At 40.0% G+C, this 72,089-nt stretch overlaps 1 protein-coding gene across 1 annotated transcript; it reads left to right on the top strand.

The window, feature by feature from the left end:
- Nucleotides 1–16,789: 16,789 nt before the first annotated feature.
- MYLK4 (myosin light chain kinase family member 4) lies at nt 16,790–49,812 on the top strand. The gene is made up of 13 exons (XM_087703593.1): nt 16,790–17,173; nt 29,789–29,855; nt 31,321–31,741; nt 34,224–34,498; nt 36,015–36,120; nt 36,760–36,853; nt 38,073–38,182; nt 39,196–39,337; nt 41,901–41,971; nt 44,335–44,463; nt 45,429–45,581; nt 47,100–47,178; nt 49,745–49,812. Exons 1-13 carry the CDS (start codon nt 16,790–16,792, stop codon nt 49,772–49,774), a joined length of 2,061 nt encoding a protein of 686 aa, XP_087559719.1. The 3' UTR covers nt 49,775–49,812.
- Nucleotides 49,813–72,089: the final 22,277 nt, after the last annotated feature.

Genomic DNA, 72,089 nt, shown 5'->3' with positions numbered 1-72,089 from the left:
GAGAAACCCACCCCTGGTGCATGTTGTGTCTTTTTTAAATCTGTTGTGTTTTATTTGTTTTTAATCTTTCTTAATATTTTTGTTTCTGTAAGCCGCCCGGAGTCCCTCGGGATTGGGCGGCCTATAAATTTCATAAACAGTAAACAGTAAAGCCTTGCCTGGAATAAATGTATATGTCTGCAATATATATGTACTCCATTGTGAACAGAGAGAGACAGACGAATAGCAAAACAAGAACAGGATTAACAATTGTATTTGGGGATTGAAGAGCTGTGAAACTAAAGAAAGTTAGGTACTTAGACTAATAAAGTGAGAGTTAAAGAAGGATAACAGGATGAGTTTGGGGAAAGATATAAGATCTTATAAAAAAAAGAGCAAATTCATTCAGAAAATGTGAAAAGGAGTGTCTCTTGTACCATCTCTTCCTTCTCCAAATGGTCTTTCCTAAACAAATGCTAACAGGAGAGGGAAAAGAACTGATCATATTTTTCTCAAAACTTCAATAAAAATGTTCGGCTTATGCGATAAAACTTTTTGGATTTGCAAATCAATATCAAAAAGTCCACCACGCCCTCACCAGTCACAGTCAGGTTTGAGGTTCCACAAAATAAATAAAAAAATTCATCAAATGTGAATCACCTCCAGATCTCTGTAAAGAAAAAACAAAGAAGGGTGATTCAAATATTTGAAGGGGTTGATTAGTCTAAATCTTTTTCCAAATCAAAATTAGTAGCCATAACCTTAATAATTTTGATATGTTTAGGTAGATTCTTATGATTCCCTTACTTTTGGTGGGCAGAAAAAGAAGACAGATAGGGACTACTGTGTTTGAAAGTGTTGAGGATATGTAACATTGTGGTAGAGAAATCATGGAAGTATGAGGTTTTCAAAGACCAGTTTATATGAATAGAATATAATGAGCTGAAAGGGACCTTGGAGGTTTTCTAGTCCAACCCCTTGCTCAAGCAGAAGAATCTATACCATTTCAACTAGAGCCGAGGTGGCGCAGTGGTTAGGGTGCAACACTGCAGGCCACTTCAGCTGACTGTTATCTGCAGTTCAGCGGTTCTAATCTCACCGGCTCAAGGTTGACTCAGCCTTCCGTCCTTCCGAGGTGGGTGAAATGAGGACCCAGACTGTGGGGGCGATATGCTGACTCTGTAAATCGCTTAGGGAGGCTGAAAGCCCTATGAAGCGGTATATAAGTCTAACTGCTATTGCTATTGCTAAACAAGTGACTGTACTAGACTATTCTTAAAAACATCCAGCGATGGAGCGCCCATGATTTCTGGAGGCAAGCTGTTCCGCTGATTAATTGTCCCCACTGTTAAGAAGTTTCTCCTTAATTCCAGATTACTTCTTTCTTTGATTAGTTTCCAACCATTGTTTCTTGTCCTGTCCTCTGGTGCTTTGGACAATAATTTGACTTTGTGGCAGCCCCTCAAATATTGGAATGCTGCTATCATGCCACCCCTAATTCTTCTTTTCTTAAGACTTGCCAAACCCAAATCCTGCAGCTGTTCTTCATAGTCTCCAGGCCTTCGATCGTCTTAGTTGCTCTTCTCTGAACTTTTTCCAAAGTCTCAACATTTTTGATAGTATGGTGACCCAAATTGGTTATATTCATCAAGAAAAAATGGCACATTTTCTGCAGAGTACTTTCCCCTTTTGAATTTATATTATTTATTTATTTATTTATTTATTTATTTATTTATTTATTTATTTATTTATTTATTTATTTATTTATTTATTTATTTATTTATTTATTTGTCTTGTATGCCGCCCACTCCCGGAGGACTCCGGGCGGCTCACAAAAGACAAGGGAAAGGGAGGAAACGAGACAAAGACAACATATTAAAAACAAAACCAACATTCACAATTCTATGGAGGTAGATGCTTCTCAGCTCCCCCCAGCCTGCTGGAACAGCCAGGACTTGGTGGCTTTGCGGAAGGCCGGGAGGGTAGTAAGGGTCCGGATCTCAACGGGGAGATCGTTCCAGAGGGCCGGAGCTGCAACAGAGAAGGCTCTTCCCCGGGGAGTCGCCAGCCGACATTGGCTGGCAGATGGAATCCGGAGGAGACCCAACCTGTGCGATCTAATTGGTCTGAGAGAGGTAATCGGCAGGAGGCGGTCTCTCAGGTACCCAGGTCCGATGCCATGTAGGGCTTTATAGGTAGCGACCAGCACCTTGAAGCGGATTCGGAGACTAATAGGTAGCCAGTGCAGCTCGCGGAGGATAGGTGTAACGTGGGTGTACCTTGGTATGGCTTATCCTGTGAGAAGTAACGCTTCCTTAAACCCATTTCACTGGGATAAGTAATGCTTCTCGTGTCTATTTTTTTGATCAGGCAATATGCCATTGGCAGCTCGAAATGGTACATTCCAGGAACAGGTATATACTGTAATGCTACATTCTGGCAAATGTATATACAAGCTGGCATTTGAAAGAATTAATATGAAACGCAAGGCATAAAGAGAACCTGACATGTGGCCAGCTGTACATTACGAGCTGGAATGTCAAGGAAAAGGAACAATTGCATAAAGATGTTCAGGGAACTCAAAAGAGAATATATGTTCCAAATGGAACATAATGATCAAAGAGTAGACTCTGTACAAACAAGGACAATGGCATCATTTTGATGGTGTTAATTTAAGCGGCATTGGATTATGAATTGATTATAAATTTTGGGAGAGAGAGAGAGAGAAAGAGAGAGAGAGAGAAGAGAGAGAGAGAGAGAGAGAGAGAGAGAGAGAGAGAGAGAGAGAATGAATATAATAGACTGTTGCCTATTTTTATTATGTGTATTTCGTTTTTATGTTCCCCTTTTTCCCCTTTTGAATTGTTCGCCGCCCTGAGTCCTCCCGGAGAAGGGCGGCATACAAATAATAAAATTCTATTCTATTCTATAAATATGTATGATCCTAAAATAATGTTAACAAACAATTGAAGATGCTCTTTACTGTATATTTCACCCAGAACAGAATATCAAATACAGTAAGCTGCACTGTGCCACCTTTTAGCACATCATTTTAAATTTATTACTTAAAAAGGGAGAATTGTCACCTCTTCTAAAAATATGCCCGACATTCCTCTTCTTTCTTCTTTCTCACAAATGGTTTAACTCAAACGCAAATATATGTTATGTCATCGACTATGAAACAGCTACAATACATCCCGGCATCTAGATATCTTTCCCAAGGCCTTAATTCCTAACAAATATTAGTTTGCGACATATTCCTTGACTCGTGGTGGCTTTATTGCTGATAGCAAATTCTAAAAGGCATACATTATCTCCCACTTCACTATCTTCATTGTCAATTCTAAGGCTGGTTACTTTTTCTTTGGTCTTCTTTTATTGAATCTTACTTTCATTTCTTTACTGTATTCCTTGACGTTCGTTACTAGGGGTTGTTGATCATTTGCATTTACAAGTAAAAATGTCAAGTGTCATCAGTATAATGCAAGTGATTGCTGTTTTTTTTCCAGTTTTAAAGCCAAACTCATTTCTTTCAATCCTGTTTCCCTCAATAAATATGCCACATAAAAATGGATAACGAATAGAGATAGATGAATGGAAGACAAAGAACTGGAGAAACTCCCAAAATATTAAGACATATAAAGAGAAGTAGAACGCCTATAGCAAAAGAAAGCAAAGATAGGACCAATACTAATAGGCAACTTGGGTACAATTTCAAAACATCTGGAGCCTCACGTGAATATCATCGACGTTGACAAAATCGCCATCAATCAATTGAAAAAGGCTTGGAACAGCTTAAATCTTGCAAAAAATATTTTTATTGTTATTAGACAACATCTGCCATTCCCAGGTCCTTGGGAGGGACTTGACAGTTGGAAGAAAATGTCAAATCCATTCTAAACACCTGGCTGACTGTGCAACCAACCATAATAATATAATATATTAGACTTATAAATAGAGAGCATATAACCTTGTCTCATTCCTTCGCCAACCTCGTGCCAATTCATTTCACTATGTCCATAATGTGGCTTCCTGAGTTGTGGATAGTTTTCATATTGTGAGAACAATAAAATGTTCTGGGATTTCCATTTTTCTAGGCACATTCCACAGCTTGACATGATTGAAAAAAAATCAAAGGGCTTTCTATAATAAATGAAGCACACACTGACTTCTCTTTGATATATTCCTTGGCTTTCTCAATTATGCGCATCAGCAATAACATCTCATGTTCCTTGGCCTTTTTAAAAACCAGCTTGAACATCTGGCATTTCCCTTTCCATGTAAGGCTGTAATCTATGTCGTATAATTATAAGTATTATTTTGCTAGCGTGTGGAATTAAGTATAATATGATAGTTTGTACATTCTGTTAAATCTCCTTTCTTTGGTATAAATTATGTAGAACTTTACAATCTGTTGGCCATTGTGTTGTTCTCCATATTTTTTGGCATAGTTTGGCTAAAGCCTTTACAGATTTTTTTTCTGTTTATGATGTAGAGCCGAGGTGGCGCAGTGGTTAGGGTGCAGTACTGCAGGCCACTTCAGCTGACTGTTATCTGCAGTTCAGCGGTTCTAATCTCACCGGCTCAAGGTTGACTCAGCCTTCCATCCTTCCGAGGTGGGTAAAATGAGGACCCGGATTGTTGTCGGGGGCGATATGCTGACTCTGTAAACCGCTTAGAGAGGGCTGAAAGCCCTATGAAGCGGTATATAAGTCTAACTGCTATTGCTATTGCTATTGGGGATAGGGAAGGGAAGGTCATTTTTACTGGTGAACAAATGAAATCTGAGCTGATGGTTAGGGATATTATTTCTGCTGAGCTAATCTCTAGTATATTCTTTGTGATAGGAACAAATGTCATATTCTCCTAAATATGTGCATACCAAAGGCCCATCCGATCATGATTGTCAGGCATTGTGGGCAATGTTTTCTGCCTTGTTGAATAAAAACTACTAAAAATACCTCATAAAATAAGACATTTTTAGAGCTGAGTTCTGGAGCTTTCTGAGTGAAAATTTTTTATCAGCCTAACTTTTCTTTCTGTTGGGGAAAAGGGCGGCATACAAATAAAGTTAAATAAAGTTAAAATAAAGTTAAATCAATCAATCAATTCTTTCTGTTGGAAATCAAATTAGCTGTATTTTTTTAAGTTGATTCCGATGGAGTTAGAACCATTTCTTGTATCCAGTTTTCCACATAACCCCCCCCCCTCAGTTGCTCTACCTTTTAAAATCTTTTTCAAGCTATCCATCTACCGTTAACCTTCTTTTTAAGGAAAAAAAAAAAGCCTTTGGTGGTTTATAAATTTTTAATACCGGATGCGAGCTGCCAGAACAGAGTTGGACAGCAACCAAGGATTGGACGCAGCCTCCAGAACATGAAATGAAGTACAGCTCCTTGGGCCCCTTGGAGACAACGCTTCTTTCATTCCCCTTCTTCAGAGTTATGACACCTCTGGCTTTCACCTCAGAACTTCAGGGGTTTTTCTTCAGATCGTTTTCTTGGAACTATTAGGGGATAATTTATCACGTCGTATTTTTTTTTTTTGCTGCCTTAAAAAATTCAGATGGAGGCTCTTTTGAAGGGAGTCATTTTTTTTTTTAGAAAGGAAAGAAACAGGATTACAGTGACTCTTTAAACCCATGCAGGAATCTTCAGATGGGGCCAGATGAAATGGACAATGGAAATTAAGTTAGGGCTAAGAGGCAGTGTGTGTGTGTGTGTGTGAGAGAGAGAGAGAGAGAGAGAGGAGGGAGGGAGAGGGAGAGGGAGAGGGAGAGGGAGAGAGAGGGAGGGAGAGGTGGGTTCCTACTGGTTCGCACCAGTTCGGTAGAACCGGTTCATCAAATCTACCGAACCAGTTAGAAGAGGTTCCATCGGTGGACCCGGAAAGCAGGCCACACCTACAGAAGAGATTCCAAAAAATTTTGAAACCCACCACTGGTGTGTGTGTGTGTGTGTGTGTGTGTGTGTGTGTGTTCCAGCATAACTCTGTAACACCTCGAGCAATTTCAACCAAACTTGGTACACCGATGACTTACTCTCTGGAAACAAATACTGTGGGAGTAAGATGCTCCTAACATCCCTCGCTGTGTGTTTCTTTGTCTGTGTGTTCCAGCATAACTCTGGAACGCCTGGACCGCTGAAACAAAAAGGAATAAATTATATCTGTAGTGTCAAATCACAGTACTTTTGATACTGATAGTGTGCATTAGTGTGATAGTGTTAAGATACAGTATGTTGTGCCTTAAGATGGCGTCTATTATATGTTGGTTCCCAGCAGGAGCCGTTGGAGCTGCCACCAGACTCCGACAGCGAGGGGCCCTATGAGTCGGCTCTGGAGGATGTGGAGGACCCTGGACAGGGTTCCGACTCTGAGCAGGGCACAGAGAGGCTGGTTGGCCACCAGGTGGCGCCTGAGCCTTGGATCAGTGGGGAGGAGACAAGGGAAACCAACAGTGAGTTGTTCCAGGATGCACGCTGTCGAAGAGCTACTCGGCGTCAAGAACAACTACGTAATTACAGGAGGTAATTACGCTCAGCTGATGGTCATTAGGCTCACATGACCACCGACCCCGCCTACCCACCTGGCCATGATGGTAGAGAACCAGTTGTTAAATTATTTGAATCCCACCACTGTGTAAGTACGTAAGCAGTTGTGACTCTACCTGAACACTGAGAGTCTCAATCTTAGTAACTAATTCATATTTAGAGTGGTGGACCTTCTACAAGGCAAGTTTTACAAAACAGAGCATTTTGCAGAGGATACACTCTTGTGACACTTGTGTAAGCTGTTGAAACAGGGCGACAATCAATGCACGATAATGTAAGAAAGGGAGACCACAGCAGGTGAGGAAGGAAGGAGGACAGGTCAGACAAAGATAGCAAAAAGGGGATATGAACAACAGATGTACGCTTAAGCTTTGTTTCATTTGGACGTGGAAAATGATATGCTTCTAAACGCAACCCCGCCATTAGTGTGCCAGACATTTTCAATCAGTTGGCACTTGTTGAAGGAAATCATTTATTTTAAAGCCATCCAAATATTGAAAGACAAGACAAATGGCTTGCTTTTAAAGGGGGGTTTGTCTTAACACATAGCTCAACCTGAAGCACTGTGCTTGGCTTTTCAAGGACATTGGAAGCAGGAAGAACGCTCACAAAGAGCTCAGATGCCAAAGGTAATAGCAATAGCAATAGCAGTTAGACTTATATACCGCTTCATAGGGCTTTCAGCCCTCTCTAAGCGGTTTACAGAGTCAGCATATCGCCCCCAACAGTCTGGGTCCTCATTTCACCCACCTCGGAAGGATGGAAGGCTGAGTCAACCTTGAGCCGGTGGGATTAGAACCGCTGAACTGCAGATAACAGTCAGCTGAAGTGGCCTGCAGTGCTGCACCCTAACCACTGCGCCACCTCGGCTCATAATGAACCAGAGGAGACAAGACATCCTGCTTTTTTGCTGCATTTGCACAACCGAGATAATGTGAAGGAAAAACTTCACTGGACTTACAATGGCACTTTGTACCATTTGCACTTACAGTGAAGATTAGCTATTCTGTCATGATTTATTACTGCAGGGTATTTGCAGAACCACCTCGCGGACAGTTAGCTTAGGATAAGGGAAGTCAGGTTTCAGAACTGATGAACAGGTGGTAAAATCATTGTAGCTAGACACCCAATAGATACTATGCATTCTTTGTTTTTGCCTCATTGTGCAAAGCTTTGTCCGAGTTTGTGTGCATGCTCTTTATTTCCCTTGGGTCATGAAGAAGAGGGCTGAATAGAGCTGAAGACAACTTTTGGGATGACCCATGGACACCCCACTCATTTATCACGAAAGACACGGCAGTTGTTTTAGATGCTGCACAACTGTCACGTTATCACAAAGTACTCAACTCGAGTTTTGCAAATTCAAGCAACACATTTTTTTTTCCTAGTTCAAAAGTTTTATTTCTTTTAAAACAAACATTTCATCATTCCTCAATCAGTAAAACATTGAAGTAGGAATAGGAATAGGAAAGTTTATTTATAGGCCGCCCTTTTCCCTGGGGGGACTCAGGGCGGCTTACAATTCATGGGGAGGGGAATACAAACAGTGAGACATAAAACAATACATAATTAAAGATAAAACACAACATTCATCATTCGGGTGGGGACGGATTACAATCTAACCCCAGGCCTGACGGGATAGCCAGATCTTGAGGGCTGTGCGGAAGGTCTGGAGGGTGGTGAGGGTGCGGATCTCCACGGGGAGATCGTTCCAAAGGGTCGGAGCTACTACAGAGAAGGCTCTCCTCCGCGTAGTCGCCAGTCGACACTGACTGGCAGATGGAACTTGGAGGAGGCCTAATCTGTGTGATCTAATTGGTCGCGAGGAGGTGATTGGCAATTTTTTGTATGTCAAGATAGTTCTAGTTTCTAGCCTAATGTATGCCCCTCCCTCCCTCCACCCCCCACCCCCCTCCTCCTTCCCCCCCCCCCGACTTCCCAGAACCCGTACACGGTATAGATTTTTAACAAACACAGTCTAAAATCTATTGAGAAAAAAGAAATAAAGAAATTAATGACATTCTACATTGACCTTAGCTTCTTCTTACTGAACTAACTTTAAACAGTTTAAATCATTTCTGATCTTAAGCATAGGCTAGGTGGAATTTCTTGGTCCCGTATTTATTTTGTATATAGTCAATCCATTTTTTCCAGTCTCGTTTATATCTCTCATTTGAGTGATCTTTAAGAAATGCCGATATTTTAGCCATCTCGGCTAAGTTTGTGACTTTCAATGTCCATTCTTGGATTGTAGGCAAGTCTTCCTTCTTCCAGTATTGCGCCACCAACAATCTTGCTGCCGTTATTAGGTGCAGAATCAACACATTTTAGTTGACTTTCTTCAGAAAGGAGTACCTAAGTGGGTAATTTTAGATGGCAGATTCGCTCACTCTCTTTTAGACTAAAAGGGTCTTTTTCAACACTTGGAAATTCAGTTCCAGCTATCCTTCCTATCATTGATTAAATCTACAAAGAACCATTGCCATATTCCCCAGGAAAAAAAGTTTTTTATTTTATTTTATGGAGTCATATATAGTGTCTTGCTATGTTGATCAGAGCTAACGAAATGGTATTGCTATAGTAAGTGGTTTTCCACACTTTATTTTTTATTTTTAAAGCACACGTTCGCAGACTGTCAAGCAACTATATTCCAAACCTTGGATTATTCATAACTAAGAATCCACAATTGGCATTTTCATGAACTTAAGTGGATGCTTAAGAGGAAGCATAATTCTTGGCCTGAAGGCTTATAACAAGAAAGATGGACATGTATGGGATATGCAGGGAGGCCTCTTCTGGGGACTGTTTATCAGAACAAACAAGCAAATGAATAAATGAATAAATCATACCGTAGAATATTTTGTAATACTTGTTCAAATAAGGAAGGAAATACAACATGAAAGAATTAACCTGCCAGGGACAATGGTCTTTAAAGATGATCTTTCTCTACTCAGTAGAGTTAAATATTAACTAATATTAATTGTATATAATTATCAGCTGAAAAAGGAGGAGGACCTTGTGGCTTAATGGCTAAGACGTCTGCCTAAGATGCCTAAGATGCAATATAGCCCAGGTTCGAATCCCAGTAAGGGTATGGCTAGCTGATGAGAGCTAAATAGCTTGAAATAGATCTATACTAGTCTCCCTTTATTTATTTATCAGCACAAATACAACATACACACACACACACAGACACACACACATATATATCAGTGGTGGGATTTATTTATTTATTTTTTAAATTTACTAACGGTTCTGTGAGCGTGGCTTTGTGGGCATGCAGTGGTGGGTTTCAAATTTTTTTGGAACCTACTCTGTGGGTGTGGCCTCCTTTGTGGGAGTGGCTTGACGGCCATGTGACCTGGTGGGAGTGGCTTGCTGGCCATGTGTTTTCTCTCTCTCTCTCTCTCTCTCTCTCTCTCTCTCTCTCTCTCTCACTCTCACTCTCACTCTCTCCTTCCTTTTGTCTCTCTGTTCCTTTTTTCTTTTTTTCTTTCATCTCTCTCTCACTTTTTCCTTCTTTTTTTCTTTTTCTATTTCTTTCTTTCTCTTTCTCTTTCTCTTTCTCTTTCTCTTTCTCTTTCTCTTTCTCTTTCTCTTTCTCTTTCTCTTTCTCTTTCTCTTTCTCTTTCTCTTTTTTTTATAGCAATAGCAGTAGACTTATATACCGCTTCATAGGGCTTTCAGCCCTCTCTAAGCGGTTTACAGAGAGTCAGCATATTGCCCCCAACAACAATCCGGGTCCTCATTTTACCCACCTCGGAAGGATGGAAGGCTGAGTCAACCCTGAGCCGGTGAGATTTGAACCGCTGAACTGCTGATCTAGCAGTAGCCTGCAGTGCTGCATTTAACCACTGCGCCACCTTTCTCTTTCTCTTTCTCTCTCTCTCTCTCTCTCTCTCTCTCTCTCTCTCTCTCTCTCTCTCTCTCTGTGTGTGTGTGTGTGTGTGTGTGTGTGTATGTGTGTGAGTGGTGGGTTTCAAAATTTTTTGGAACCTCTTCTGTAGGTGTGGCCTGCTTTCCGGGTCCACTGGTGGAACCTCTTCTAAACGGTTCGGTAGATTTGACGAACCGGTTCTACCGAATAGGTGCGAACTGGTAGGAACCCCCACCTCTGCCTTAGTCCTATCTATACGAACAAAACATGACCTCTAATTAAATAGTTAAAAGTAAAAAGGCCTCTTGTGGTGTGATAGGCAGCAAATAAATTTAATAAATAAAAAAAATAGAAAGCAGGTGTTGCCATTTTACCAGGGTTTGGGGCTGCATTTATAAAGGCTTGGGGGAAAAAATCATCTAACAGATATGGGAAACTGAGAATGTTACACTTTGGAGCATTATAACATACAATAACTTGCAGTCTATTGGTAATGAAGTGTAGTAGCAGTACAGAAGGCACTTGTGAATGATGGCATCCCCCACTAAGCAGCATAAAGCCAAAAGAAATCCAGAGCTGGAATCTGTTGCGGGAATATTTCTAGCTGAGCCCATTTGTCATGTTGAATTCCTGAGGCCATAAATTTAAGCTGTGTAATGTTAGCCTTCAGCAAATAAGCCCTTTGAAACAACTGGTGAGAGATGCTAAATCAGTGCAAAAATGCAATATAAAATCAAGTTTCTTGGGGGAAAGTAGGCCAGTTTGTTCTTTTTTTACAGCCCAAACTCTTGATAGCATTCGGTGAAATGCAAGGACTATCACAAACAAGCAATTTGTGCCATGGAGAGTAAAATACCTGTGAAATCCATTAGTGTGAGATAGGCTGCCGGATGTTTGATTGCTATTTCCCCTGGGTCATTTTCATATATATCCTGATATCCTTCAAATTATTCTAGTGAAAGGCCTTGGAAAACACTCTGACTGCTTCCCAATGCATGTTTTGACTAAAATCAGTCAAGACATCATAAATCTTTTTTTTTCCCCCACTGGGAATTTTTCTTGAGTTAGTCTGACTATTTAAGTACTTCGTTTATATAAGCAACTTATACAGCTGCCCATCTTACACACCGCAAATGAAAGAGGAGAGGAGAAGAGGAGGAGGACTGAGATTAACATAGGAGCAGCTTGTACTGATTTACATCTGATAATTTATGAAACCACATTGTGCTAATTCGGTTCCACCACAAATCCGCGGTAGACTAAAGCGCGCTCGACGAAAGCGCGTACGTGACGTCACCACAGCGCGATGAAAACGGCACGCTGTGAGTGGTAAATTTAAAATTAACGCGAAAACCTTACCCTAACCCCCCCAAACCTAACCCTAAACCTAACCCTAAGCCTAACCCTTAACCTAACCCTAAACCTAACCCTAAACCTAACCCTTAACCTAATGCTAAACCTAACGCTAACCCTTAACCTAACACTAAACCTAACCTTAAACCTAACCCTAAGCCTAACCCTTAACCTAACCCTAAACCTAACCCTTAACCTAACGCTAAACCTAACGCTAACCCTTAACCTAACACTAAACCTAACGCTAACCCTTAACCTAACCCTAACCCTAACCCTAACGCTTAACGTAACCCTAACCCTAACCCTAACCCTAACCCTTAACCTAACCCTAACCCTAAACCTAACCCTTACCTTTATGTGAATCGGCTTGCTTTAATTTTATTTTAATTTTAATTTAATTTATTTTTAATTTTATTTGTCGCGCTGCTGATGACGTCACGTACGCGCTTTGATCGGGCGCGCTTTAGTGGACCGCGGTTTTGACGGGTCACGGCTAATTCAGGTAATATATGGGGATACAACAAATATCTTCCTCCCATGGAAGGCAGGAACCAGTAAACTGTCCACTGCTAAGTCTTCTGTTAGATAATATTTAATAAGGAGCAACTTCTAGGCTGCTTCTCCTCCTCATGGTTCTTGATCATTCAGTAAGACCTCCAATTTTCAGGTAGAGCCTCTCTTCTGACATCTATTTGGCTTGTCTTCCACAAAGTAAAATACCTGGATTCTGAAGGTATTACTGTAATAGATACTTGAGCTCAGCTAAGTGTTGAGATTTACAGTTTCCGTAAAACTCTATAAGATGGGGACCGTGGTTTTTGGTTCTATCTTGATGGCATGCTCCAGCTACTTGCTTCATGAATATAATTCTAGTTATTTTGCACAAATACAAGCAATGTTTGTGTGTGCTACAACTCATCAGGTGAGGGAGGAAGCAGGCAGCTGAATTATGTCAGCAGCATAAAATGATTTAAATTATTGTAAAATGGATTGCTAATACTTGTGGGCTGCAAATTGCCTCCCAGCACCACCACCATTTTAAGTCCTTGGAGGCCTTCTAGAATGAATCTTCTTAGAGCCGAGGTGGCGCAATGGTTAAATGCAGCACTGCAGGCTACTTCAGCTGATTGCAGTTCCGCAGTTCGGCTGTTCAAATCTCACCGGCTCAAGGTTGACTCAGCCTTCCATCCTTCCGAGGTGGGTGAAATGAGGACCCAGACTGTGGGTAAAATGAGGACTTGGATTGTTGTTGGGGGCAATATGCTGACTCTGTAAACCGCTTAGAGAGGGCTGAAAGCCCTATGAAGCGGTATATAAGTCTAACTGCTATTGATATGCTGAAACTTTCATAGCCACATTAGGGATTCTGGTTTTATGCATAATTTTAAAAAAATCACAATTGATGCCAAGTGCTTTGTAATGTTAGCATATTCTCCCACCCCCACCCCAAAGATGCTATACATCACACATTTAAATCACTAAGAGAAATATGCCTCTATATTCAAGTTATGTCCTGACTTGGAAATCTGGACATAGCCACTTCAAACACATGGACAGAATCCATATTTTGCTGTTGTCCACCGTTGCTCATGAATAGATTCACTTCTTAGAAACTCCTTGGCTATTCTTAAGTCTTTCTTATATCCACTGAGGTACAACTTTGGTCTCGGGTATTCAGAAAGGTATACGTACAATGATGGTTATGGTGGTGACTATATTAGAATTTTAAATGACCCTTTCTCACTATCATATAAATATCTTGGAGAGCAAAACCAGAGAAGTTTTATAGAATTACATTGTTTAGAACAGGGGTGTCAAACTCAAGAGCCGAGGTGGCGCAGTGGTTAGGGTGCAGTACTGCAGGCCACTTCATCTGACTGTGATCTGCAGTTCAGCGGTTCAAATCTCACCGGCTCAAGGTCGACTCAGCCTTCCATCCTTCCGAGGTGGGTGAAATGAGGACCCAGACTGTGGGGGCAAGTTGCTGACTCAATTTGCTAAAAAATTTGTAAACCGCTTAGATTTGGCCTGATGAGTTTGGCTTTAAAATTGGGAAAAAAACAGCAATCACTTGCATTATACTGATGACACTTGACATTTTTACTTGTAAATGCAAATGATCAACAACCCCTAATAACGAAAGTCAAGGAATACAGTAAAGAAATGAAAGTAAGATTCAATAAAAGAAGACCAAAGAAACAGTAACCAGCCTTAGAATTGACAATGAAGATAGTGAAGTGGGAGATAATGTATGCCTTTTAGAATTTGCTATCAGCAATAAAGCCACCACAAGAGATTCTGTTTTCATTAAGGCACAGAGTGATTTTTCTATGGCTACGTTTGGCAGTCATATTCACACACAAATAGTCCCTGTTGCCAATGTTGTGTACATTCAGCCATGAAATGTTTCCCTTTCTAGCATACGCCTATAAAAACTACAGCAGATCCAAGTTTTGATACTGCGGTTTCACTTGATTTCCTAACAATTGTTTCAATATAGGTTGGAACGGACCATCACATAAGAAACAACAACAACAACAACACCAAAGCACCTATTTAGCCTAATTCTGGCATTTCAGCTGAAATTATGTACAATCTTACGTCCTTGTTAAGGTTGCTTTATGACCTTGAAACATATTTGTCTGAAGTTGACAACGAGAAGTATGTTTTTTATTAATCTCCTACCAAGACTTTAAGTTTTTTACTTTAACTTTATTTTTCCCGAAGACTCTTGATTTTGCATTGCGTTTTTGGCATCTCTCACCAGTTGTTTTAGACATCTGCATGCTCCATTCAAAGTTCTGGGTCTTCCTTCCTAAGAACAAAGAAAAGTATGATCAGCTCCGGCCTTGTAGTATTCTTTTGTGAACTTGCAGAAAAATCCACATTTGGGGCTTTTTCCAAAATTAACTAATAGGACAAGGTAAATAGCAATAGCAATAGCAGTTAGACTTATATACCGCTTCATAGGGCTCTCAGCCCTCTCTAAGCGGTTTACAGAGTCAGCATATCGCCCCCAACAATCCGGGTCCTCATTTTACCCACCTCGGAAGGATGGAAGGCTGAGTCAACCATGAGCTGGTGAGATTTGAACAGCCGAACTGCAGAACTGCAGTCCGCTGAAGTAGCCTGCAGTGCTGCATTTAACCACTGCGCCACCTCGGCTCTCTAAATAACTGTTAGGGATGCAGTGGCTCAGTGGCTAAGAGGCTGAGGTTGTCAATCAGAAAGGTTGGCAGTTCGGCGTTGGTTCGAATCCCCAGCGCCACGTAACAGAGTGAGCTCCCGTTACTTGTCCCAGCTTCTGACAACCTAGCAGTTCAAGAGCATGAAAAAATGCAAGTAGAAAAATAGGAACCACCTTTGATGGGAAGGTAACAGCGTTCTGTGCACCTTTGGTGTTTAGTCATGGTGGCCACATGACCACGGAGACATCTTTGGACACCGCTGGCTCTTTGGCTTTGAAATGGAGATGAGCACCGCCCCCAAGAGTCGGGAATGACTAGGACATATGTGTGAGGGGAATCTTTATCTTTACCTAAATAACTGTTATCACTTTTCAATCAAATTAGATCTGTTTTGAAGTTATAAGTTACTTGTCTTCTACTTTTACAGCTAGTCCTCAACTTACAACAGTCCATTTAGTGACTGTTCGAAGTTACAGTGGCGCTGAAAAAAGTGACTTATGACCAGTGATGGGTTTCAAATTTTTTTAGAACCTCTTCTGTAGTTGTGGCCTGCTTTGTGGGAGTGGTTTGCTGGCCATGTGACTGGGTGGGCGTGACCAACTTGTAAAATGTGGTGAAACTCACTTAACAACGCTCTTGCTTAGCAACCAAAATGTTGGCTCAGAAACTCTGGCATTTGAAGCACGCAAGTCTTAAATCTGTCAAGTTGCAAGACCCTTGCACCCCTAACTCTTTAGACAAAAAAAACCCAGGGGTGTTCAAACTTAACAGCTTTAAGACTTGTGGACTTACATATCAGTTGCATATTGCAGAAGAAAGACCAAATGTCAATTATCAATTTTTCTAATATGGTAGTTATAATGACTGGCATTTACTTATAATATTTGTCACAAACAGGGCCTACTAGATACGATACAATTCCATGGTACAGTTCCTGTTCTGTTAGGTGCCTTAAGCAGGATATAAAATAAATAAAAGAATGAATAGCAGTGTGTGAATCTCTTGTTCGGCTTATATGCAAACAAGTTTCTAAATTTTAGGAACTATTTGTGTTACAACCTGCTTTGAAATAAATTATCTGCGTGCCAACAATTTTTTTGTAAAGCAGCTGGTACATGAAACAATTAAGTATTAAGCTGTAAAAATGTCAAGTGCCCAAATTTAGCTTCCCCTATAGTTCACTTGGCTCGTATCGCGGATCAAGCTGGATACTAGGCGTATATTGGTCATAAACAGTTGCTAAAGTGTCCTTCCCTTCTCGGATGTCTAACAGCCTTTGTGAAGTCGGATTCCACAAGTACAAATATTTCTTCTGACTTCCCCAAGAACTGATGGCCGTTGACTGCAAGTGCGTTTAGTTTACGATGCGTGGCAAATGTCCACCTGAACATTGTGAAACTTTCTCAGGAATACTTAAAAAAAGAAATAGGCATTTTTCATAAGAACTCAAATTGTCTGTCCAAGTCATGACATCTTCTTTTAATAGATCGGATTTGATCTATTACATCGGGTCTCCGTCTTTTAGAAAGCTTCTGGAGGTCGTTGTTTTCTTTTAGCTTCTAATGCCTTGATATAAATAGACATAATGTCTACCGCCACCAGAAAGAAGACTTCTTCATCAGTGGTAAAATCCTTGGGGAAATCTTTTTGATCCCAACACTTTACAGAATCAACATGTCTCACGAAGAGGAACACTTTTCTACTCTCTTCATCAAGGCTTCATCTGCTCTCCTGAAGATAGCTGTATGTTGAGCCTGAAGGCTTCCTTCAATAAGGAAATTTATGCATTGCTGGCAACTTTCTCCATAGATTAGATTGTGCTTCCCCAAGAAATCTGATCTATGGAAAGGAATATTGAACTCTTGGAGGAAAATGGAAGAAACTGGCAGGACACCACCAGCTGCCACGTCAAAAAAGTTAATGATATGAAGCTGGTACGCACAGACATTAAAAAGAAGTTCTCCGAGATGGTGAAAAATGCTGAGCATCATAAACCAAGATTAGAAGAAGTTGAACAAGTGATCCTAGAAGTTCAGCAACATGTTGGTTCTTTGGAAGGGGAATTGAAGACTTCTGCGCTCACTGATCCGATATGCAGGAAAGAAGCTCCTTGTAAGATCCTCGGAGTTGTTGGTAGTTTGAAAAAAGATAAGTCAGAAAGTTGTTTCAGAATGCAGATGTTCTCAGATAAAGAGGAGACATCGTCCAACAAATGGAATGAAAAGGTAAAATTGCAGCTAGGACCCTATTTGTATCTTGTGAACATTGCTTGCTTGTTAATTTAAGTCTACTTGTTAAGTCTACTGCTATTGCTAATTTAGAAATAATCTAACTTTATGTTTTTATTAAGTTAAAAGCAGAATTAATAGTGCAAACCAGGTATTAATGCAGGATGCATCTAAATCAGTGTTTCTCAACCTTGGCAACTTGAAGACGTCTGGACTTCAACTCCCAGAATTCCCCAGCCAGCATTCAGTCTTCCTAATTTTTCTCAGAAGATTATTGGGAAGTTGTAGTGAAGCATAGGATGTCATTGATATAAACTGAAGGTGCATCCGATGATACAGTCTGTGACTCTGCAGAAGAAGATTGTTTCTGCATTTTTTGCATTTCTCTGAATGACATACCAGAATGTATCTCCCCTCCGTACATTTTACAGAACTACTTCAACTTATTTTTTGGATAGGTAGAATATGATTAAGGCCTTTGGGTTTGGATTGTTGTTTGGAATCATAACAGGTGATGTTTATGTTAGCTAGCCAAAATACGCATTTAGTTTAAGGACAGTCTGTTCTTCCATATAAATATATTTATCTTTTCAGAGCGTCAGTCTAGATTTCTTTAAATGAACAGCTGGTAGGACCAGCAGATTTTAGCTATTCTCTCCCCACCCGTATTTAGCTTTACCCTGTTCCACTCTTAATCAGAGCCACTTATATATAATCATTTTTGACCCAATGGTTTGTGCTTGCAGTGGAAAGCACAATTACTATAGAATATGATTTTTAAAAATCATGGCATGAATTTCACTAGATAAATATCAACTTTCTTTTTAACTTGGAGTAAGACATTAAGAACTTTAATGCATATGCTTCAGAGGTGGGTTCCTACCAGTTTGCATCTATTCGGTAGAACCGGTTCGTCAAATCTACCGAACCGGTTAGAAGAGGTTCCACCAGTGGACCCGGAAAGCAGGCCACACCTACAGAAGAGGTTCCAAAAATGTTTGAAACCCACCACTGACACACACACACACACACACACACACACACACACACACACACACACACAGAGAGAGAGAGAGAGAGAGAGACAGACTGACACAGAGAGAGAGAGAAAGAGAAAGAAAGGAAGAAATAAATAAAAGAAAAAAGAAAGGAAAAGAGTGAGAGAGATGAAAGAAAAAAAGAAAAAGGGACAGAGAGACAAAAGGAAGGAAAGAGAGGGAGAGAGAGAGAGAACACATGGCCGGCAAGCCACTCCCACCAGGTCACATGGCCAGCAAGCCACTCCCACAAAGGAGGCCACACCCACAGAGTAGGTTCCAAAAATTTTTTGAAACCCACCCCTGATATGCTTTCAAAAACACGTACATTACTTCTTACTTCTAAAGTATTAAGAAAATAACAATGTACTAATAAGACATCTTGAGCCAGTAAATTCAAGGCAAAATAAGCTTGCAAGTGTGGAAGATTCATATCCACTTCCAGTTCTCCTGGCTCTTTTATTGCCAAGACTGGCAAATATCAAGGACAAAATGTCTTCTCAAATTCTGAAGGCCAAACAAGGATAATACAATTATGATTTGGATATTGTTGAGAGGACTGAGAAATTTTCTATGCTAGTTTTCCAGAGAAACCAGGATGCTTTCTGTCTCTGTGGGATCAGGCCCAAACCTGTGGTAGAAGAGATATGAAGGTGCTAATGGTTCAAAAGTGTAAGTTGTACAGGTCCCAGCAGTCCCCCTAAATTTGAGTAGGGTTTAAACCTCAGATGAACTGTTTCAGGGTTGGAGCGACATTTCATCTGTCCCAACATCTAGTTAAATTTTAGGAGCATTGAATGCTGTGAATCTGCACAATTGTTAGGCGATACATTCTATGCTGAATTCCCCACTGAAGAAAAAGTCATTTCAGAGGAATGACTGATTCATTTCTCATCCATTTCCAAATACGCAAAAGATAAATGAACACACGATTGTAGGAGCCGAAGTGGAGCAGTGGTTAGGGTGCAGTACCGCAGGCCACTTCAGCTGACTGCTATATCTGCAGTTCAGCGGTTCTAATCTCACCGGCTCAAGGTTGACTCAGCCTTCCATCCTTCCGAGGTGGGTGAAATGAGGACCCAGACTGTGGGGACGATATGCCGACTCTGTAAACCGCTTAGAGAGGGCTGAAAGCCCTATGAAGCGGTATATAAGTCTAACTGCTATTGCTATTGCTATTGCTATTGCTATTGCTATTGCTATTGCTATTGCTATTGCTATTGCTATTGCTATTGCTATCTATCTATCTATCTATCTATCTATCTATCTATCTATCTATCTATCTATCTATCTATCTATCCATCCATCCATCCATCCATCCATCCATCCATCCATCCATCCATCCATCCATCCATCCATCCATCCATCCATCCATCTATCTATCTATCTATCTATCTATCTATCTATATCTCTTATCTATCTATCTATTTAGAGCCGAGGTGGCGCAGTGGTTAGGGTGCAGTACTGCAGATCACTTCAGCTGATTGTTATCTGCAGTTCAGTGGTTCTAATCTCACCGGCTCAAGGTTGACTCAGCCTTCCATCCTTCCGAGGTGGGTGAAATGAGGACCCAGACTGTGGGGGCGATATGCCGACTCTGTAAACTGCTTAGAGAGGGCTGAAAGCCCTATGAAGCGGTATATAAGTCTAACTGCTATTGCTATTGCTACAAGATAAACCGTTTCTTTAAATGCTTGATCCAACATAACACAATGAAATCAAATGGGATATTCTAGGGTGAATCATAGTTTTCCTCTTCAGGTTGTCTAGTATGAAAACTTTACCAGAACTTTTTTCAAATTATATACATCTTCTCTGAACTGCAGGACAATTCTCATCTGTTTTGATACTGGCCATATTGGTAGAAGTTGGAATTAGTGAAGTAGAAGGTCATTAGTTGTTGAATTTTCTTTAGAAAGACTTCTATCATCTCCAACTGTTAATCTAAGCAAATGACTCACTTATCGAGTTTCATAACTTTTAATTTATTGGTCTTCATCCAGTGGTGGGATTCAAACCTTTTTACTACCGGTTCTGTGGGCGTGGCTTGGTGGGTTGTAAAATCTCCATTCCTTCCTTACTCCAGGGGAAGGATACTGTAAAATATCCATTCCCTGCCACTGCAGGGAAAGGATACTGCAAAATCCCCATTCCCTCCCCATCAGCTGGGACTCAGAGAATGGGGCCAGTAAGAGTTGGTATTTACCAGTTCTCTCAACTACTCAAATTTTCTGCTACCGGTTCTCCAACTACAACTGTTATGGTGCTGTAAATACTGGACCCATTGTTTCTGTTTTCTTGAAATAAAAAAAATAAAGAAACGTAGATTGTCAACATAGGAAAAAGGAAAATTCCCATCAGCTTGGAGGATAGGCTATTCCAGCATTGCTCTCGGGTAATTTTTCTTATTGTTTGATTTGTGATTTTGGATATTATTGCATTTGTTCTGGCATGTTATTGTTAATCACTCCAGTTGTCCATATAAAAGGGAAAGGTCTGCGTGAACATGAAACAGAATTAAAGCTTAATGTAGGCAGTAAAAATGCATTTTAATGGAATCCAGGGCCAATTGAGCTATTCTCAAAAAGGAGGGGGGGGGGAAATCACTGGCTCCATCCAATAAACCACAGCTGGATTTACTGAACATGCATCTGTACGACGTTAAGCAAAAACCAGGTTATAATTCAGTGCTTAAATAAGAAGTGAAAGTTTCTCTCTAATGCTTCCCAGCTGGGCTTGTCTGCTTCTTTCGCCGAGAGTGTCCGTCAAGCTAAGGCCTAGGATTTACTATTGTTCAGAGTACAATTGGCAATTAGAATCTCATCATTCACTCCGCAGGGGGGAAAAAACAGTGGTTTCCCAACGGAACTACTGAACATTCGGAGACATGCTCCAAACTGGTTTGCAGTTAGAGACCTGTCTCTTTTCAATAGTACTTATATTTTGGTGCTTAGCGTATATTCGGAGGGATTGCTCGATCATTCAAAACAAACAAATGCATCCTTGCAACCTTTAAAAGGAGACAAATCATGGACACAGGGTTTGTTTTTTAAAAAATTTGGGTGAAGTTTAGATTTTGGTAGACTTGCATCTTCTGCTGGATGTGGTGGGGCTGAAGAAGGACATACGGACTAAGTACTAATTCATAATTTCATATCCGGTCAGATGGGAAGCAAGCCACTCCCATCCGGTCACATGGGTGGCAAGCCACTCCCACAAAGGAGGCCACACCCACAGAGTATATTCCAACAATTTTTGAAACCCACCACTGTGCCACTCCCACCCCACCCCTCTCCTCCCAGGAGTTTCCATGCAGCCCATTTTGGATGCCCGGTAAATGCAGGGCCCATGTGGAGACTCGGGGAGGGGGAAAACAGGCGTACCAGAAGCTCCAGAAGGGAGGGCCTCCAGAATCCCGGGGAAGGCAGCTTTCACCCTCCAGAGGCTTGAGGAAAGCATCTGGAACCTGAGGAAGGCAAAAAGCCCCCCCCATTGTGCAGGAGCCGAACTAGGCCATGCCCACCATGGGCATGGCCATCCAGCAATCCCCCAGAGAACCCATTGCTGAAATTTGAAGCCCACCCCTGGTGTTGAGAGTTATGAAGTTGATTTTAGAGAAGAAAGCCAGAGGCCACTGGGAAACACCAAGTATGGAGGAAATATACATTAAAGTCCAGGGAAGTGAGAGAGTGGCACAAAGACACTTAGCCTCTTCCTTGACTTCCTGGGTTATAGGAGGAAGGAGACAAAGAAACCTGCAAGGTTGTATCACTGCTCTTAGTAAAGTTCTAGTCTTTGTGTGAAGTGTTTGCCTTGATGAGATGGCCAGAGAACCTTTTCAAACCATCCTGAGATAAGGAAATTACGTCACCCATTTATAAAAGGCATTTTAACTTAATTTTTAATTGTTTTGAGAACATGTTGCCTGTATGCAAAGGGAGGTGCTTATGAGCTCCATGTGGCTGATTCACGATCTAAAATAAAAATAAGATTGGTAGAGGAGCTTCAGAAAAGTTCCTTAAAGTATCTGAATGTCTCCGGTCTTTTTGGATTGACAGTTCGTTGAATTCAGAGCCATTGTAGTATAAGATGTTATACTAAGTCTAGAGAAATCCCGGTGTATTCATTTAACCATAGCTGACATGTAAAGCCCTACATGGTATCGGACCTGGGTACTTGAGAGACCGCCTCCTGCCAACTACCTCCCTACGGCCAATTAGATCCCACAGATTAGGCCTCCTCCGGATTCCATCAGCTAGCCAGTGCCGCCTGTCGACCACCCGGAGGTGGGCCTTCTCTGTGGCTGCTCCGGCCCTCTGGAACGATCTCCCCGTGGAGATTCGGACCCTCACCACCCTTCAGGCTTTCCGCAAAGCCGTCAAGACCTGGCTGTTCCGGCAGGCCTGGGGCTGATGAGTTCCCAGCTCCACTCGAATTGTTGTGGCCGCTGAGGAGTTTTTTTAAAAATCTGTTTGTATTTTGTTGCTGTCTTGTTTTGTCTTTTTGTATTCCCCTCTTCCCTATCGATTTGTTAGCCGCCCTGAGTCCCTTCGGGAATAGGGTGGCATACAAGTTCAATAAACCATAACCAGATGACCAATGGGCCAGCCACACTCTTTTTAGCCCAGCTAATCTCACAAGGTTATCATGGGGATAAAATGAAGTGAGACTCTTCTTCTAATCAATATTGCCTTCAAATCCCAGATGGGAAATAAATTGAATGAATGGAAAAAAAAAAAAACCATGAACGCGGTTAACAACAAGCACAGCTTTGATGCCATGACAATTCTCAGCAAGGATATTCTATTGATTCTGAGTGGAAATATGAGCATTGAGCATGGAAGACATAAAAGGACAAAATGTGTTTAGTCTTAACCAAGGACAGGACTTGCACAATATCCAAACATAATATTGTGCTTATCCAAGCACAATTCATGCAATCTGGGATACTTTTGCAATGCCCTTTGCTTACTTTGTGATATAGTGCCACAATGTCTTTATGTATAGTAGTCACAGGACTGATTTGGTTCACCTAATGTTAATACGTAGAGACATTCAAGGACATACCATGAGCCTCTTAAAAGGTCCTATTAAATCATAAGTTAAATATGATATAACCTATTAAATATAAGTTACGACATTTAATTAACAAACAGACAGGTCCTTGGCAGCAAACTGGCACAGGCAAACTTGGGCAGCAATCCAGCAGAGATAAGCCGTGGCAGCAATCCAGTTCTTGCGTTGACTCCTGCAAAAGGGGCGTGTGCACAAGCAGTCCTTTTATAGTCTGGAGTGGAGCCTAATGACCACCAGCTGAGTGCAATTACCTCCTGTAATTGCGTAAGTGTTCCTTACGCCTATTAGCTCTCCGGTGCCGGGCATCTAGGAACAACTCCCTTGGCTCCTCCCCACTGCTGACGTCCGGATCACACTCCCTTATCTCCTCCCCACTGGTCCAAGGCTCAGGCGCCTCTCTGGTGGCCAACCACCCTCTCTGCACCCTGCTCAGAGTCGGAACCCTGTCCAGGGTCCTCCACATCCTCCAAAGCCGACTCATAGGGCCCCTCGCTGTCGGAGTCTGGTGGCAGCTCCAACCGCTCCTGCTGGGCCACAACACTATCCATACTACTGTTAAGCCAGGCATCGCCTATTCCCGTGAGGGGGAACCAACGGACACGTACCAAAGGTGGCACGCAGCTCCTTCTCTGATGGCCCAGTTCAGCTCTGTGTGCCTCCCACTATCCATTTGGCCTTTGGGTCTCTGCCATGCATGTGTAGTGTCCCGGGTGCGCTGGGGGAGTCATGTGTGCATGTGTGGGTGGCAGGACACATGCAGGGTAAATGTGCACATGCGTGGGGTGCATGTGGAGGGTAACATGCATGCATGGGGGGGCGAGGTGTGCAGGAAGTTGCATGCATATGTGCAGGGGGTGGGGGCATGCGTGCGGGCATGGATAGCATTTTGGGTTCGGCCACACGTGCATTCATGCATTCGTGCACGCACTCGGTCCGGAAAAAGTTAGCCATCACTGGGCCTATTCTATGCCTCTGAAGTTGGTTTTTCCTCCCTTACTTTCCTCACTAATGAACTGCACCTTGTTGGATAGAATGTTGGACAGAATTTTACGATTAAACTTTCATAAAAACATTCATTGTAGAGGTTCTGGCAGAAGGGGGAGAAAAAATCAAAGTGAATTAAAAAGAAGAAGGAAGTTGAATATTATAACTCTGCCAGATTAGACTTGGTACATAAGGAGGTGATTCAAATGGCTCTTTAAAAAAAAAAGTCAGGTGTTCATAAAACCTCCCGGTTAATTTTGGATGGAATCCCCAATTGCTGCTAATGGTATGATAATTTATGTCTAAAGCTGCCTTCAGCTCTAACTCCTGCCTTTTCTATGTTTATTCAACTAATCGTGTCCAACCATCGGCCCAGGCTATGGTAGATGGGAATGAAAATGGCATGATATTTAAAAGTAGTTTTTTTCCCCGTCTTGATTGCTTTAAGAACACTTTGCTCTCAGAAGAATCCAGGCAAATATTATGCGCCAGAAAGAACAGCCAGAGGGCTTATAAAAAGGAGACCCTGTTCATCGTGGGCCAATGCAGGTTTCCCCTTTGAAGGCAACCTGCTTCACAGTTGCCAGATTGCAACACCTGAGAGAAAGTGGTAATTGAAAGCAAATATTTTATACAGCAGCCTCCCCAGCTTTCAAATGACTTCGTCTCTAGTACCGTGTTTCCCCGAAATTCCTGATAATAAGACCATGCCATATTTTTCCTGTGGGCAAAAATATACACCTGCAAAGTGCAAAAAAACACAAAATGAGATTTCTTCCAACAACCGGTTCTCCTAACTGCTTAGAAAGTTAACAACCGGTTCTCCTGGCTAGGTGCAAACTGGCTGAATCCCACCATTGCTATGACCTCACAGTTTCCCATAGTGGACTATGTTCTATGTTCTAATATGTGACAGGCTTGAGTTGTATAATGGTATTTTGTGCCTCCATGATTTATTATATTGCTTGATTACTGTGGGGGGGGGGATGTTCTGGGAGGGGGAAATACTTGGGACACAAACTATTTAGACGCCTCTTGAAAATCTTTTCAGAGAAAAAAAATATTTTAATGTGTAGCAATAGCAATAGCACTTAGACTTATATACTGCTTTACAGTACTTTACAGCCCTCTCTAAGCGGTTTATAGAGTCAGCATATTGCCCCCAACGATCTGGGTCCTCATTATATATGGGAATGGTATATATGGGAAACAGTCATAATGCCTCTTGGATGAATTCAGGCACTGCTTGAATGCCTAAACTCAGTTATAGAAACCTCTTTTTAAAAAAATGAAGTAGCTCTTTAACATAATTATGCACACTTTCACATTTGTGGTCCCTTTTATAGTGGGAAATCACAGTTAGTTTCTTTGCAAGTAATATTTTCCATGTGTTGTGCTGTTTTAACCATTCTTTCACTGGCGAAGTTGCCATGATAATTATGTAAAGTTTTAGCTTGTCTAACTTGGAAGTGGCTCTTCCCTTATTCAGCATTTGTATAGATGCTATGGCTTTGATTTGATTTTTTTTTTTTTTTTTAGCATTTATAGGCCGCCCTTTTCCCTGAGGGGACTCAGGGCGGCTTACAATAGTAAGGGAAGGGGAGTGAAGACAAAATATAGAAAAAAAAATGTGAAATAACTAAAAAGTACTAAAACACAACATTCACTCAGCATTCGGGAGGGGCTTGAACCATTTGTAACTTGGATTTATGCATGCTTATTGAGGATAATTTTTAATGTTAATTTTCTGCCGAAATGTGGGCTTATAATTTATTTTATTACTATTTTAGTATCTGTGCCCAGTGGTTTTTAAAAATCGATTATTTGTCTAATTTGTTTTCAGATTAATTTGTTTTAAAAGTTTACTTATTTCTTTCACACATTTGCTCATATTAAACCTTTAAATTATCTACCGTTCAATCGTCAGGGACTCTTAAATAAATAAAACGTGGTAAGGTTCAAAGAGAGGGCCTTCCGTTACAAGCGGTTTCCCTTTTTATTTATTTTTTAATCTCTTGCGCATTCTCATACAAAATGTTGAAGATATACCGTTTATATCTTGGAGTATTTATTGTTTTAGTTCCAGTCAGCAATTTCAGTTTAAACTGCAGAGTGGTTTAATATTTATCAGCCATCATTATGGCCAGTTTACCTGAAATAACAAAATAGCGGAAGGTGAAATGATTAGGAGACGATTAGCTCAGAAGTCTCTGGCTGGCTATTTTTGAAAATGGAATGCTTATATGAAAGAACTGTCTGGGATTAATCCAGGCATGATCGATCCCTTCCCCCATTAGTTAATAGTGTAATTTTGGGGTAGAGGAATACATTCATACAAGCATCCTCTAGATGTCACTGAAGCACTGAAGACTACAGGAAATGTAGATCCAAACATAAATAAATTCACTGCTAACCAGAGTCAGCATTTTGCCAGTTTATTATTATTTTTTAAAGCGTGTTCCGGCTTTATAATTTATAGACTACCAAAACTCTTGTGTCTGTTTCATTGCTTGTAATCTTTGATTAGGTGAAATGATGAATCTTAAGGCACTGCTTTTTGGCCCACCCATGGTCATTCTGTTTGTCTGTTTAATAGCAGTAGACTTATATACCGCTTCATAGGGCTTTCAGCCCTCTCTAAGCGGTTTACAGAGAGTCAGCATATTGCCCCCAACAATCCGGGTCCTCATTTTACCCACCTCGGAAGGATGGAAGGCTGAGTCAACCCTGAGCCGGTGAGATTTGAACCGCTGAACTGCTGATCTAGCAGTAGCCTGCAGTGCTGCATTTAACCACTGCGCCACCTTGGCTCTGTAAAGTTTTAAGTAAAGTTTCTAAATTATTTTCCAGTTATCAGTGTCAATTAGTGTCAGAAGCTACCTATTAGTTTCAAATCACCTTTATTCTTTAAATGATAAAAAAAAATTCAGATCGGTCCTGTTTTTAATTTTAAAATAATGGGAATGTTAATCGGTTTCACAGAACTGTGAAAATCTCTTAGATTTTGGATGTTGAATTTTTATGGGCTGTTACACTCTGGCAGAAAGATCAACTTTAGATCCCAATGTTCCTTGCTGTGTGCCAGATTTAAAAAAGGACAATAAAAAAAAAAAAAGAAAGAAAAAAGAAGGGAAGCTATTTTATTGAACTGTATCAGTGAAAATACCCAGCCAGATGGATAATTTCGAATAATTAAACAGAACCATATCTGATGAGGATTTCCCCAAATCCCTTCTGTATAGTTGCCAAGGAACATGGGTGTGGAAACATTTGTAATAGTAACAGGAGTTGAATTTGACCCCAAAAAGTCTTAACTGCTAATAGCGATTAAGAAAAATCCCAGTAGCAATGGTAGGGTTATTGTTATACCAGCTCTACAATAGTTGGATAGAAGAACTTATCAAAATCTGTAAATTTAAAAGTGGATAATGGGCACAGTATACACCAGAACATTCTCATATGCTCCAATTCATATGTGAATTATCAAAAACAATTGTCCTAAACAAGAATCCCTCTGACTCACTCAAGGTATCTGAGACTCCTTATCACACCTTGCAACCACCAGATGCTGTCAGATAGTTTTAAAACATGCCACACAATGTAGCAAAGGGCAGGAATAGAGGCAGCTAGTGCCATGTTTAGTACTGTCTCATTGGCCAACTAGACTACATGGGGCAGCCCTTGAAGAGCATTCGGAGACTTCAGCTCGTCCAGAACGCAGCCGCGCGAGCGATTGTGGGTGCACCTCGGTACACCGACGTTACACCTATCCTCCGCGAGCTGCACTGGTTACCGATTGGTCTCCAGATACGCTTCAAGGTGCTAGTTGTCACTTATAAAGCCCTTCATGGTATTGGACCTGGGTACTTGAGAGACCGCCTGCTGCCAATTACCTCCCAAAGACCCATTAGATCACACAGATTAGGCCTCCTCCAGGTTCCGTCTACTAGACAATGTCATCTGGCTACTACCCGGGTGAGGGCTTTCTCTGTGGCGGCTCCGGCCCTTTGGAACGAACTCCCCGCAGAGATTCGGACCCTCACCTCTCTCCAGGCCTTCCGAAAAGCCGTTAAAACCTGGCTGTGTCGGCAGGCCTGGGGTCGATGATTTTTAGATTTATTTATTTAGATTTTATTTAACATTTATAGGCTGCCCTTTTCCCTGAGGGGATGAGTTCCCTTCCCCTCTCGAATCGTGTGGCTGTTGGTTGTTTTAAATGCCCTGTATTTTTTTTGTTGTAGTTTTTGTGTTTCCCTTCCCCTCCTTTGGGTTTGTGCGCCGCCCTGAGTCCCGCCTGGGAATAGGGCGGCATATAAATAAAATGAACCTCGAACCTCGACTAAAATATTAGCCATTCTCAAGGAGAAGGTGAAGACATATATGTTAGTGTTGGAAACATGCTTCTTACAGTTGGCATCTGTCTGGAAAGGGCTGTGTTGAAAGTGGGTGACATAATTAGGATGCGATCGATATTGCTTTGGAAAAGATATTTATTGCCTGCCTCGCAAAACTTGCATAGCCACCTGGAGATCAGACGTAGATTCCAAATTGCAATTTATACAGACGCACACTCTCACACACACACTGTTTCCATGCTTTGCCTATTTTGAGGGGACTGTCACCCTCTCGGTATTCACATCCAAAGCTAAATATGGCACCCAGGTAACAAAAAAGCCAATTGTGCTTGCTTTGTATGGTTTTATAATGTAATTCAAAACACAGTTGTTGGAAAACCATTTCTGTTGCGGTAGATATAAGATGTGTCAATGTTTTTTTTAAAAAAAAATTAGGTTTTGTTAAGATAATTCTATAGTTACACATGGACTACATAATTCATGTAAAAAAACCTTCAAAGAATGAGAGTTGTCTGGAAAAGCATGGCTCCTCAAATTTGTATTTTTATGGATCTTCTAGATTAACTGTTTTAAAAGTTAACTGGCTTATTTTATTTCAGTATCAAAATTCATTATCATGCTTTTGTCTTCAGTAGGTTGGCATGTTCATTATTTCATGCTTTTAATTTCAGTAGGTTTGCATATAATTCTGCTCATCTTAATTTCATTAGAGAATGTAAATATGTTCTATCATTTATCTAGCTAGCAATGACGGGAGGAAAGACATTTCACTAAGTATTTCAGATTTAAAATTTTACCTTCATGGTCACCAAACATTGAATAAGAGTAAAATCTTAAGTACATTTTCATGCACAACAGCTTATGCAAGTCAGCAGAGACCTTTCCAAGAAATAAACATTATTTAGCAGCAGGGACTGGACTCTGAATTCCTTCTTTAAGGGAACCCCAGACAGTTCAGAGAAGTATATTGCACAATTACAAAATTCAGGTGAAAAAGAATTTCATAAATGGTGAGAGAAAGGGGAAATAATTACGGATGCTGTCAAAGTTCGATTTTGATTGGCAGTCCTGGAAAATCTGGGCTTAGAACAAGGAAATGCAACATTTTACAAAGGAAATATGTTATGAAACCTTGACCTGTCTGCTTGTTTTTCCCATAGGAAAAGTCGTATCTTACTGCAAAGGGAACCAAATCTATAGAAAAGGAAAAAATGCCTGATTCCTCAGGTTAGATATCTTTTTCTTTCTCTGAAAACTAACACAAGTGGTATTGTTTTTGAAGCTTTGTGTCCTAGCCAAGGAGAATATGATTTGTCAAATGGGGGAAAAAAGGGTTTTTCACCCCAGGGCATTCTGGGATAAAATTTCTTAACCTTGGCTTTTTGCCCATGGGACTTGTGCCAAGTCCATCCCTCTAGATCAGCTAGTTTTATTTTTCTTGTGCCAGCATTGCATAACCTCACTCCTGTAACTAGATCAGCCATGTTACTTACCAATATTAAAAGCACTGTGTCCCCTTAATTGTCTGTTGCCATAACTTGTTTGCCCTTAAGAGGGGTTGCGTTGCTCGCTGCAAACAGAAATTTCAATTTGAGCTACAACGGGGCTTGTTCTGCAGAACAAAGGAATTACAGTTAGCACAACTGACAATATACACTTGTTTTGTTTTTTTTAAATGTCCCCAAATATCAGACAAACATCTGAAAATCCGTTTTCTGAATGGGGACGAACAAATTAACCGTATATTAACTGTAGAGTCCTTTGGAGTGGAGTGATCAATACATTTAAATAAATAAAATAAATAAATAAATGAATTTAAAGTTCTGAACCCAATTTCCTTTCAGTTTTTTTATGGTTCCAAAAAAATTTAAAATAGGAAGGATGAAAAGAATAGTCTTCTGCCTTCTTTTGCAATTAGTATAGATACTCTACTCTACTCTACTCTACTCTACTCTACTCTACTCTACTCTACTCTACTCTACTCTACTCTACTCTACTCTACTCTACCAGTGTTTTTCAACCTTGGCAATTTGAAGATGTCCGGACTTCAACTCCTAGAATTCCCCAGCCAGCGAAAGCTGGCTGGGGAATTCTGGGAGTTGAAGTCCAGACATCTTCAAGTTGCCAAGGTTGAGAAACACTGTACTGTACTGTACTGTACTGTACTGTACTATACTATACTATACTATACTATACTATACTATACTATACTATACTATACTATACTATACTATACTATACTATACTATACTATACTATACTATACTATACTATACTATACTATACTATTAAAGTTTATCTAGGGTGTAACTGTACACTTTAGGTGCAACATGCCTGTTATTGAGTTACATTTTTCTTCCCTGTTGCCCTGTAACATTTGGGTTGGATTCCTATGTTATTTGGAAGTTGTGCTTTCATACGTGGAAAATGAGTGGAAACGTTTTAAAAGAAGAGCAATGGATAACAGTGGTCAGAATCCTTCAACTAGAAACACCCTTGAGTGAGAAGAGTACAATCTTTATAATATACAATATTTAGACTCTTAGTGGTTGACTCCGTCACATCATAAACTGGAAAGTCCCTGACTTTCAAAAGGAAAAAAAGAAGTTTCTGCAGTGTGAATAACTGAATGATGTTGCATAAGTGTTCTTTTCACTGAAATCATTGGTATTTTTTCCCCCCTTAGTTCTAGATGGGTTGGATGAGAAGTCAGGATCACATTCTCATACAGACAAGATCCATAAACTCAACAAGGAGAATACAGAGAAGGCAAACCCGTTTCTGGTTCAGAGAAACCCCCCCAAATCTCATGACTCTTCTGAGTCTAAAGCGTCTGCAGGGTGGCATCATAGCAACAGTTGGAAAGGTTCTCTGCAGAAGACCCCAGGAAAGAGTCCGGTGGAAGTGAATGCAAAGGAAGCCAACAAAAGTCAAAATAACCCAGATACAGGAGGGGATGATCCAGAACTTGTGAAGAAGCATGACGGATCTCAAGGAAGTCCAAGGAATGTAGGGGAAGATGACAAAAGAAAAGATATTCCCAAGGACGAAAAAGCAGGAGCATCAGCAAAAACATCTCAAAGAAAAAAATCAGTAGCAGAGGCAGATATCAAGTATGTTTTTAATACCACACTATCTCCTTTTAGATTTATTCTTATAGCATCATGCAATGTTTATTGAACTGTAGAAGCTAGATTTGTAATACACACACACACTATCACTTTGGATGAGGAGTGTCAAACTCGTGGCATCATGTTTTTGTCACATGACATATAGCAATAGCAGTTAGACTTATATACCGCTTCATAGGGCTTTCAGCCCTCTCTAAGCGGTTTACAGAGTCAGCATATCGCCCCCACAGTCTGGGTCCTCATTTCACCCACCTCGGAAGGATGGAAGGCTGAGTCAACCTTGAGCCGGTGAGATTTGAACAGCCGAACTGCAGATAACAGTCAGCTGAAGTGGCCTGCAGTACTGCACACTAACCACTGCACCACCATATCGTTACTTTTTTCCCCTTTGCTAAACCAGGGGTGGGCATAGCCAGCACATGACACATGAAGCGTCTGGGCCACGAGTTTGGCAGCCCTGCCTTGGATCATTCGATTAAATAGCAATAGCAATAGCAATAGCAGTTCGACTTATATACCGCTTCATAGGGCTTTCAGCCCTCTCTAAGCGGTTTACAGAGTCAGCATATTGCCCCCACAGTCTGGGTCCTCATTTTACCCACCTCGGAAGGATGGAAGGCTGAGTCAACCCTGAGCCGGTGAGATTTGAACCGCCGAACTGCAGATAACAGTCAGCTGAAGTGGCCTGCAGTACTGCACTCTAACCACTGTGCCATCTCGGCTCTTAAAGATCATCCGCAGACAAAGATACACTGTACAACATGGAGAAAGATTATTGAAGGGGATGGATATAGTGGCTCTAAAGAAGTATCAGATGGACAAAGGCAAAAGTCAAAGGGTAACTTATAGAAATATAAATTTAGGTTACGAATTAAGAAAAATATATGGAATGTGGGGATAGTTTGACAAAGGGATTAATTCCTTAGTGTAATTATAGATACCCCCTCATTAAAAGCTGTGAAGCAGAAACAGATTAGCCATCTGACCAGAATGTTCTTATTTCCCTGCGTTAAACAAGCCTGGACTACGAAGCCTCTACAAAAACTTTATTTTTGCAGTGTTGGCCTTCCAGTCTTGTCCTTCTGTGTTAAAAAGAAGGCAATATCCAACTTACACTTTTTTCTAATTGACTTGAGCAGATGTTGAAATAATTGTTAGCCTAACAATTGTTGACAAGAATACAATAGCAATAGCAGTAGACTTATATACCGCTTCATAGGGCTTTCAGGCCTCTCTAAGCGGTTTACAGAGAGTCAGCATATTGCCCCCAACAATCTGGGTCCTCATTTTACCCACCTCGGAAGGATGGAAGGCTGAGTCAACCCTGAGCCGGTGAGATTTGAACCGCTGACCTGCTGATCTAGCAGTAGCCTGCAGTGCTGCATTTAACCACTGTGCCACCTTGGCTCTCAACATGTTCAACATGTTGTAGGATACTTGGTCCAAATATTGGTCTTGCATTACTTATAATCCTCTCAAGTCTTGGCTTTTATTGTACAAGGAATATTATTATTTTAATTTTATTTTTTGCAATCTCATTGGCATAACCCGGAATCAGAAATACAAAACATGCATAAGAAAACTTCCTGTTGGATTAGGTTGGTTTAGAACATTTGGACAACAAAGAAAACATTCTTACAGAAATTTTGACATGTTACTAATGAAATTGATAGCAAGACTTAACGTTCCTGTCCATAATGAAACCAGTAATAACAATAATTTAATAGGCGTTGAATTCTAGAGAAGGAAAGAACTACATACCATACTCTAAAATTTTGAAGGGAAATTGAATGGTTCTATTCAACCAAAACCATCTCCCTTAAAAATATTCTGTAAGTTAGATGGAATCCATAATATGTTATGGACATATATAACGAGTTAGCCAACATATTGCAGAAGCTTGTGAGATAATGATAAAATGTCAGCTGTCTGCTCTATAAATTTCCCAATTTAGCTGGGAGGGGATTTGTCTCACATACCTACAAGATCTATTCCCGTTCTAATGTTCTGCCATTTCGTTGGCAGTGAAACAGTATACAGGTAGTCCTCAGGTTATGACAGCAATTGGGACTGGGATTGCCGTTGCTAAATGATGTACAATATGAGAAATGAGGACCCAGACTATGGGGGCGATATGCTGACTCTGTAAACCGCTTAGAGAGGGCTGAAAGCCCTATGAAGCGGTATATAAGTGTAACTGCTATTGTTATTGCTATACTGTTCGTGTTTTAATCTTGTAAGCCGCCGAGAATCAAGTGTGTGAGACGGGCAGCTCTATAAACTGAATATAAAAATAAAAAATAAAATAAAAAGTAAAGTGAAGTAAAAAAGTAAAGTGAAATATGTATTCATTTATAAACCATGAACTCTAAAAAAAAAAATGCTTCTTATCATTTGGGCTGTTTATATTTCTCCATAACTCTTCCCAAGATGACACTAGAATAATCTGCATCTTCTCATCTAGGCATAAAGAAAATGAAAAAGTTTCATTCCTTTTGAAAGATGAACAGACCAGCATCAGCAAGCGTCATGTGAACGAGAAAAGCTTTCTCAAAGATGTCAACAGGAGGAGCAGAGTGTATGTGGCCAAGGCCAGCGGTGGATTTAAACCAAAAGAAGCAGCTAAGCCAAAAACAACAGAATTTGCCTTACCTGGGAAAACAGTCGGGCCTAAATCAACCGCTGCCAACAAGAACAAAATGAAGCCAGAAGCTTCAAAGGGGGACAACCTTATAATTGGTACAACTTAGCTTTTAAAATATATAAAATAAAATGTACTAATTGCAAGCAAAAAGAATGCATTTGTATTTCATTCTCTACGTTCTTCTGTTAACGGAAGAATCAACATTTGGATTGTTTAGCTATACCGGCTGAAAATCCCATCTGAGAATGAGAACTATATAAACAAAAGAACACATTTTGTTTATTATTGTTATTAACTTTTTTATTGATTTGTTTGATTATAAGGTTTGTGCTTTGCTAGATGCACAGAAATAGAAGCAAGTTGTTTTAATATTAAATTAAATTTTACTTAAATGTGCCACCAAGTTGTTTCAGTTCCTATTGACAACACAGATAGATTTTCTCCATGACAATTTATTCCTGACCTATTCTTAAATGTCCCCCAAAGATGCACCTTTTGCTAATGTAACTGAATCTTTCCAACTTATTGTTTGTCATCTTAGTTTCCTTCCATATTTTCATATTTCCATGTTTTCCATCTTAAAGCCCTTTCCAGAGAGCTGGGCCTTCACGTAATGAGTCTGAAGTAGGATAATTTGAAGCCGGTCATTTGTCCCTCGAGTGAGAACTCTGGGTTGATTTGTTTGATGATCCATTGATTTCTTCTCTTGGCTGTCCACAGCATTCTCAGGAGTCTTCTCCAAAAGTTCAAAAATGTCAATATTTTTCCTATCCTGCTTCTTTAAAGTCCACCTTTCACTTCCATGCAGTGTCTAGGGAATAAGATGGCTAGGGAATAAGTTGCCATCATTATAGGTAGGGGGGCCTGATGGCATTTCAATGTTTTCCAAGACATTCATGGCTCCTCCAGTGATTTATGAAACTCTTTAAGTTTCTTCCTGATATTTTTGTCTTCCTAGGCTTTGGCTTATCTTTTCTTGTATACACACACACACACACACAAAAATACAACACAAATATAACAAAGGCAACAGTAAAATTAAAGGTTGACTTTATTAAGATGAATAGGTAGCTCTGTGTAGCCTGCAACTGCATTACAAGTCTGTATTTCTAGGTCATCAACATTATGTTTTTCAAATTTTCAAACTATTACAAAGTTCTTTTACCAAGTCAGAATCAACCATGATAGAATTTGTGGGATCCTATTCCAAGCCAGATCTTGAGATTTTCAGAAAACAACGAATCTTTTGCACCGTCAAAATGAAACAACGATGCCCAGGACTCAGATCCTGAAGAAGGAAAAACAGAGATTTGAAGTTGCTCATTACATTTTAATACCTGAACAAAAACTTGAAAGGCACCCAAAATAATTTCGAGACAGCAGGATAGAATCTGAGAGACAGTGAATTCTAATCCTGATTTAGGCAGAAACCCAATGGGATCATCTTGGGCCAGTCATTCTGTCTCAGCTCTAGGAAGCAGGCAATAGCTAACTACTTCTTGTCCAGGCAGTCAAAAACCTTCCTCAAAGGGATTCATAACCATATAAACATGAGTGTCTCTCAATTATTAGTTCATATCAGATGTGACATTTTGTGTTTATCATTTACAGATAACATGCCCGCAACGGCTGCTCCTTTTGATCACAGGATCATCAAAGCAAAAAGAGCTGGGATTGGTAGCTTCTATCAAATCTTCTTGAATGAAGTTTTGGGAGGGTAAGTTGAACCAAAATTATGGTTCATTCAGTGCAGTATCTCTTAAAATGATCAGACCGATCCCTGGATACTGTCCTAGATTACTATAGTGCAGATTAAGTAGCAGTGTAATTTGGATGAAGCAATGAAATAGCCATCCTAGTCCAGAGTAACAATGGTTTGCATATTTTAAATCGATGACTGAACAGAAAGTTGATGGTTTCTGGATTATTCTGGTGGTTCAGGAAGTCCTTCTCCTTACCAAGCAAGCAAATCAATTCACAATTCAAATAAATGGCCTATCTTATACTAAAAATGAATGAGTATACTAAATTCTACCTCAGAGCATGACACTTTCATGAGAAGGAAAGTCTGCTTGTCTTAAAGCTCTATTTTGTCCACCTCAACATTTACTGAAGCGACGATCCAGAAGCCTGGGCCTTGTCATTTTTCTTGCTTCTCTTCTGGAAATAGGAGCAATCATGTTGATCTCCTAAATCCTTTATTATAATGTTTTAACAAGTATATAAGATCAGCCTTACAGGGCGACTGATTCTCCTAACCCCTAGGATTCCCCTAACTTCAAAATAAATGAAATGAAAAGTCACCAGACATCTGAATTTAATTATGCTTTTTCTTCCCCCCCCCCAATTTCTCTAGTGGACGATTTGGCCAGGTGCATAGATGTGAAGAGAAAGAGACAGGTCTCAAATTAGCAGCCAAAATTATAAAAGCCAGGAATGTAAAGGAAAAGGTAAGTGGGGTTTGAATAACACCTTAGACATAGGAACAGTGGTGGGATTCGGCCGGTTCGCACCTATTCGGGAGAACCGGTTGGTAACTTTCTAAGCAGTTCAGAGAACCGGTTGTTGGAAGAAATCTCCATTTGGTTTTTTCCCACTTTGCAGGGCTAATCCTGTAAGGAAGGCAGGAAGGAAACATTCTGGTGTTGTTTCTAGCCTCATCTTTATTGCCCTGCTTACAGAAACTGCCTCTCCGGTTAACCCTTATTACCATTGTAACAGCTAAGGCGAAGCGCCCATCAATGTGAGTGACGTTGAGTTGCCACACCCACCCAGTCACATGACCATTGAGCCCCACCTACCCAGCTGGTCATTAGGGCAGTGGACTGGTTGTTAAATTATTTGAATCCCACCACTGGACATAGGGGTGTCAAACTAGCAGCTTGCGTGCTTGATGCATCACGCAGAGGCCACGCCCACCCCTGGGGAAAACATCGCAAAACATCACATGACAGCAATGTGACATGGCGAGTTTGACACCCATGCCTTAGAGCAATGTATGGGCTTTGTTTCTACTAACTTAGTTTCACCTGGACAAACTTGGCTTTTGCGTGATCTTAGCTATTGTACAAAGAGCAGCCTTTGAAATCTCCACTTCACTCTTCCCCCCCCTCCTCACATCAAATTAATCTATAATCTATAAAGCAGAGGTCAGAAATCAAGGTTGTTTATTGTAATTTCTTTCCCATTATTATTTTAGGAAGAAAATCTTACTCTCTTTTCTCAGCTTTTGCTCATTTGTCTAACAACAATTTAGCAAAGCTTCATTGCAGAGTGCCTCCCCTCCCCTCTCGACTTGTATGGCTGTACGACTCTTGTGTATTTTAATTACGTGTATTGTGTTTGTATCCCCTTTTCCCCTTTTGAGTTGTTCGCCGCCCTGAGTCCCTCCCGGAGAAGGGCGGCATACAAATAAACTAAATCTAATCTAATCTAACACTCTACAGCACTGTAGCCACCAAATCAATTTAGATAAAACCTGATCTGTCTATTATGAACTTTGCTGGTGGATATTTCCAAAAGTTCAGCACTTTGGGATTGCATTGCATTGGAAAAGGATGCTTTAAGAGTTTAAACAAATACACGGAGGCAAGAAAATCAACAATACTAAAGATGGCATCAAGATTTTTGCTACATCAAATGTAACAACATTCTTTTTTTTCTTTGCAGGATGAAGTCAAAAATGAGATTAATATCATGAATCAATTGACCCACATGAACATCATTCAGCTGTACGATGCTTTTGAATCAAAAAATGATGTGGTCCTTATTATGGAATAGTAGGTATCAATCAGATGCTTATTCTGCTTATCTTTCTTAGCTGTGTCTGGAGCCTGCTGCCAATTATCTCCAACAGACCGATTAGATCCCACAGATTAGGCCTCCTCCGAATTCCATCCACTGGCCAATGCCGATTGGCTACCACCCGGAGGAGGGCCTTCTCTGTGGCTGCTCCGGCCCTTTGGAATGAACTCCCCGTGGAGATTCGGACCCTCACCACCCTCCCGGCTTTCCGCAAAGCCCTTAAAACCTGGCTGTTCCGACAGGCCTGGGGCTGATGAGTTCTTGTCCCTGCTCGAATGGTGTGGTTGTTGACTGTTTTTAAATTGTGTATTGTTTTGTCCGTGTCATTTTTTCCTGTTTGTATCCTCCCCCCACTTGGTTTGTGAGCCGCCCTGAGTCCCTCTGGGAATAGGGCGGCATAGAAATTCAATAAATTCAATTCAATTCAATTCAACCAAAGCCTTTAATGTGATCCTCTTCAGCCAACAGTATGCTAAACGCAGCATACTGTTATGCTGTTATGTTTCATGGGAGTGTAGAGGATGTAAACATCCTCTATAGTTTACACAGCTGTTCAGTTCCAACCTACATCTTCCATTTTCCTCTGACATACTTAACTTGCAACAGGTTTATAAAGATTACATAGTGACTGAGCAGAAGTAAGTTCTGAGGAGGAAAAAAATCTTTTAAATTCACCTTTAGGAAATTCCTTTATTGGAATCAGTATCCACACTTACTACCTCTGTTGCAGATATTTACAGATTCAAAATTAGAAACCATACAGAGGTTGAATCAACGTCTGTTTGCATATGGATCAGAGGTGGGTTACTGCCAGCAAATGCTGGCTGGGGAATTCTGGGAGTTGAAGTCTGGACATCTTCAAGTTGCCAAGGTTGAGAAACACTGTCCTAGATAGTATGGACCTTGTCAGGTTGGAGAATATTGTTCTTGAATGTGAAATTTTCAGCACATTGAGTCACCAATGAAGTCTATCTGTCTCTCTTTTCAGTGTGGAAGGAGGAGAACTGTTTGATCGGATTCTTGATGAGAGCTCCAACTTGACAGAGATGGATGCCATCTTATTCATAAAGCAAATCTGTGAAGGGATTCAGTTCATGCATCAAATGTATATTCTCCATTTGGACTTGAAGGTTCTGTGCATTTATTGTACTTCTTATGCAAAAACAAATGTATATACTAGACTGGACATCTTTTAAACTCAGCATTATGACTGCAGTTAATGGCCCTTTTTGATTTGAAGTTCTGAATATCACGAATAGACTCAACTCTCAGATAATAGAAGCATATTAGGAATGGGGATAGAAGTGAGAACCCAGATTCTCCTTAGACCTTGTAGACAATGGGTAGAACATCTACTCAGGTTGAGGACTGAGTCAAGCCGAGGTGGTGTAGTGGTTAGAGTGCGGTACTGCGGCCACTTCAGCTGACTGCTATCTGCAGTTCGGCGGTTCAAATCTCACTGGCTCAAGGTTGACTCAGCCTTCCATCCTTCCGAGGTGGGTGAAATGAGGACCCAGACTGTGGGGGCGATATGCTGACTCTGTAAACCGTTTAGAGAGGGCTGAAAGCCCTATGAAGAGGTATATAAATCTAACTGCTATTGCTATTGCTATGGAAACGTCTTTGGACAATGCTGGCTCTTTGGCTTTGAAACAGAGATGAGCTTTGCACTTTAGAATCGAGAACGACTAGCATATATGTGCGAGGGAAACTTTTATCTGCCTTTAACTGCTAAAATAACTGCTAAATTCATAAAATGACCTCCGAAATATGAATAAGAATAATTGAGAGGTGAAGTGTTCAAACATTTAACAAACATGTCTGATTATTATTATTAACTTACCAAGAGAGTATATATTTTGATTGATAAGACCAAAGAGAATGATTTTGACAATGGACATAATAAACCTCTAGTGAGCAGAGGCATTCAAATGCAGTGGTTTTCACACAGTTTCGTGTTCAACCATTATGCATGAAGTCTTACATAGCTATCAGGAGCCAGCTGTGGCAGATTATCCCAAAATTGTACTTAGCAGTCCCTTAGAGCTTAGAGAGGGCTGAAAGCCCTACGAAGCGGTATATAAGTCTAACTGCTATTGCTATGATGGTAACATGCAGAAGTTCTATCACCTTTTTATAAATAATGAGAATTTAAGAAGTATACATTTGATGGGGAGGCTATAGTAGATGCCAAAGCGTGCCCTCCATTGACTCAAGAACTGCCCTGAACTTGTCTTCCTCTATGAAGAGCAGCTATTGAGCCTTGTTGCATTCTATATGTTTATTTTATTTAGGAATCCAGAGCTTCGGTTGTCTCTAAACTACAGCCATGTATTTGGCTACTTAGCTTACTGAATGTGATCCCAAATAATTGAAAAATCTGGTGAGAGTGAATGCATATTACGTTACTTGAACGTCACTGTGTTTTCAGTTCTATAACACTAAACCCATTAGGAAAAACTCAGTTGCTTCTGGCTAAAGGAAAATCTAATTTTTGTTCACGCCAAACCTCTGTTTGCAAAAAAACCACTAAGTCTGGATTCGAAGAGAGACGATATCAATTTTTCCTTTTTTGCTGATACTTATTTCATTGGATAAAGTAGTTTTTAATTGCCAATTTACTTAATAGAATATCAATTTGTTACATTGCCTCTTTATGCATTTTTATCAGATGTTGGAATATTTAGTTTTATGAGAGTAACTGAATGAAAATCTGATTAATTCTGTATTTTTTCTGGTTTGGGGAATTTAGCCCAAACCAGATACAATTTACTTTGAAATATTTCTATCACGTAGATGTTCATGATTTATTTTTCTTTAAATATTTGTGTTCTGAATCGGGAAGCGCAGAAATCTCCACTTTCCCAACTGTGTCCCACATCCGGACTGGAACTGGTTTCAGATCTGGAGTTAACTCAGTTTCCCTGATTTGAATTCTGAGCCGCCCTGAGTCCCCTCCGGGGGAAAAGGGCAGCATATAAATATAATAAAATCAAAATCAAACTATTTGTAAATTTGCGAGTAGGGAGTGCGAGGGAGGTTGTTTGAAGGCTGACATCACAAAAGGAAACTGATGTTTAGCTAAACTTTTAAGTTACATTTGGAAGTTCGACTCCATCATTAATCTAGGAAGCAGAACCAATGGAACCAGCATTTAAATAATTTAGTTGTTTACCTACAATAGCTTTTCATCACCCTATATTAGTTAATAGTTAATTTCTGTACAGGCCACACATTTTCCTGGTGTTAAATCAGTCAGATATTGGCTTGTTGGAGAATAAACTTAAAAAGTTCAACTACACAGCAAAGTATTAAAGCAATGTTTTCTGAAATGTCCCGATATCAGCACACAATGGGCTGCAAATTGCAGTCCCTGGTTTCCTGAAACCAGCCCAGAGTGCTTTCATTTCCTTTCTGAAAGCTCACTAATGAATTCTTTATCTCAAATTTCTGTATTCTGTCAAACAGAAAGGCCACCACAAGGGAAATGTTGCCCTGGTGGAGTGTTCCCAGCCTCAGATACCACATGATTATAGTTTGATGTATCCACAGAACCTAACCTGCTATAAAACACCAGCACCCAGATGTGTATTTTTATGCTCGGGTGTATTTTTAACACTGATCCCAGAGCATTTCTTTCAGCATTTCTCACAAATGTGCCCCTTTTTTCCCCCCTCTCTTTTCTTCTGACAGCCTGAGAATATCATGTGTGTGAATCGAAAAGAGTATCAAATAAAGATTATTGACTTTGGGCTGGCAAGAAGGTATGTTGTTTTAATCCAATATTCAGCAGTTCTTATTTTTCTCAACTGGTGACATTTCAGTTTGATATCATGTTTCGGGGGATAAACAAGATTAAATAAGAAGTGAACTGTAATTAGTTTATTAGAAGAGGGTTGACCTCGGATAACATTGCTCTAGTTTAGGATACTGCAGGACTTGGGACTTGAAATTTTCATAGAAATTTTCATAGAAAAGTTCTGTATGCTATTTCTTCTGTCATTAAAAGAGCCGAGGTGGCGCAGTGGTTAAATGCAGCACTGCAGTTCAGCAGTTTGGCTGTTCAAATCCCACCAGGCTCAAGGTTGACTCAGCCTTCCATCCTTCCGAGGTGGGTAAAATGAGGACCTGGATTGTTGTTGGGGGCGATATGCTGACTCTGTAAACCGCTTAGAGAGGGCTGAAAGCCCTATGAAGCGGTAGATAAGCCTAACTATTGCTATTGCTATTTCTTAAAACCAATTCAGTTAAATTCAATTTGATTCAATAGTCAAATCAATTCAAATAATTAGCTGTTCTTTTTTTTAATAAAAAAAAATTTATTTTCAAAACCAACATGCAAATCCTCCTTCTTTACATACTGTAGAAAGTGTATCAGTTGGTTACAAAAGGCCTTTGTGCATCTCTTCCACGGTCATCAAATATAATTCATATTAATTCTAATATCTTAACTCGGATATTTATTATATTACCATCACCATACCTCCACTTTTATTTGACTATGATTATTTAAACGTCCTTCATCATAAAATATACCAAGATTTAATACATAACCACATACTGGCATTTCATTTACTTATTTATAAAATCCTCCATTAACATTAAATCCTCGTATCCTGTTCTAGCTAAACATGCATAATATTTAATACCAAAATTTTCTAATCCTCCATGTATATAATTTATTATCATTTTCCTTTCTTTATTTAACTATATCCTATATAACATTTTCCCCCTATTAGTTAAAACTTAGTTGTGTCTAATTTTGTTCTTTTTATTGTTATTGTTATTAATAACCTTTATATATAGTCCAAAAATATTTCTAACCTTCCCTTCATGGGTAACATTCAATATTCATATTATTTGATTCAATAATCAAATCAATTCAAATAATTAGCTGTTCTTATTGGAGTGGAAAGGGGGCTGGTACGATAAACAGTGAGAGATTTTCTAATGAGGCCAAAATCATGGGTAAAAGTCGAAGCCTTTCATTCTGAAAGCCTTCAACACTTTCAAGTGGCACTTATTTAACATCACAAGTTAAATCTTAAGCCCTTTTTAAGAGGCCATCCCTTAGACCCAAGTAGTATTCGAGAATGTCCATCCAGTCTTCAACCTTCTCCCTTGGGGAAGGTTATTGAGAACGCGTTTGGCTCCAAGTTGCAAAGAACCCAGGATGAAGCGAATTTTCTGGACCTTTTCAACCTGGGTTCAGGACAGGGCACAGCACTGAAATAACATTGGTCACATTTGTTCATGACTTCATGAGGGAAGGGATCAGAGGTGGGTTCCTACCAGTTCGCACCTATTCGGTAGAACCGGTTCGTCAAATCTACCGAACCGGTTAGAAGAGGCTCCACCAGTGGACCCGGAAAGCAGGCCACACCTACAGAAGAGGTTCCAAATTTTTTTGAAACCCACCACTGGTCCTTGGATATGATTATTCTACACTATCATGCTCATATTTATAAAACTCAGTGCCTCTGTGATAGGTAAGGATGACTACTGCGTTTGTGGTGCAATCAGAACATTGCATGTATTGAAGTTATTTTAACGCAAACCAAAGATGCCTTTCAAAAAACAAGTTTACATCCTATTCTTATGCATGCCAGTGCTGTGTGTGAGGTAATTTAAGGTGGTTCTGACAAGTGTCGTCGGCATCTTCATATCCAGTCACATGGGTGGCAAGCCACTCCCATCCGGTCACATGGGTGGCAAGCCACTCCCACAAAGGAGGCCACACCCACAGAGTAGGTTCGAACAATTTTTGAAACCCACCACTGGAAGGGATGCAACAATGATGCAACCATTTTGACCCTCCTGGATTTCTCAGCGGTCTTTGGTACCATCAATCATGGTCTCCTTCCCTCTAACTTCTCCCATCAATAAAAAAAAAATCCTGATAAATAACCTGATCAGATTCTCTTTAGATAATTAAAACCCTAAACAAATCTTGTCCACCTTGCTGTCCTTTTCTTGAAAAATTAAAATGGCTAGCTAGGAAAACTGTTGAATTATTATCCTATGCTGTAAAGGCCATATTTGCTGCTACTGTTTCTCACACACACACACACACACACACACACACACACACACACATTTATTTATTTATTTCTGTTTTGTTTCTTAGATACCAACCAAGAGAAAAACTTAAAGTCAACTTTGGCACTCCAGAATTTCTCGCGCCTGAAGTTGTGAACTATGATTTTGTGTCTTTTCCTACTGATATGTGGAGTATTGGTGTCATTGCCTACATGTTGTAAGTTGAACTAGGGTTGAAATATTATGATGGTGAATTTTTTTATTGTGCAGTCGTGTAATTTTATTGGGTTGTAGAATTTTATTGGATGAGGACAGATAATGATAATGGTCATTGTCTTTCTTCATTTTAAAAATTTATCAGCCACACATCTTTATCATACTGTAACTCTCGGCAGCTTACAATGTTAAAAGATAAAACACTATAAAATCAAATAAGTACTGTAGTATACTGTAGAGGGCCCAGGAAGACAACCTTCTCTGCTGTTGTCCCCTCCTTGTGGAATATTCACACTCCCACAGAGGTGAGGCAGGCCACCATCTCCTGGCCTTCTGAAAAGGGGTTCAACCTCACGTGGGGAACCCAGAAAAGCATGCAGCTGTGGGGCTGGATGGTATTCTGAGAGAACTCCATTCACCTTTTAACTACTTTTCTTTAACAGAGTTCAATCAACCTTGCTTCCTTTTAGATTCTATTCCTCTAAAAAATATAATTCTTATATACCGTTCTTATATTTCAACATTTTTACTGAACACCGTCCAGAATCCCTCTCTGAGTGAGATGAGTGGTTCAGGAAAGTTAGGTAAAGGTTCCCCTCACACATATGTGCTAGTCGTTCCTGACTCTAGAGGGCGGTGCTCATCTCCGTTTCAATGTCAAAGAGCCAGCGCTGTCCAAAGATGTCTCCGTGGTTATGTGGCCGGCCCGACTGAAAGATGAAGGCACACGGAACGTTGTTACCTTCCCACCAAAGGTGGTTCCTATTTTTCTACTTGCATTTGTATATGCTTTCAAACTGCTCGGTTGACAAAAGCTGGGACAAGTAACGGGAGCTCACTCCGCTAAACGGTGCTAGGGATTCAAATCACCGAACTGCGAACCTTTCTGATCCGCAAGTCTTAGCCACTAAGCCACCACGTCTCTTCTGAAATGTTAGGTTATGCTTCTTCTTCTTCTTCTTATAGGATTACTGGATTATCTCCTTTTCTGGGTGATGATGATAATGAGACTTTGAACAACATCCTGGCTTGTAGGTGGGACTTTGATGATGAAGAATTTAAGAATGTGTCTGAAGAAGCCAAAGATTTCATCTCTAAGCTCCTTATCAAAGAAAAATGGTAATTGCACATCTCTAATGTTTTGCTTTTAATATGCTGTCTGCTCAGTTCCGTTGGAAATACACAAAAATAATCACCATGTTTGACAGAATCATATTGAGACTACTAAAACGAACAAGAAACAAAACAAATTCGTGAAATGCCGAAAGTGAAAAATCTTTGCATTTTTATTAAAAGGTTATTTAGGATAAGGCACGTATTAATTGTTGGATACTAGTTACATAACGTTACTAAGTTGTTTTTTTTAATTAATAAACCTGAACCATGTTAATTATAAGGTCCTCGACTTGCGATCGGTCTTAAGTGCTCGACTTACGACCGGCTGCAAGTCCTTGATTTACAACTGACAGCCCTGCAACCAAAGGTTCATGTCTATTGACTAAGAGGTTCACCAACAAATGCGCGCTCGACAAAAGCGCACCGACAAAACCGCGGCGAGAAAACCGGGAGTCAAAATCACACCTACGAATGAGCGCAGAAGCGGGCTGACAACAGCGCACCGACAAAAGCGCGCCTTCAACAAACAACTAATAACAACCTAATAACCCTAACCCTAATCCTAATCCTAACCCTAAACCTAAACCTAATCCTAACCCTGAACCTAACCCTAAACATAACCCTAAACCTAACCCTAAACCTAACCCTAAACCTAACCCTAAATCTAACCCTGAACCTAACCCTAAACCTAACCCTAAACCTAACCCTAAACCTAACCCTGAACCTAACCCTAAATAGCAATAGCAATAGCAATAGCAGTAGACTTATATACCGCTTCATAGGCCTTTCAGGCCTCTCTAAGCGGTTTACAGAGAGTCAGCATATTGCCCCCAACAATCTGGGTCCTCATTTTACCCACCTCGGAAGGATGGAAGGCTGAGTCAACCCTGAGCCGGTGAGATTTGAACCGCTGAACTGCTGATCTAGCAGTAGCCTGCAGTGCTGCATTTAACCACTGCGCCACCTTGGCTCTAACCCTAAACCTAACCCTGAACCTAACCCTGAACCTAACCCTGAACCTAACCCTGAACCTAACCCTTACCTTAACTCAAATCACACTTTTGTGGGCGGGGTTTTGTCGGTGAGTTGCTGTGGGCATGTTTATGACATCACAGTTTTCTCACCGCGGTTTCCTCGGCGCGCTTTTGTTGTGCGCGCATTCGTCGGGCTACGGACTAAGATGTGCCTGGTTGGAAGTGGGCTTTTTACATTGTTCCTATTGGCTGCTCTTCTTGACAGCTCCCATATAAATAGCTGTCAAGCAGAGCAAAGTGCTGAAGCGTGTTCTAGTTACCGTGTGCTGTTCTTCTTCAATAAACTGCTTGCCATAGGGGATAAACTTAAGAAAACCATTTCTGAAAATATGCTTTGCTTTTTTTCATATTCACATCTCAAGTTAAAGCTGCCTCTTGCTGTTACCTCTGTTACCTTAAAACATCAACACACCAGCAAATATCAGACTTGAGTATTGCAACATTCCTGTATATATAACACATGACAACCTTGTTCTTTTCTCTTTAGCTGGAGAATAAGTGCCGGTGCAGCCTTAAAGCATCCTTGGCTGTCCAACCTAACACTCCATTGCAATCTGAAAGCTAAGGTCTGTAGATCTGATCAAAACTGTTATTTGCTTTTGTCTCTTAATCTCTCTGTATGAAGAAGCGCTTATTAATTAGGCCGATCACTATACATTAGTCTCCTGTTCATTTCTATTATTTGATGGCCGGATTATTGCAGCGGGGTGGCGGATGTGTGGGAGACGCTATGGAAGATATTCACTGTCAGGTCTCCACTAAAATGGAGTTATTATCTTTGTTATTACGATTCACTATTATCCCCCGTAAATTATGATGGTGTGCAATTTCTTGCGAAATATGTTCATTACAGCACCTGCAGGTACATACAGGTAAGTAACTTGAAATATGAAATGTAGCCCTGGTCGTACGGTTAGATAACTCAACCAGTGTGATGTCTGGTGTATTATGCGCCAGTATTTTGTCCGTTTGTATATGGAAATCCCACAAGATCTTGACCATCTGATTTTTGGTGACTTTTTCAGGCTGATGTTCCCACCAGTTTGTTGCTGTTTTAATATTATAATTTTTGCACAAATTCCAATGGATCATTTGTGCTACTGAATTGTGCCACAATTTATAATCAGTCTGCACAATATATTATTATTATTATTATTATTATACAATTGTATCACAGCAGCCAGTTGTTTCGCCAGATTTGGCATTGGTTACTAGTCGGGCCCCACCCAGGGGCCTAGGAGGTCATAACGTATTTTCGTAATATGCGTGCAGATCCAAGCAGTGCGGCTTTTTGCATTTGACTGATGGTGATTTTGTCAATTTTTAACTGTTTTAAATGTAATTCCAGTGCTTTTGGAATAGCACCCAGTGTGCCAATTACCACTGGAATTACCACTGCTGGTTTGTGCCATAGTCGTTGAATTTTGATTTTTAAGTCCTGGTATTTTGCGATTTTTTCATGTTCCTTCTGGGCGACCCTGCTATCACCTGGTATTGCAATGTCTATGATTGTGACCTTATTTTTCTCAACCAGTGTGATGTCTGGTGTATTATGCGCCAGTATTTTGTCGGTTTGTATACGGAAATCCCACAAGATCTTGACCATCTGATTTTCTGTGACTTTTTCAGGCTGATGTTCCCACCAGTTTGTTGCTGTTTTAATATTATAATTTTTGCACAAATTCCAATGGATCATTTGTGCTACTGAATTGTGCCGCAATTTATAATCAGTCTGGGCGATTTTTTTACAGCAGCTGAGTATGTGATCAACAGTTTCGTCAGCTTCTTTGCAAAGTCTGCATTTGGCATCATCAGAGGATTTTTCGATTTTGGCCTTAATGGCATTTGTGCGGATAGCTTGTTCTTGCGCAGCCAGGATTAGTAACTCTGTTTCTTTCTTTAATGTACCTGTTTTTAACCATAACCAAGTTTGTTCCCTGTCCACTTTATCTTTTATTTTTTCCAGAAATTGACCATGCAGTGCTTTGTTCTGCCAACTCTCCATTCTTGATTTTATCACATCTTTTCTGTATTCTTGTTTTGTCTGTTGGGCCTTCAGTAGATTTTTGTTCTTTACTTCGATTAATAGATGTTCTTGACTTTCTTTTAAATAATCAGCCAGTGCATGTTTTTCTTCTTCAACTGTTTGCTTCACTTGTAATAATCCTCTGCCACCTGATTTTCGGGGCAGATATAGTCTATCAGTATCACCACGTGGATGTAAACTGTAGTGCATTGTCATTAGTTTTCTGGTTTTTCGGTCCAAAAGGTCCAAATCAGTTTGTGTCCAGTTAACTATGCCAGCTGTGTATCTTATAACTGGTATTGCCCAGGTATTTATGGCCTTGATTGTATTTCCACCATTCAATTTAGATTTCAAAATTTTCCTAACTCTGTTGGTGTACTCTCGTCTGACAATAGTTTTTACTTCTCCATGCTTGATGTTATCCAACTGCAGAATGCCTAAGTATTTGTAGGCTTCATTTTCTTTGCATTTAATTAGTTGGCCATTGGGCATTTCAATTCCCTCAGATGCAGTGATTTTGCCCCTTTTTATGGATACAGTGGCACATTTTTCCATGCCAAACTGCATTGAAATATCGGTGCTGAATACTCGGACTGTATTTGTCAATGATTGGATTTCTATTTCTGACTTTCCATAGAGTTTCAAATCATCCATATATAGTAAATGCGAAATTTTTTCAGCTTTTTTGGCTGTTTGGTAGCCTAATTTCATTTTTTTTAAGATTACTGATAGTGGGATCATTGCGATGATGAAGAGAAGAGGTGAAAGTGAATCACCCTGGAAAATTCCTCGCTTGATGTTAACCATTCCGTAGCTCTCATTCCCTACTGCCAACTCAGTTCTCCATTGTTTCATTGCCTTTTCAGTAAAGGATGTAATATTTTTGCTAATGCCAGTTGTTTCTAAGCATTTTATGATCCAACTATGTGGCAGTGAGTCAAATGCCTTTTTGTAATCAATCCAGACCATATTCAAGTTCGTTTTTCTGTTCTTACAATTTTCTAATAATTATGATTATGATTATGATTATGATTATGATTATTATTATTATTATTATTATTATATGACATGTCTTATGATTTATTTTATCATTCTTGCTCTTGTAGAAGAAGAAGAAATGTTCTTCTTCATCTTAAGCACCTGTGGTTCCATAACATCTCTCAGAACTGAAAGGTTGGTATTAAGTTTATATATGTATCTACGTATGTGTTACTGGCAAAAGCCCATTTTGTGGCCACCCTACGGAGGTCATCTCAGATACTCCCACTGCCAGTTATTGCAACATGGTAAATCCGAGCAATTTCTTCCTGCCATCGCAGGGGCCAAAAGAAACATTGGAACTATGTAATGAACAGTTGCAAACTCAATTCACTCACTGCAATTATCCAGCGTCATTTTCCCACGCTCCTGCGTATGCACTGGCTTTCCGTAAATGCCAGAAGGGACACGGCATGGGATCATGCCTTCTCTTAACATTGCTAAATGATCAGTGATGCTAAGGTTAGGGTTGCGCGTGCAAATATGTATGTGCACCAACAAGACCCATGGAACGCAATGAGGATTACTTACAAGAAAAGGCACACGTTTGATTTTGAACAGAGTCATATAAATTCTGCAAAAGGGCAGGGGTGAAATTTCTACCAGATATTGCCACAAGTTGAATGATACAATATATAAGCATATGTACAAATCTGTGGGATTTTTATGTACATAATTTTGTGTTGGTTTTTTTTTTTTGCATGTCCCTAACTATTTGTGGGTTGTGGGCTGGACTGGAGACTGAAAACCTATACTGTAATTTCAGGAAATCCTGCTTTAGCAATTTGAGATCTCAGTAGATACGGCCCACCTATTTTCAGGAATACTATAGAAATCCTAAGGTCTCAAATCTTACTGTTCAAGAAAAGTTGAAATTCTTTGGAATCTGTATTATTTGGCCACGATCGCATTCTCCTTTTGTGTTACCCCGCAACACTGCATATTAAGCCAATTTTGTCTTGCTGAATCGTCTCTATAACTAGTAGCTGGGATTTTTTTTAAACTTTGAAACAGTAAAGTTAGCAATAGCAATAGCAGTTAGACTTATATACCGCTTCATAGGGCTTTCAGCCCCCTCTAAGCGGTTTACAGAGTCAGCATATTGCCCCCAACAACAATCCGGGTCCTCATTTCACCCACCTCGGAAGGATGGAAGGCTGAGTCAACCTTGAGCCGGTGAGATTTGAACAGCCAAACTGCAGAACTGCAGTCAGCTGAAGTAGCCTGCAGTGCTGCATTTAACCACTGCGCCACCTCGGCTCTGTTAGTCTTTGTGATGTGATCTCTCTCACAAAGACTATTCCCAGACCAGTGGTGGGATTCATCCAGTTCGCATCACTTCGGGAGAACCAGTTGTTAACTTTCTGAGCAGTTTTGGTGAACTGGTTGTTGGAAGAAATCACTAAGTTGTTAAATTATTTGAATCCCATCACTTCCCCAGACTCATAGCGATAAAACCAATTGGTCCATGTCTAAAATAATGAACTTTAATTTGAATGACTTCCCTAGGAGAATTTTTTCCCCTTTCCATTGTCAGAGATTCTATCAGTAGGTCTCCACTGTTTGAATGTTTAATAAATTATTAAATGCTATGCTATTCCGGCAGGCCCCAGGCTGTTGAACTCACGTCTGAGTTCCAGCCCCGATTAGACTGGGTGTATGTTGTGGTCTTTTTAACTATGTTTTTGTGTTTTTTAACTTCTATTTTAATTGTATTGTTGTAAGCCGCCCAGAGTCCTCCGGGATTGGGCGGCCTATAAATTTATTAAACATTCAACATAAACACTGCCAAGAGAGCTTGGGACCATAGCTCCCAGAATTCCCAGCCAGTGTCGTTGATGGATCTCTGGCTGGAAATTTAGGGAACTGCAGTTCCAGTACAGATGAAGGACAGCAGAGAGGCAAAGTGTCTGTTTTTTTTTTAAAAGAAACAAATGCGTGTTAAATTAATAATAAAAACATATTTTATATTTAAAGCACCTCAGCAGAAATATTTAAAGCATCTCGGAACTAGTTTAAGGGCACAGTTCTGAGTTTGCAAAGGCTGAGAATCCCTGCTTTATCACAACCCCTATTGTTTTTTTAAATACCTTGAATATTAACTATGAGATAGAAGGAGGAAAAAAAAGGGGGAACAAGCCACTTTTCATTCAGAGGGCTAATTCTGAACAGGCCATGTGGTAATATGAATTCCGCCCTGTGGGACTACGAATGTAATTGAGTGGTTTGTCATTCAAGTATTCCGTTGCAAAGACGCCTCTGCAGAGTTCCAAGTCTCCTCAAGGTTCACAGTGGGTTCCCGTAAATTGTGCTGCATGTTTCTATGTCTAAGCCACCAAAACCACATTGTCCCTCACCGCTTCAGACATGTAAGGAGTCAACATTGTGGGAAGGACCATGATTGCTTGATCCAGACAGGGATAAGGCAAAGAATTCTAATTTTTACCGGGCCTTGATCTTCGGTGCTGCTTGAACGGAACTCACTGAAATGAAGAAAAATCCATGGTTTACCTAAATCAGCTGAAGCAGAAGATGGTGGGGGGGGGGGGGGGACTTTCCTTCTTAGCTGTTGTTGTTGAGGATTACTATGTTTAGGGGGGAGGGGTTCCTCCCTATTTCCCTCCTATTTGGACACTATGCCAGATTTTCTTTGGGGTGTGTGGGAATCATAGGTTTACATTCCTTCAGACAGAGCCATCTCTGCAAATGCATATTGTGGCTGGAAGGCTGAGACCAGGGGTGGGTTCCTGCCAGTTCTAAGCTCTTCTATAGAAGAGGTTCCACAAATCTACAGTGCCGTTTAGAACCGGTTCCAGCTCCCTCCTCCTGCCCGTCCGCACATCATCAAGATGAAGAGCGAGAGGAGGAATTTTGGGAGTTGAAGTCCACAAGTCTTAAAGCTGTCAAGTTTGAACACCCCTGGGGTTTTTTGAGAGCCGAGGTGGCGCAGTGGTTAAATGCAGCACTGCAGGCTACTTCAGCTGACTGCAGTTCTGCAGTTCGGCTGTTCAAATCTCACCGGCTCAAAGGTTGACTCAGCCTTCCATCCTTCTGAGGTGGGTAAAATGAGAACCCGGATTGTTGTTGGGGGCAATATGCTGACTCTGTAAACCGCTTAGAGAGGGCTGAAAGCCCTATGAAGTGGTATATAAGTCTAACTGCTATTGCTATTGCTATTTTCTAAAGGCTTAGAGGTGCAAGAGTCATGTAACTCAACAGCTTTAAGACTTGCGTGCTTCAAATGCCAGAGTTCCTGAGCCAACATGACTGGAGGAGGAATTCTGGGAGTTGAAGTCCATAAGTCTTAAAGCTGTCAAGTTTGAACATCCCTGGGGGGGGGGGTTCTAAAGGGTTAGGGGGGCAAAAGGGTCTTGTAACTCGACAGCTTTAAGACTTGCGTGCTTCAAATGCCAGAGTTCCTGAGCCAACATATTGGTTGCCAAGCAAGAGCGTTGTTAAATGAGTTTCACCACATTTTACAAGTTGGCCATGCCCACCCAGTCACATGGCCGGCAAGCCACACCCACAAAGCAGGCCACACCTACAGAAGAGGTTCTAAAAAAAATTGAAACCCACCGCTGGCTGAGACAATAGTCTCTAGCCGCGCAGTGCTGTTTGATGTAAATTGCACCTTAGCTTAGTGAAGTAGCTTATTTCAATCCTGATCCCATGAATTACACCCGAAACAACTGTAAGAATCATATAAAAGCATTTTCTTGTACTGGGGGAGAAAAGCCAAGTGACACCAGAGGTTAAAAGCATCTCCTGGGGCAAGTAAAACATTGAAGCTTGTTCTTAACTGCTGAGTCCACGATGAATAGGCCAAAGCGTATTACTCTGATTTAATTAGATATAATCTAGTTTAGATGAGATTGTCAAGAGTGCAAAAGAGATTTCAGATCACACACAGAAGTATTGGAACAAAGAAACAATAGTAACTCGCTTGCATGTGTTTTTTGGGGGGGGGAATGCCAAAACTAGCAGTTTCTCAGATCTGATTCCAGCATTAGGCGGAACACACAGGTCTTTTGGCAGGCAGAGAGCAAAATTAAACAGAAATGTTGTAACATAATATGTACTCAATGTCTCTTTTGTTTTGCTTGGTGATGTTGACTGCTAATTCATTCATAGTTTTTAAAAGACCATCACAACAGTCTCAGAGGACATTTGAGAACTAAGCTTTCTTTGTAAAAGGATACACGGGATAAAACCGAATGCGGTTTTTTTGGGCTGGTGAAACTGCTGCCGTCAACGGAAATAAGGCAGAGGACACGTCCTTCCAACACAATCTTTTCAATATCTGAAATATTGATGGAGCTTTAGGAAAGTGATTGGTGTTGTGGCCCGCCAGATGGAAGATGGAAGTGTACAACAGTATTAAACTAGTCTGCTGCTCTCAAATATGGTAGAGTGTGAAGTATAGTAGTAGATCAGGGGTGGGTTTCTCGCCCCGTTCCAACCGGTTTGGTTGGAATGAGGCCGGCGGCGTCCTCGCGCACACGCGTGCCACGTGCATGCGTACTAGAGTCTGTGCGATGCTTCAGCTGCTCCTGGAGGATCGCGCAGGTGCTGTATGCGTCCTGCGCATGCGTGGAAGCGCAGAATTCGGCAAAACCGGGTAAGGAGCGGGCGCGGGCGCGCGCGGGCGCGGGGGGGCCCTTCGCCGTTCCCGGAAGTTACTTACTTCCGGGTTTGGTGACCAACCGGATCGCGGGGACCGCCGTGAACCGGTTGAAACCCACCCCTGTAGTAGGTGGCCACCTATCAGACCAATCAGCTACATCTGGTCTATTAGAATTTTTATTTCCTTGAGGTTGATTATTTCTTTATCCAACTTGGCTGTAAGACCCCTGGCTGTAGAAAAATAATCTCTGGAGAAATCTTTCTCTGTATAAGTTTGTGTGTGTGAGTGTGTGTTTATGTTCCAGCATAACTCTGGAATGCCTAGAGTAGTTTCAACCAAACTTGGTACACAGATGACTTACTCTCTGGAAAAAAAAATAATGGGGTGGTGGTGGTAAGACACCCCTAAGACCCCTCGGGCTGTATGTTGTGTTAAGATACAGCCTGTTGTGTCTTAAATGACTGACTTCTACTGTACTGCCATAAAATGGCTTCTACGGTACAGTGCAGTGGAGTTGCCATGGTAACAGCTTCATAGTACTCCACAAGGGGGCTCCCTCTAGTAAGGAGAAAAATTCAACATTAGAAATTACGTTTGGTCCGGATATTTCCTCCCTATAAATAAATACCCAGGCACCTAGTAATTTATAAATGGTTTTGCATCACATAATGCTCCAGAAGATAAGGAGGAAGTAAATATATAATATGAGTTAAGGGATTGTCTTCTAAGAGATCCTGCAAATACAATCCTTACCTGTTCAGTTAATAAATGGACACCAACTTGGTTGGTGTGTATATGTTCATTTAAACAAATAATATTAAGAAACATTACATTGGCTATTTCTATCTCTACCCATTGTTTTTAATTATGGGTAGCTGATTAACTCCAGGCCGCCTATCAAACCAATCATCTCTGTTCATGGAATGCCCAAAATATCAACGCATCTTATCCTGGTCTACAAAATACTTTGTGCTGGTCTTAACAGCGATCATAGTTATGACTGCTATCTTGCCTTTTTTGACCGCACACTGCAGCCATCCTGTAAAATATTAAACACTAAACCATGATTCAGTGTAACGTTTGGATGCAGCTGTGATGCTTTCGAAAGAATATATTGTGGATTTAACCTGTGGCTTATTCTGTTTCTTTTGCAGGAGAAGCTGCTGTGCCATCACTGTTTTTGTGATGTTTGGAAAGCACAGCGAGTTGTTCTGAGGCTTCACCTTCCTCTCCTACTCCCCGAGACAACTTGAGGTTTTTACTAAGTGGACCAACAACCACTTGAGCTGCAGGATTTACATCCTAGTAGTGCTGATCTACTTTCTTATTCCCCTGCTTTCTTTCACTCTTCGGTGTCAACTGATATTTCCAGGAAGGAATGCCATTTGAAGAACAGTACTGATTTGTACTTGAGATTGGTATCTTGGCTTACAGTCAGCGTGACATTTCTGGTGTTTCCAGAAGTTTCAGCTGTTGGAAGTATGGTGAGATGATCAGATTCCTGCTCAGCAATAGAGGTTGACTTTGATTTTGTGATGGCTGCTTTCAAAACTCCTGCATTGAAAAACGTGCTGTTAGAAAATATGTGGGGTAAAAATATGTGTGATGTGGAGGGGTTCAGAGAAGGTGACCTCTCTTTTCCCTGCAAAACACAGAATGACTCTGCTATTGTCATGCGTGAACGACAGGATAAGATGTTCCCTGGGATGTCTTCTCCACGCCTGCTGCTAACATGATATTCTAATATTGTTTAAAGTGGGAACTTTGGGGGAAAAGTTGCATTTGGCAAGGATGGGTCGCAAATGCAGATTTTCCTTTCATTTTGTTTGAATTTGCTAGTGAATTGTGAATCTTCTTCATAGCCTTTGAATGTTTCTGCCGTATTTAAAATTGTCATAGGTTAAAAACAAATGGGTTCTCCTCGTTTCTGAAAGCTGGCGCAGCGAAGGATTGGGAGTTTAAAATGGGAGCTTTGAATAGCTAGAAACTCCCCTGGTAATCTTAGGCAACAAGCTGTCTCTCAGCTGTAGCTCCCTGGGTATTGGCAAGGGGGGTTAGCAATAGCAATAGCAGTTAGACTTATACACCGCTTCATAGGGCTTTCAGCCGCTCTCTAAGCGGTTTACAGAGTCAGCATATCGCCCCCAACAACAATCCGGGTCCTCATTTTACCCACCTCGGAAGGATGGAAGGCTGAGTCAACCCTGAGCTGGTGAGATTTGAACAGCCGAACTGCTGAACTGCAGTCAGCTGAAGTAGCCTGCAGTGCTGCATTTAACCACTGCGCCACCTCGGCTCGGGTTGTGGGGTGGGGTGGGCAAAGGGAACTAAAGGTGTCCTGTGCTTCATGATGTCATCATGCAAATGAAGGAACATGATCTGTATCCGTGGCCCGACAAAACCGCGCTAGTCAAAATAGCAGTGACAAAACTGTGCCGCTAAAGCCGCGATGTCATCACCGCGACATCATCACCACAGCGACAACAGCGCGGCGACAGAAGGGCGCTTTAAAACAGTGCGGCGGCAGAAAGCCGATTTAAATTAAGGTAAGGGTTAGGATTAGGTTTAGGGGTTTGGTTTAGGGTTAGGTTTAGGGTTAGGTTTAGGGTTAGGGTTAGGGTGCTGAGTGCTTCGGAAGGCGCGGATTTGCCCTCCGCGGTTATGTCGTCGTGCTGGGATCGCCTTTTTCCTTAGCGCTTCAGACGGCGCGGATTTGCCCTCCGTGCTTATGTCGGCGTGGATGAGGGCTTCACGGTTTTGTCGGTGAACCATCTGTATCCTTTGTGAAATGACATCATGCTGCATATGACATATTGTTGCATGCACTGGATCTCTCTGCTCAACCCATCATTTCAACATTATACTAGCTTACAAACCCAGGTTGTGCCTGCAGACAGCTTTGTGGGTCTCAACACAAGAAACATTTTACAGACAAGGAATAATAGGCAAACAAAATAAGTTATACAAGAATTCTGTCAAGGGAACTGTAAACTAAATGGAGTGAAGAATTAGTAGCACAGGGATATACTTGTCAGTGGTTCTCTTATTTACAATTATTAGAAAGAGTTCAAGTAGACAAAAGAATTTATAGTTTTGGACATGGTAAGAAACAGAACTGCACCCAAATTAGCTTAGTAAAGCAGTTGTTAAAACATATAAGTGTTTACTGGCATTTGAAACAGATGAAAACAAATGAAAGAATTATGATAAAGTGGGCAAAAATGTTGGATATAATACACAGATGGAATGATGGGGAAATACGTTGCTGAAAGTTTTGAAATTTGCCTTGTGTTATAATCTTAAAATGAAGTTTTATAAAATGATGTACCATAAGTATATGTACCATTGAGATATCTATCTATCTATCTATCTATCTATCTATCTATCTATCTATCTATCTATCTATCTATCTATCATCTATCTATCTATCTATCTATCTATCTATCTATCATCTATCTGATTCAGCAGATTTTCAAGATTAATATACAATTGAAACCAGAGGTTTTTTTGAGGGGGATTGATGGGCAAAAGTTATGGAATGTTGTTGTACAGTATAATTGCAGTGAGATTATTGTATGCACAAAAATGGAAATATATGGCATTATCCCAAGGGAAGGATGGTTGATGTAAATTATGGAACTCTCCTAGACAGCTAAATCGACTTATTTGGTCAGGCGAAGTATCTATGTTTGTTGCTAACTGGAACCTTTATAGAATTTTTTGTGTAAAACAGAAAAAAAAATGAACTTATGATTTATGGTTTGAATGATTAGACAGAATGGATTACAGAAAGGAGAGAGTTATGTTGTAATCATACAGAAAGAGGTAGATTGATCATTGTTCTTGTAACTACTGTAAAGAAGATTTGGAGGGTATTACTTTGTATGCTTTTTCTTTCTTTTCTATTTTTGTTTTACCTTTTTTCCATTTCTTGCAGTTTAACCTTTTCTTCAATTTATTTCTTTTTCTTTCCTTTATCTTACTTTATATCAGTTTGTATTTATTTTCATTTTTCTTTTAAAAGAAATCTTTAATAAAATTATAATATTACCACAGCTACATCTGGTCTACTAGATGTTTTATTTCCTTGAGGCTGATTGTTTCTTTATCCAACTTCATAAGACCCTTGGCTGTAGAAAAATAATCTCAGGAGAAATCTTTCCCTATATAAGTGTGTGTGTCTGTGTGTGTGTGTTTATGTTCCAGCATAACTCTGGAATGCCTAGAGTAATTTCAACCAAACTTGGTACACAGATGACTTACTCTCTGGAAAAAAATACTGTGGGGGGGGGGGGTAAGACACTGCTAACACCCCTCGGGCTGTGTGTTGTGTTAAGATACAGCCTGTTGTGTCTTAAATGACTTCTACTGTACTGCCGTAAAATGGCTTCTACAGTACAGTGCAGTGGAGTTGCCATGGTAACGGCTTCACAGTACTTCACAAGGGGGCTCCCTCTAGTGAGGAGAAAAATCCAACATTAGAAATTACGTTTGGTCCGGACATTTCCCCGCTATAAATAAATACCCAGGCTAGTAATTTATAAATGGTTTTGCATCACATAATGCTCCAGAAGATAAGGAGGAAGCAAATATATAATATGAGTTAAGGGATTGTCTTCTAAGAGATCCTGCAAATACAATCCTTACCTGTTCAGTTAATAAATGGACACCAACTTGGTTGGTGTGTGTATGTTCATTTAAACAAATAATATTAAGAAACATTACATTGGCTATTTCTACCATAGACCTATCTCTACCCATTGTTTTTAATTATGGGTAGCTGATTAACTCCAGGACTCTCCACAGGATGAGAGTTCCCCCCCCCAAAAAAAAACCTCAACATGGTACACAACAGTGGTGGGATTCAAATAATTTAACAACCGGTTCTCTGCCCTAATGACCAACAGGGTAGGTGAGGCTCAGTCGTCATGTGATTGGGTGGGCGTGGCCAACTCAACATCACTCACATTGAGAAGATAACATGCCATCTTATTAAGATTGAAAACATAGCAATTATGAACACATACTATAATCTGGAATGAATTATTACTTTGATTACTCACAACTTTTGGACTGTTGTGCCTTTATGTTCCAATTTTCAGCCTTCTGATTTTGAATGTTTAATTACCATCTTTAAATTTATTTACATCTCTTGCATGTTTACTAATTGCTCAGTATAACATACAGTAAGTAGTTGATTCAAAGTCATTACAGACCAGCTACCAAAGGCTGCCACAACAGATGTGAACGTCAAGTGCTACTGAATGTCAAACAGTTGCCTTTAATTGTGGTTTGTTGTAACATCTGAATTTGTTTCAGGTTAATTATAACGTGCTACATCATTCTGCCCACAAGGCACAATGACAGAACTGGTACAAAACAGAACCATATGTGGAGCTAAAGGATTCTTTGGAGATCCACCATTACCACCATCAGAATATGAGTCTCTACACTTCACATTCCTGACCCCATGGAGTAGGGAACCACACTCAAAACGTCTGAGGTGAAGCCTCAGTTAAATGACTTATTATGGACAGAGTAGATTCAGGCCTCAGGATTCCCTTTCAAATACAGGAGAGATGAATATGCAGTAAGGCCCCTCAAGGCTGTTTGCTGGTCTGATGTATTTCCCAGACTTGATGTAAGTAGTAGAAAGCCGGTTGTCTGTGTTGACTTGCCAACATAGTAATATCTTCTGCTTTCAGGACATGCCTGCTCAACCACTGACAGGAAATTTGGCATTACACACCATTCAGGTCCAGATCAGAGACAGTCCTGACTTAGATATTATTGGTGTCTGAAATTTTACAGCGTAAGTCATGGGGAGAAACTACTTTTCATCAAGACACTATTTTGGCGTTACTTTGGTGATGATATAATTATGTGCTCTAGTCCAGAACAGGTACAAAGAATTCAATTTAGTAGCTACAATTTGAGGCTGTCCCTGGAATACACTAAAGTCTAATGAAAGCCTCGCTGGGCAACTGATCAGGCCACTGAGAGTTCTGGCTTTGACTTCAATTACGAATGATCTTGCCCAAAGTGATGGAATTAATTATAGACGAAAGAAACGCTTGGAGTTTATTCAGTGACTCAATGTTTTTCACAGTTTTCCTGGCTGTGACAATCCCATCTTTCTGAAGGGTGCTTCTGTTCTCCTCATTTTGCAACATGTTTATTTGAAAATACGGAGCAAGATGAACTTAGCAAAAGAGGATTTGGCCTGCAAATAATATATTAATATAATAAATGTACAGGCAAAATTACAGGCCACTACAGTTCAATCCACACAACATTTAAAAATCTCACTGATTTCGACCGCATTAAGTTCAAATACTACAAGATATTGGCTTCAGGATCAGGTCAACCGTATTTCAAGTTTGCTTGTGAGTATTTCACCAATTTAGCATCTCAGAGAGCATTAGGACTTATGCTGGCTTTCCTGGTAAAATGTTTACTTCATTTAATGTAGACTTGGGACTTTTAGTGAAAAGTAATAAAGTAACTGTCAGGACTAAAAGCCATCCTTTGCATTGGGCCTCAGTCCAGCCACATTTAACGCTGTGGGAAATTGAGAGGGGGATCATTTGGAGTGGGATAGATATAGTCAAAATAACATTCCTTTCTCAGAGAGTCAAGGACGTCTTGACCTGCACCCGGAGTAGCATAACTGGGAGGAATATCCAGTTGGGACAGTGCCTGATTGGACCATGGGATGGACATGTGGGTGCTGGGCAGCAGAGGTGGGTTCCTACCAGTTCTCGCACCTATTCGGTAGAACCGGTTCGTCAAATCTACCGAACCGGTTAGAAGAGGTTCCACCAGTGGACCTGGAAAGCAGGCCACACCTACAGAAGAGGTTCCAAAACTTTTTGAAACCCACCACTGGTCCTTGGATATGATTATTCTACACTATCATGCTCATAGTTATAAAACTCAGTGCCTCTGTGAAAAGTAAGGATGACTACTGCGTTTGTGGTGCAATCAGAACATTGCGTGTGTTGAAGTTGTTTTAACGCAAACCAAAGATGCCTTTTAAAAAACAAGTTTACATCCTATTCTTATGCATGCCAGTGCTGTGTGTGAGGTAATTTAAGGCGGTTCTGACAAGTGTCGTCGGCATCTTCATATCCGGTCACATGGGTGGCAAGCCACTCCCATCTGGTCACATGGGCGGCAAGCCACTCCCACAAAGGAGGCCACACCCACAGAGTAGGTTTGAACAATTTTTGAATCCCACCACTGCTGGGCAGGGACTTGAACTTTCGTTTGGGTGAGGAAAACCTGGAAACTTTCAGATTCGGGTTTTCCCAGATGTGCCAATATGACATGGAACTTTGAGGAACATCAAGCCTCAAAGCAACGGGAGCTCACTGCATTACGCAGCATGAGGGATTTGAACCGCTGAACTGCTGACCTTGATCCACAATCTCAGCGTCATAGCCACTGAGCCACTGTGTTTCCAGGTATAATCTCTGATATTTTCATATATGGCCGGGAGAGAACCATTTTCAATCCCTGTTACTAGAGAATATATGACCAGCAATAACTGTAAATATATTTTTGTATACTGCTAGTTTCCTGTAAACCTCATTAACATTGCCTATAAAACCTGGGCCCCTAAACAAACTTTTAGAGTAATAGTTAAACTACATTGTGAGAAACCACGACTTTTTATACCAATGCCATTTCCCCCCCCCTTTTTTTTCCTCAGACTATTTTTAACAAGCTACTGTCTGGTCATCAATACTGTGGGATTTGTGGATAGCAGTCAAAAAGTGAAAAAATGACCACATTGCCTGAAATGCAATTATTTTAATTGGTCCCGTCACTTTTCTAGGAAATTTGGGTTAGCAACAAGTTGCTTGCGTTATTTTCCCAGGCCTCTCTATGGTTTAGAGAGAAAGAGAACCTTAAACTGTGAGAATACATTTAGTATATAGTAGTGTCAGTTCAGATATAATATGAATAACCTTAGCAGCATTTTTAGCTAACCTATCCCCTTTTTTCATTTTCTTTGCTTTACTGAGTACACACGGTATCCAACAGTCTTGGTTTTATTCAGAACTTAAACTCTTTATTAGTGTGATCACAATTCATTAAAAAACCTAGCCAGACAGATCGACAGGAAGTGCTACCTTCCATAACACAATAGTACATATTTCAGCACTGATTGTAACCTACTACTCTAGTGCTGATTCTGCCAAATGTATGGATGGTGTAAAAGTTATGTTGCTTACTTTTCCTGTTTCCACCGAAGAACAGAACAACCAGCCTGACAGGTATCTTTATTAGAAACAGACATTTGATAAATGTAGTGTGCGCTAACCTCTCCAGCTCCCATTTTGAGAACTAGTTACTGAAATACAGGACTTGTGACAATTTGATTACTGAAAAAAGTGACTTACGACTGGTCGTTGCACTCACAACTGTTACAACATCCTCACAGTCATGTGATCAAAATTTGGGCATTTGGCAACTGTCATATGAGAGACCGCCTCCTGCCAATTACCTCCCAAAGACCGATTCAATCGCACAGGCTTGGCCTTCTTCTGCCAGCCAATGTTGGCTGGCGATCCCCCTGGGGAGAGCCTTCTCTGTTGCTGCTCCGGCCCTCTGGAACGAGCTCCCCGTGGATCTCTGGACCCTTACCACCCTCCCGGCCTTCCGTAAAGCTACCAAGTCCTGGCTGTTCCGACAGGCTGAGGGCTATTGAAATATCCAGCCCCGCTTCAATTGTGAATGTTGTGCATTTTTAAATTTTTTGTATCGTCTTATTTATTCCCCTTTCCCTGTTTTATTGTGAGCCGCCCGGAGTCCTTCGGGAGTGGGCGGCATACAAAACTAATAAAACAAACAACAAACAACAATATATTGACAACAGTGGCAGTGTCCTGGGGGGGTCACATGATCATTGTTTGCAACCTTCCAAGCTGTCTTCGAACAAGCAAAATTGGGTACAACTGAAACTACCACTTTGCTTAACAACGGAAATTCTCATCCCTATTGTGTCATAAATTGAGGACTACCAGTATGTGTTTTGTAAATTAAAATTAATCGGATTTAGTGGAAGAATAAAGCAATTCAAAACAGGCAGAGTGAAAATAGGGAAAAAAAATCAGCTAGTGGCAAGTATTCGCATCCTTTTATGCACAATCTCAGAACTGTAAAGATTAATGATTATGCAGTAGCATTTGGAAGCAAGTTATAGTACTATATAAACAATCTTAAATTTCTAACCTTAATGAGAAATGAAATGTTGAATAGCTAGATGGGGAACTTGGTGTGGTGATTCAGGATACGGTATTTTGCAGAAACTGAGAAATACACCTGAAATACAGTGCTAAGCCTGTCTGATGGTTTCTTCACAGTTTTTGCTTTACTTCTAAATAATGTGGGTAGGAAATGTACTGAATTTTTACAGACTTACGGAGGCTGTATAACAGTCATACTTTCTATAATAGGAACAAGCAGAGAAATGCCTAAATGACTTCATTCAATCAATCAATGTCGTGTAGTATGTACAGAATTTGCATAAACTCAAACAACAGATTTTATGATATTTTGATTCTTTTACAGAGACAAGGTCAGATAATTCAGCATGGCAGCCAACAGAGGATTGTGGATTAGGAGAATGTAGCAGCATTTCTAAACTTCATCTCTCTAAATATCCAGAAAACTAGAGGAAGAAGAAAATGATTTGACTACAATCCAATATTCAAATAATTTAAGCCAAATTTTTTTGGTGGAACTAATTTAGATAAAAGCCAAGAAATTGGGTTTAGAATGTTTACAGAAAAGAAAGAGTAAGAATTCATTGTTCTGATCTTATATTTCACTGAACAGATTAAGTAAAACGAATAAAAGATACATATTCTCCTATTCTTTCTTTTTGAAGATTTGAGGAATTCACTCCAAAAGGTGAGAGTACTGGTGAGCAGAATAGCACTAGCAATAGCAGTTAGACTTATATACCGCTTCATAGGGCTTTCAGCCCTCTCTAAGCGGTTTACAGAGTCAGCATATTGCCCCCAACAATCCGGGTCCTCATTTCACCCACCTCGGAAGGATGGAAGGCTGAGTCAACCTTGAGCCGGTGAGATTAGAACCGCTGAACTGCAGATAACAGTCAGCTGGAGTGGCCTGCAGTGCTGCGCCCTAACCACAGCGCCACCTCGGCATCCATACCCATATTTAACAAGTGACTTTTAAGTCTCTACTAAAGGAAGTCTTTACTTTCCTTTAGCCAGGAAAAGTCCATTCTGTTTTCATGGCCAGTGGTACGAATGTGCTTCGTTTTTGCATATTTTCACAAGGTTCTGCGGTATAGCCAACAACCCTAAAATTACCCGGAATTTACCTATCTAATATAAATTAGAGCTGAGACTCTGCTTAGTTTTTCCAAACTGATCAGACAAGGTAGCTATGGATCACTTGTGATGAAAGTCAAAGATATAATCATGATTTAGAACATGGGTGCCATGTCACATTGCCGTCACGTGACATATCATGATGTTTTTTTTCCCCTTTGTGGCGCTGAGGTGGGCATTGGGCCCGTGTGCCGCCAGTTTGACACCCCTGATTTAAAATAATCTCCACAGCATTTCTTTTGATGTATTTTTTATATTTAAATATCGCTGATGTTCCTGGTGATTGGTGATTTGTATTGTATTTGTATTTATTGGTTTTGTATGCCGCCCACTCCCGAAGGACTCCGGGCGGCTTACAATAAAAAGGGAGGGGGATATATAAGACAATACAACAATTTAAAATTACAACAACATTCATAATTGAAGTGGGGCTGGATACTTCAACAGCCCCAGGCCTGCCGGAACAGCCAGGACTTAATAGCTTTACGGAAGGCCGGGAGGGTAGTAAGGGTCCGGATCTCGGCGGGGAGATCGTTCCAGAGGGCCGGAGCTGCAACAGAGAAGGCCCTCCCCCGGGGGGGTCGCCAGCCGACATTGGCTGGCAGATGGAATCCGGAGAAGGCCTAGTCTGTGCGATCGAATCGGTCTTTGGGAGGTAATTGGCAGGAGGCGGTCTCTCTAGCCGACACTGTCTGGCCGACGGCACCCTGAGGAGGCCGACTCTGTGGGATCGCACTGGACGGTGGGAGGCTACCGGTGGCAATAGGAGAAGGTAATAGGAAAGATGAGAAGGATAATAGTAATACAGCCCTAATTATGGGTAAAAATCCTTAGGCATAAATAGTGCTGTGGGAATTAGGTGTTTAGCAGCTGTGGGAATTAGGTGTTTAGCAGAATAATGGAATGGAGGGGAAAAACTATCGTGTCTAGTTGTTTTGGCAAGCAATGCCCTATAGTGGCATCCTGAGTTAAAACAGTTTATGTCTAGGATGTGAGGGGTCTGTAGATATTTTCTCAGTCTTCCTTCTACAGAGTTATTGTGAAAGTTGCAGCTAACCATGGCAATGAAAAACAGCAAATGAATCTAAAAATGACATTTATTTATGGTATTTTCCGCTCCCCTCAAAACTGCTTTTTTTTAAATACAAAAATGGTTTCGTTCCAAATCTTCTATATAGAATTAAATATTTGTAAAGGATCTTTCTTTAAAAAGTGTGCAGATGGCCAGTAGGGGTCAGTTTTGCTATATTTTATTCGGTGAAATGTACTTGAAAGTTTCTCAATAATTTTGAAAAGCCGGTTCTGAAAATGTTTTGAAGTTTGTTCTGAAGTTTCAGGAGATCAGATTCTTTTGTTAAAAACTGGATTAGGCAACATCTAATATATTACATCATATAATTTTATAATTCATAGTATATAGGTATTGCATAGAAGGACGTGGAAGTGTAAGCTGCTTTTGTTTCTATTCAGCATTGATTGTAGGAAGAAAACAAATTAATTTGCAGCAACAAAATTCCCAATAAAATGCTGGTTTCGAGTTATGGGACCTGAAATCCATCAATTCTAGAGAATGTCCAGTTTAAAAAGACCAATGTAAGTGGATCCTTTATATTTCAGTAATGACAACATTGGATCAAAATGATAAAAGAGATCAAGCTAAATAATCAGTAAAAATGATATATGCAAAATATGTCAAGTTTGACATGGTTGCAATTTCAAACCAGATGGCTGAATTGAGGTTGTTGCAAAGATCTGATTAGGTTAAACAGTTTGTTGCCAATGAGTTCATTTTTCTCTGATTGACAGGGTACGTACAGGAAAGTGGAAATTTGCTCTGTATTAGGAGAGAGAAGAATGGAGAATATATTTTGAGGTTGGGAAATGCAGGCAAACAGCAAAAAACAATGCTACATGGTGGCCATATGAACGTGACATTAGTAGAGTCAAATTTCTTTGCCCAGCTTTCATCTATTTTCCACCTAGTCCTACATAACCAACAATACTGATTTTATTATTTATTTATTAGACTTATATACCGCTTCATAGGGATTTCAGCCCTCTCTAAGCGGTTTACAGATTTTTAGCAAATTGAGTCAGCAAATTGCCCCCACAGTCTGGGTCCTCATTTCACCCACCTCAGAAGGATGGAAGGCTGAGTCAACCTTGAGCCGGTGAGATTTGAACCGCTGAACTGCAGATAACAGTCAGCTGAAGTGGCCTGCAGTACTGCACTCTACCCACTGCGCCACCTCGGCTCTTTTATTTATTTGATTTTGGGAGGATTAAATGGAAAGAGTCTTCTACATGCCACTTTCAGTTCCTTGTGGTAATATGGGATAATAATGTAACAGCAGCAACTACAGAAAGACTAAACATGGGGAGAAACTATTGTATATAGAAATAAAGATAGCACGGGTAAAACAGCTTGATAGTGTTACATTTATAAATATTTTCTAGATCCTCCCAAGCCAGTGTAGGGCTTCAGAAATAATTTAGAAAAGTTGCTTTTCTAAGAGAGAGGGTAGGAGTAGGGGAGAGGTAAGGGAAGAAAGGAGGGGAAGGAAAGGAGGAAGGAAGGAAGTAGAGAAGGAAGGGAGGGAGAAAAGAAAAGAAAGAGAAGGGAAGTAAATCAGTGTTGATTGCTAATATTAATTTTTAGGAGCTTAGGAGCAATATAGACAGATTTTTTGCCAAGTTTATGCTATAAAGTGACATAGTGTATGTTGTAGTTCCTGATCTTTTGCAAGGATCATAGGCTCCACAGTGGAGACACACACTCACATGGCATCATTACGAAGCCTCTATTATATAGTGATGGGTGATGATAATCTTTTTTTCTCTCTGAAGCCCTCTACAAAAACAGATTATTTCCAGAAATTTGTTTATTTTAAATGGCATGTAAAGTCGTTATGGTAAAATAAAAAGGGCTAGGTTCTGAAAAAAACAAGAAATAAATATGAGAAAGATGAAACTGGTTTTGCAATAAGCAAAACTTCAATTTTCAAGACCCATAAAAATAATCAAGTGATAACAAGCAAAGAATCAACTGCAGACAGCATTTCTTACCAGAAAATATGTATTTCTGAGCCTTGATTTTCCCCTCTACTTCGATCCGTTAGAAGAAGAAATCCAGAACCCTAATTTATTTTATAGCACTGCTGACAGTGACTTCAAATCTAAGTTTTAGGCTTAAGTTTAGGTTTTTCTTAACCAGGCAAAAATGAAGGGATGCTGTATTCCAGAGAATTCGGCAGTACAACTTTCCTCAAAACCACTTGAGGGAAAAAAGCAGACACTTTTTAAAAAAAATCCTGTCAATATATTTGTAGTAATTGCCTGAATCAACAACTTTCATGGTCCTGGAGTCAAAACAGCATCTCATATTTATCTGAAAGGATGAGTTTTGATTTCCAGCTTATCTGTTTTGGTTCCATCACACACACTCACACACCGCCCCATTCTCCCTGGACATCACTAGTCTGAATATAATTTTCTATTACGGAAAGCAAAATATTTCCATATGTAAAGAAATATATTTATATGTATGTAGATGTGGGGTATATTGCATTACATTAAATATCAAAATATTTTAAACCTTCTAAACAATATTAGAAATTAAACACTGCATACATTATACTCTTCCAGGAATTAATATGGGGTAAAATGTTACTTTCCTACTGATTTAACTGTTTTCCATTAAGCAAAATGAGGAACATGGTATTTTGGAAATGTTATATTTCTAGTCAGTTCCCTTGCCTGCCACAATATATCTATATATCTATATATGTTGTATTTGTGCTGATAAATAAATAAATAAAGGGAGACTAGTATAGATCTATTTCAAGCTATTTAGCTCCTATTAGCTACCCATACCCTTACTGGGATTCGAACCTGGGCTGTATTACATATTAGGCAGATGTGTTAACCACTAAGCCACAAGGTCCTCCTCCTTTATCAGCTGAGCCAGTGAAATAGGTATGTAATTAGTGTCGCAACCCCTGGTATGCCCAAATATGGGAGGACGTTCACTGCTTCCATTCTCTGTCTATCAGCTTGTCATAAGAGACCATCCAGACAGAAAGCCATTATTTTTACTGTTGCCTTTGTTACATTTGTGTTGTATTTGTGCTGTTAAATAAATAAAGGGAGACTAGTATAGATCTATTTCAAGCTATTTAGCTCTCATCAGCTAGCCATACCCTTACTGGGATTAGAACCTGTGCTGTATTGCATCTTAGGCAGATGTGTTAACCACTAAGCCACAAGGTCCTTCTTATCAGCTGAGCCAGGGAGATAGGTATGTATTTAAAGTTACAACCCCTGGTATGCCCAAACATGGGAGGAAGTCCACTTGTTCCATTCTCTGTCCATCGGCTCGTCACAAGAGACCATCCAGACAGAAACCCAATATTTTTACTGTTGCCTTTGTTACATTTGTGTTGTATTTGTGCTGATAAATAAATAAATATATATATATATAGTCTTTACCTACCAAAGCTAAGGACTATCCTTAGTCATTTTGCATCTTGTCATAAGATACAGCTTCTATATTATTCCAATTGTCCTCTGAAGAATCTTATTTCTTGATTTAATGACAGTGAAACACATTACATGGGCTAATTCATCACATTCAAAAGTGGCACGAAGAAATAAAAAGAAATATTTCTCCTGATTCAATTCTTTCATGGAGTATTTCAAAATCTTGGTTCCTAGCAACTACCAATCAGAAAGCCGATGTTCTGTTAACAGAGCTCAGTGAGCTGAAAAAGTAATGAAAGATGGAAATAGGAAGATAATGAAGAATTATAAATGAAAAATTAAATGTGTGCATAATGATTGTATGACAGCAATAGCAAGAACCAATAGCAATAGCAAAAAAAAGGGAGATAATGAAGGCTTAGAAAAATAAATACTATATAGAACGTCTATTAGGAAATGGCGACAAGGAAGTAAAATTAAATTACTGTTAACTCAAACAGTTGATAATTGAAGCAACTGTTCGGTCAGATTAGTATGAACACATTGGCTGCAATTTAAAAAATAAGTAGGATAAGTTGATCAAAGTTTTGTCTAAATCCCATGAAGTGAATTTTATTCAAAACTTTCAAATAACTAATAACGTTTATTCATTTATAAGAATTTGTGTACTGTCCAACTTTACTACTACTACTACTACTACTACTACTACTACTACTACTACTATTACTATTACTACTACTACTACTATTATAGAATTAGAATAATTCAAGAGTTGCCTTATAGGGATAATGGGGTGTATAAAATTTAAATAAATGACTGACTGACTGACTGACTGAATGTATGAATGAATTAATAAATAAATAAACAAATAAGAAAGATGACCCAATCAGTACTCTTTCAGTTCTGTAATTTATATTTCTCAGATATCATGAGTTGACTTTCAATGTGCATTATTTTAATGAAATCTATTTTTATTCTGGACTCGGCGTTCTAAGCTTGGCTGTCGCAGACATTTCTTATCTGGGTGTAACCTGCTGAAGAAATGGTCCAGTCTTTTCATTTCCTTAACTTTTTTTTATTGTTTTGAATGGTGTGTAAATGTTGCTATATGTGCTTGTGGATGGCTGATTTGCCTAAGCGTCTACCTTGCGAGAATTCCTCTAGGGATTCTTGCAAGTCCTGAATTTAGTTCTTCGGTCTAGGATGCTCAGTTTCCCAGTTGAAATTATGGTTAAGTCTATCCATTTGCTGTGAAATTAAGGTCTTCTGACTGCTACTTGGTGTAAGATAGATGTTTTCTGCTAGTTTTCTGCCCATCTGTCCTACGCATGGCCCTTACACTGCATGTTGTAGATGAATCGTGCTTTTTCTTCTTGGTACTAAACACTAAGGAATTTACAGTTCAGTTCTGAACTACATTCCCCCACCCTTATTTTTGTTATTTTTTGTAGTGGTAGTTTTTTGCTTGGGTTATCTTGTTTTATAGTTTTATTATTTTATTAGCTGAATGTTTTATTGGGTTTTATGCTGCCTTGATTCTAAGATGCTTAAGAAAATCCTGTCTGGATTAAAACATCTTGGCCACAATTTGCAAGGAGTCTGGACAGCAGACTACCACATCCTCCCATTGAATAATCCCCAGATGCTGTTCCCTATCATTTTTCTGTTCCAGGACAGCAGAAGCCACTAACTTTCCTTCCCATAAGTAGGTCTGTTTGGTCATACAGACTTCTAAATATAAGTGTGCTATATGAGAGCCAGTATGATATAGGGATTAATGCGCTTAAGAAATGAGGAGAGTCAGTTTTAGTCCTTTCTTAAGCACTGAAGGCAGTTGGGTGATTTTGGGTTAGTAATTCTCTTAAGCTTAGACTGGGATGTCAAAAATATCTAGTAATGTACTAACCATCATTGAATTAGGCTATAGATTTTAATCCACAACGTGATAGATAGATGATAGATAGATAGATAGATAGATAGATAGATAGATAGATAGATAGATAGATCGATAGATAGATAGATAGATAGATACAGATAGATAGATAGATAGATAGATAGATAGATAGATAGATAGATAGATAGATAGATACAGATAGATAGATAGATAGAGATAGATAGATAGATAGATAGATAGATAGATAGATAGATAGAGATAGATAGATAGATAGATAGATAGATAGAGATAGATAGATAGATAGATAGATAGATATGTATAGATAGATAGATAGATAGATAGATAGATAGAGATAGATAGATAGATAGAGATAGATAGATAGATAGATAGATAGAGATAGATAGATAGATAGATAGATAGAGATAGATAGATAGATAGATAGATAGATAGAGATAGATAGATAGATAGATAGAGATAGATAGATAGAGATAGATAGATAGATAGATAGATAGATAGATAGATAGAGATAGATAGATAGAGATAGATAGATAGATAGATAGATAGATACAGATAGATAGATAGATAGATACAGATAGATAGATAGATAGATAGATAGATAGATAGATAGATAGATAGATAGATAGATAGATGATAGATAGAGATAGATAGATAGATAGATAGATAGATAGAGATAGATAGATAGAGATAGATAGATAGATAGATAGATAGATAGATAGATACAGATAGATAGATAGATAGATAGATAGATAGATAGATAGATAGATAGATAGATAGATAGATATAGCAAAATAATTATAGCTATGGATATATGGATAAATGGGATTTATGTACATACATTATATTAAAAAAGTTAAAGCATCAATATGCACATACATTCTGATATAATAAGCCGATTTAAAATGAAAATGCATTAGCAATTTTTTAAAAGGAAATCCGTAACAGCACAATAGTCCAAAATAGTTGCCTTGTAAATAAAAAAGTTGCTGATTGAGAACCCCCATATTTAAAAAGCTATTACTCTTTCT

Source organism: Thamnophis sirtalis, unplaced genomic scaffold (genome assembly GCF_051295495.1).
Source record: "Thamnophis sirtalis isolate CommonGarterSnake01/CBP01778 unplaced genomic scaffold, rThaSir2_p1.2 scaffold_2, whole genome shotgun sequence".
In the NCBI taxonomy this organism is placed as follows: domain Eukaryota; kingdom Metazoa; phylum Chordata; class Lepidosauria; order Squamata; family Natricidae; genus Thamnophis; species Thamnophis sirtalis.
Note: the sequence above shows the minus strand (reverse complement) of the source record. Positions and strands in the feature narration are given on the sequence as shown.

Coding starts and splice junctions, on each gene's coding strand:
- MYLK4 (XM_087703593.1), top strand. CDS start 16,790: ATGGAAAGGAATATTGAACTCTTGGAGGAAAATGGAAGAAACTGGCAG. Junction 41,972..44,334: donor GACTTTGGGCTGGCAAGAAG/GTATGTTGTTTT, acceptor TTTGTTTCTTAG/ATACCAACCAAGAGAAAAAC. Junction 44,464..45,428: donor GGTGTCATTGCCTACATGTT/GTAAGTTGAACT, acceptor TTCTTCTTATAG/GATTACTGGATTATCTCCTT.